Source organism: Argentina anserina, chromosome 3 (assembly GCF_933775445.1).
Source record: "Argentina anserina chromosome 3, drPotAnse1.1, whole genome shotgun sequence".
NCBI classification, from domain to species: domain Eukaryota; kingdom Viridiplantae; phylum Streptophyta; class Magnoliopsida; order Rosales; family Rosaceae; genus Argentina; species Argentina anserina.
Window position 1 is genome coordinate 31,896,483 of NC_065874.1, and position 70,917 is coordinate 31,967,399.

The window sequence follows — 70,917 nt, forward strand, 5'->3', positions numbered from 1 at the left end:
TGTAATACAGTAAAACTGTTCTTGTTTGACCCGTAGTTGGAGGCACCCTTGTTCTACACTTCTACCCTAATTAATCAACCTCTTGTTTTGACATTCTCTTATTTACTTCTGCACATGAGTACCGAATTATCAACACCTAATATACTTATTAATATATATAGTATACATACAGTATACAAATAATACAATGTACTTTTGAACACAGGATCAATGAATACATGTCATGTTGCAGTTTATCACAATTTAGAGTTAGCAACAAGCTATATATATTAAATTTCAGTTACCAAATTTAACTATACTAATTAGTTAGAGCCTCAGATCGATTGAAGAGGAAATACCTACTGACCGGCCTGTCTAATTCACCAATTAGCTAGGAGCCGGAAATCGATTAATTAGGCACCAGACATCGATTAGTTAGGCTCTTATATATATATGGCTCGTTCAATTACTTTGTTTCTTAATTAGTGTAGTGCATGATTAGCTAGCTAGTTATTCACCGTGAATTACAAGCTAATGTATACGTAGTCGCATAATCTCATTGATCAAGTGCACATATCTCGCCTAGCCTAATTGCTATATACATGAACTTGGCTCTTTCTTTTGCTAATGGGTTAAAATTAAGTAAATTTAACAAGGGGTTCTTTAACTTTCAGTTAGGCCAAGACGACGTACAAAACGTTACATTGATTGATTGATATCCGAATGTTAGAGCTGATCAATTAAGTATCACATATGCTATCAGGCATGCATCTATATATATCTTCTGTAAAGCCACTTTAAGTTGACCTCAGAGGCTCAGAGCTGAGTATGGGCATGACTGCATGCATGAGGGCCTGCATCACGCATTTACATTAATTAACACTCCAAAGTGAAAGAAAAAGAAGAAGAGAAATTAAGAGCTCAGCTGGCGCGCGTGTTGTCTAAGGAAAATAGATCGTGTACGTTACATTGGTTCTTTGTGAAGGTGCGCATAAAAATTTAGGCACCAGAATAGAATGCGAATTGAAGGTGTTAATTACGAACTATCATGTAGGGGAAAACTGATCGATATTCATTAGTTTGACATTATGAAAAACATTCGAAATATATATATCATTCTGGTCTTACATACTGCAAATTAACATGCATATCGATCAGCATATATGCTTACGTTTCTGCTATAACAAACCAAAAGCTTTTCTTCATCAATCGATCTTCTAAACGAGTTCGAAGTAGTCCAACAGTTACTGGTGAAATTCCCTAAGCAATACCTTGATCAAGTATGAATAACAACCTGAAGTAGCTGAAACCTTTGAGCCATAGCCATACTCATGTGGGCACAGCATCCCTGAATCCGTTTCCGGTCGTACCTTTGGGCTTGGCGACGTTCGACCTCGTGCACAGTGATTTCTCGCCGGTGTACCCACAGGAGAAGACGGCACCGAATAGTAATTAACTGAAGACGCTGACGATGTTGACGATGACCTTGAGTTTGATGGAGAAGAAGAAGAGGCCGGAGATGATGGGGTTGATGCTTTTCTTGATCGCAGCTTTGGGAAAATGTTGTGTAAATGAAGAGATTTCGGGTACTTGGTTTTCGTTCTAGGCCTGTCTATGGACTTTGTATTATAAAAGTAAGAAGGCGGGGGTGTGAGAGGAGGTAGAGTAAGGTTTTGGCGGAACTTGGATTTTGGAGTACCTGGTTGAGACTCCCAATCGAATGGAACTGAAACCGATGCAGAGACTCTTCCATGGTAGTCTTCAAGTGATGAAGATAGTTTAGCCATGGAAAATTCCTTTATCGATCGACCAGTTGTTCAGAGGGACGTTGTTGCTGTTGTACGATCAACTGGTCTTGCTTCTCTGGAGGCTAGGCGCTTTTAACTCTTAATTGGTTACAATACTCATGATTAACCAATATACTATAACACATGCATGTTTGCTAATTTGAAGGATCTGGTTATGAGATAATTCAACTTTCTCATGTGAGTCTGTAACATGGATCGGTTCTGCTTAAATATGTATTAGCTTCAATTCCTGTACAGAATCATGTCCATAACAAATAGAATAAGGGTTTCTCTTTTTGTAGTTTATGACAAGTGGGAAATAAAAAGAAAATCCTAGTGACATAATATTTTACCGCAGGATCATGACTTAACCAACTAATAATACCTTTCAATTTAGTATAACTTTAATTTGGCACAATGTTTTGCTTCTAAGAATGATTATGATGCTTGATGCTTCTATAAATCTATAGGCAACTTGAATCAATCAAACCGGCCCCAAACGTCATGTCATGAACTGGCCTCTAGAATCCAGTAAAGAGTAGTTTGGAATTGTAGGCAATGAACTATATAAAACACGTATTCCATGCAAGTGCATGTACGTTTATTTTACTGCTCTCATTACTTTATTAGAAAACTACAGGTGATAGTTTAGTCGGAAACAAAAAGGATTAACATAGATGCACCTTTCGACAATACGATTCTGCAATTAAATTTAGGGTTTGCAGCTGAATAACAAATGCGTTAGCTTACTTGATGTAAATAAGGAATTCCACCATAGAATTAACAAGAATTAATTTCAGTTTACCCCATAAATTTTTGTTTGGCTAAAAATCGTTTCGGCTGAGGACAGGCCGAGGCACTCAAAAAAATCGTCCTTTTTGTTTGCGGGCAGACCAACTCGGGGCCGGACGGCCAAGTGAGGTTTTGATTTATGTATTTGCGCTAGATCTGACTTCTTTCAAGTGACGGTCAGCCGAGGAATGAACGTTCTCAGCCTTTGGGTTCGAAAACCTTTGTTCGGACTCCGGCCAAATCAATAGCCAGGATCTTCGAAGACGTCTACCTGTTGATTGAACTCAAACGTGCGGGTGATAGGCGAGAGATCGATTGGGTGAAGGTACTCGTATATCACTGTGAATATGAAGTCAAACGTGCAGATTCGGTTGTCGGTGCGTTGTGAGGTGATGTGGGTGTGAATGGAAAATTGCATTGATCCAATTCGGATTGGCCGAATGAGATCAATGGATTGATGGTATGAATCTAAATTAGCAAAGTACTCCTAGGTGCAAGAAAGTAAAGAACAAGAATAGTAAAGACTAATAAAACTAAAACGAAAGTAAAATTACCTATGAAATATAAAGAGATATGTTGTTTGAAAGGTTGTATATTGATTGGTTTGGTTGGTGTTGGACCCTTTACACTGATTCACAAAATGCTATGAGAAAAAACCCAAAATGATACCTGAAGTATTGTGAAATATATTTTTTGGTACCTACGAATTTGTGTTACCCGAAATGGTACATGAACTATTGCACCGTTATCCAATATGGTACCTCTGTTAAATTGATGATGGGACATGTATTTAGAATTTGTTTTTACCAAATACAGTAAAACCTCGTTAAATAATACCCGATTAAATAATAACCTCGCTAAAATAAAAAAAAATTCCGGTCTCAACTCGAAGCCAACGTGTTAAATTAATAATTCACTAAATTATAAGATAATGGAAGTTCGAGAATTTATTTAGCTAGACCCCATCAAATATATAAATTATTAGTGTCGTAATTTATATAATAAATTTTAAATTTATGAGGATTTCATTAAAAAAATTAATTAATATAATCATCATCAAACAATAAAATATTTTGAACAATGTTATACATAAAAAATAGTATATTTAATAAGGTATACGTAATAAATTAAACAATGTAAGTAAAAAATAATTCTTCGCCAAAATGAAAAACAATAGAGGTTTTACTGTAAGTAATAAGAAAAAAAAATTTAAAAATAATTTTGTTATTATTGCTAAACAAATATATATACTAAAACTTGTGTTATGTTTTGTGATACAAAAGTTGATTTTTTCCTCTTAAAATTAAAAATTTCATAAAAAAGATTGTAAATAAATTTGCAAATAATATAGGTATGATTTATCAAGTCCAACAAATTTTCAGTCAGTTTGGTGAATTTATGAGAATTTTGAAGAAAAAGAGATAGGAAATAAAAAAATTGTGTATAGACCATTTTGTCCTTCTAAATACATGTCACATCATCAATTTAACGGAGAAACTAACGGAGGTACCATATTGGTTAACGGTGCAATAGTTCAGGTACCATTTTGGGTAACAAAAATTCGTATGTACCAAAAAATACCTTTTACGATATTTCAGGTATCATTTTGGGTATTTTCCCAAATGCTATATATACAAGTCAATCCTTAACTATCATATCCCGCAATGGCAACAAATGCCAACTTCCTTATAGGCCGTCTCGAACATGAATGTTAAGACTCGGCTGATTTCTGAAATGGTTGGACCCTTTACTAGAATTGAAGGCTTTCCTTGTGTGGTACTCCTTGACTTGGCTAACTTCCAAGATGGCTGGATTGTGTGAGCAAATTGAGAGCTTTCCTTATGTAAATTCCTTCCTAGACTCACTCAGCCATGTTTGTCTTTGGGCTCTGACCGTAAGATAACTAAATGTAAACTACATCTCGGCCCAATTCCATTTATCGGTCGCGTCCATTTGAACTATCCAAATAATCATGAGTCGTTATTAATTAGTGTGGCATCTTGGTGGGACTTAACTTGGGGCTCGGTCGTCCTGACCCTTTCCTCTTGTTATTCTCAACTCCAGCCAAATTAGCAAGTCTTTCTAAATTTGGCTGAGCTTCAATTCAATTTAGCAACTCATGGGGGTTGCTAAATTTAGATGCAAACAACTTTACACTCAAAATTAATTCACCCCTTAAACTTTTATTTAAATCAATTCACCCCCTATACTTTCAAATAACATCAAAAAATGACAAAAATTCAGATTTTCTTGGTTAAAATCCGATAAAATATTAAAAGAATGATTTGAATCATATATGCAAGACCGAAACAAAATTCTTAATAATTTTACAACAACACTGAAGCTTTAAAATTAGGTCTCGTAGCATAATTATCGATATAATCCATATAAAATCTGAATTTTATCATTCTTTGATGTCATTTGAAAATATAGATGGGTGAACTGATTAAAATAAAAATTTAAGGAGTTGACTGATTTTAAGTGTAAAGTTTATGGGGATAAACTGAAAGTAATTCAATTAATAATATTATATATATACATGATGTACGTAGTGATTACATACAAGTTTACCACTAATTTACCTTAGCTTGAGCTTTGAGGTCAGACTCATGCATGCAGCAGGCTCCATGTGAGTCACCGAATTGGTTTAATTCTGAATCAATTATACAATTGATTACGGGACGAAAAATAATATGGTTGCTAGGTGGGTGGCTTTTAACGAACCTATGAGACATTTCCCTACAATTATTGCCTTATGAACGGCGATTAAGGCGATCTGATAATTAATCAACCTTAGCCAACTCAAAAGTATCATTGAGAATTTGACCACATAGCTAAAATATATAGAAAAGCAGATTGGTCAATCTTTGAAAACTTTGAAAAATAGTATACAATCAATTGAGCTAATTTATCGAATTGACATGCGAATAAACACATACATGATAGATCAAGCGACATTTCATATACTACAATAAGGCAAAAATATGTCTTTATACAAAGATTTAGTGTGGGTCGTTATGCATGAACATCTTTGCCATTCCGAGGGCTTTTCATTATAGTTCACTCTACATGCGCAGTGAGCATTATCACATTCAAATAACCGGTCGAATTATTGACTTCTATAGGATGTTTTGGTTTACTCTCTCCTCTCCAGAGGATGCTAGATCTGATCTCTTTTTTATTTATCGTAATCCAAAGGCTTTCATATCAGTAGCGGATCCAGACCATTTTGTTAGCCTAGGCAAAACTTAAGCAAGCACCAAGTGTTATTGTAGACACATGAAATTTAATAAAGTAAATCATCTTCATTAAATAATTAAATCGATCAAGGACCTGACAAAATTACACACGTGGCCCAAAAGTCAACAAAGTTGGTGCAGATCCGAATAAAACTCGTGTCAGCACATAAATAGATGATCGTAATTGAAACTACGTGATTCCGACGTAAATTGGAAATTGAATGTCATTGACGATTCAAAATGGTAATCAGACATTTGATTAAATTAATAAATTCCCTAACGGTTATAATTAAGTCAATTATTTTCTATTTAATTTAGTTATGAGAATAACTAATTTTAAATTAATCGGAAAATACATATTGATTTAATTATACAATTAAAGAAATTTATTATTTTAGTGTCATTAAAATATTCTACAAAATAGAAACTTTGATACTATAAATATCCCTTTCAACATGAAGATAAGGGGGATTTTTGACATTGGAGAAGAAGAGAGCAATAACACTCTCGAGAAATCCCGAAGTCTCCCAAATCCACGAAGAATTATCAAGCTACCAAATCGCTCGTTCTTCATCAAATCCAAACTCAAGTCCACGAAGAATCATCAAGCTGTCAAATCGCTCGTTCTTCATCAAATCCAAATCCAAATCCAACTCAAACTCAAATTCTCAAGATCAAGTGCATGTCACTCTTGAGCCAAATCACATACTAAGATAAAATCAGAGGAGTTCACAAAGATTGTAACCCCGCGCTTGATTATCAATAAATTATATTTTATTTTTACACGTGTCTGCACTCTTGTTTGTTTTCAGATTCACGTTCTACAAATTGGCATGCCCAGTGGGACATTTTTGGCCTCTCATCTCCTTTTCCGAAAAAATCTTTCGTTTGTGCGATGGCTTCCAAGAACAACCAAGCCGTTCCACCGAAGAAATCCAAGTCCACAACCGCGAGGTCAAACGGAGAGGCCAAACCGGTGAAGAAATCCAAACAAGCATTCTCCAAATCAAAGAGTGAACTAATTGTCCTTGTCACCCGGAGCGTGGCTAGAACTCAACCCACAACATTTTTGGCACTTGCTAGTAAGCCTCGTCAACCAATCATCACCTTGGAGAGCTTGAGAGCAATTGAGCATGCCTCTCAGAGTGGGAAGAAGCAAGTGTCTAAAGAGAATGAGCCAAAAGAGCAATATCCTCTATCCGTTCGTGGTGATGGCCCTATCCTGAAGACGTTTTCTCTGATGACGAATCAAACACGGCGTCATACCACGGAAGTCCCAAAGAAGATGGCGATAACTTTCATTCTATGGCACATGAGTCCTCTTCTGACAATGCGCAGGTCTTGGTGACAGGGGCATCCACAATCGAGGAGCAACTCTCCAATCTGATGGAGATGGTTGAAAAGCTCACCCGAATGGTTGAAGAAAAGGATGTGCAAATCGCTGAGCTCTATAGCAAGTTGGAAGATCACAATGATGAGAACTCCACCAAAGGGTCGCCTGGCAGGAGGAAAGTAAATGAAAAGGATGAAACATCCAAGAACGATGGCGACTCGCTTGGTTCCTTATCACTCTAGCAATTGCAGGACATCATCACCAACTCAATTCGGGCTCAATATGGAGGTCCTTCTCATGACTCCATCACTTACTCCAAACCTTACACGAAGAGGATCGACAACTTAAGAATGCCGCTGGGGTATCAGCCACTAAATTTCCAATAATTCGAAGGTAAAGAGAACCCAAAGCAACACGTTGCCCACTTTGTGGAGACTTGCAGCAACGCCGGGACAGAAGGCGATCACCTTGTCAAGCAGTTTGTTCGCTCGTTGAAGGGAAATGCTTTCTAGTGGTATACAGACTTAGAGCCGGAGTATGTTGACAGTTGGGACCAAATGGAGTGCGAGTTCCTTAATCGATTCTATAGTACAAGGCGGACAGTGAGCATGATGGAGCTAACTAACACGAAGCAACTGAAGGATGAACCCGCAATCGGCTACATCAATAGATGGCGCTCACTTAGCCTTGATTGCAAAGATCGACTGTCAGAGGTGTCAGCCGTTGAAATGTGCATCCAAGGCATGCACTTTGATTTGCTATACATCTTGCAAGAAATCAAGCCTCGTTCTTTCGAAGAGTTTGCTACTCGAGCCCACGAAATGGAGCTAAACTTGGCAAGTCATAAGGGAAAGAATGAAACCCTGGTCAACTAACGAAAAGATAAAGCCTTCGGAAGCAGATTTGACAAGGTTGTGAAGAAGCCTTCCAAAGAATCAATGGTCATCAATACTGCACCGGTTAAGATCTCTACACCGGATAAGAAAGAGTTTAATAAGGTGGAACCTCCTCGAACCTACGATAGTAGTAAACGCACGTTAAAGGAGATGGAGCGAAAAACATACCCGTTCCCAGACTCTGATGTGGCGGGCATGTTAGAGGATCTGCTCGAAAACAAGATAATAGAGCTTCCGGAGTGCAAACGTCCAGAAGAAATGCATTGAGTCAACGATCCAAAGTATTGCAAATATCATCGCCTCATTAGTCACCCTATAGAGAAGTGCTTTATTCTCAAGGATTTGATAATCAACCTCGCCAAGCAAGGGAAGATTGAGCTGGACGTTGACGACATTGCTGAAGTCAATTGCACTACCGTAACATTCGGGTAGTTTGAGCCGGTTCCACTCCCTTTTCACCCGATGAAAGCACCGTTCTGTTTCACAAAGGAGGCGCGTGAACATGAGAAGACCAAAGAAAGATGTTCCATTTGTATGGGATGAAACTTGTCGCAATGCCTTTGAGAGCATAAAGAAATACCTGACGAATCCTCCGGTGTTGGGTGCACCTATCGCCGGGAAACCTCTTATCCTTTACATTATGGCTCAAGAGAGATCGTTTGGGGCCCTTCTTGCCCAAGAAAATGAAGCCAAAAAGGAGAAATCCTTGTACTACTAAGTCGGACCCTCACCGGACCTGAGCTGAATTATCCGCCGATAGAGAAGATGTGTCTTGCACTCGTCTTCGCCATTCAAAAGTTGAGGCATTACATGCAAGCTTACACAATGCATTTGGTGGCGCGAGCCGATCCAGTTAAGTTCATATTATCTAAACCAGTTCTAACCGGACGCTAGCTAAGTGGGCGTTACTATTAAACCAATACGACATTGTATATGTGCCCGATAAAGCAGTGAAAGAACAGGCATTAGCCGATTTCTTGGCAGACCACCATATTCCAGCGGATTGGGAAATCTCAGATGAATTCCTGGATGAGGAAGTCTTCCTTGCAAAGGTCCTCCCTACTTGGAAGATGTTTTTCGATGGCTCATCTAGGGCAGACGGAGCAGGGGCTGGTGTTATCTTTGTCTATCCACAAAAGCAGATATTGCCTTATTCTTCCACTCTTGGGGAATTGTGCTCCAACAATGTCGCAGAGTACCAAGCCTTGATTATGGGATTTCAAACAACGTTAGAAATTGAAATCCAAAGTCTCAAAATGTATGGAGACTCAAAGTTGGTGATTGATCAACTGCTCATTAATTACGAGGTCAAGAAGGAAGACTTGGTACCTTATTTCAAACTTACCACACAACTCTTGAAGGGATTTGATAATGTTACACTCATACATGTGCCACAGAAAGAAAATCAAATGGCAGACGCATTGGCAAACTTGGCGGCGACCTTGGCATTGCCTGGAGACGAAATTTTGGACATCCCAATTTGCCAAAGGTGGGTCGTGACAACAAATCCTTCACTCCAGTGTGCCAGTTCTCATGTAGTGTCAGTTCACACCATTGATGTTGAAGATTGGAGGCATCCTTTTATCGACTATCTTGAGCACAACAAGCTTCCTGAAGATTCAAAGCAAAGGTGGAGCATCAAGCGACGAGCACCATGCTTCCTCTACTACAAAGAAACTTTATATCGAAGGTCATTTGACGGAGTACTCCTTCGATGCTTGGGAAAAGATGAAGCGGTCAAAGCCATGGAAGAGGTTCATTCTGGAGTGTGTGGAGCACATCAGTCAGGACCGAAGTTACATTTTCAAGTAAGACGACTAGGGTATTATTGGCCCTCCATGGTCAAGGATTGTATGGAGTATGCAAAGAAATGTCAAGCTTGTCAGTTTCATGCCAACCTCATTCATCAGCCACCTGAGCCGTTGCATCCAACAGTTGCTTCGCACCCATTCGATGTTTGGGGAATGGATGCAATTGGACTAATCACTCCGAAATCATCGGCTGGTCATATGTACATTTTGGCAGCCGCAGATTTCTTCTCAAAGTGGGCAGAGGCGATACCGCTCAAAGAAATAAAGAAAGAAAATGTTGTGGACTTCATTACGGGAAGCATTATACAACGCTATGGTATACCGCGATGCATCATCACGGACAACGCCAAGTACTTCTCGAATACTACAACAGAAAAGTTGAGCAAGAAATTTCACATCAGGCTTCACTTTTCTTCAATGTACAACGCCCCCGGCAAATGGTTTGGCAGAAGCATTCAATAAAATGCTTTGTAACATTCTGAAGAAAACTGTCAGCAAGAAGTAGAGGGATTGACATGAGAAATTGGGCGAAGCTCTCTGGACTTATAGAACGACGTATCGGACAGCCACAAATGCTACACCTTATTCTCTTATCTATGGCGTCGAATTCGTGTTACCATTAGAAAAAGAAATCCCGTCATTGAGAATCGCTTTACAAGAAGGTCTCACAAATGAAGAAAATGTTAAGTTGCGCCTGCAAGAGTTAGAAGCTTTGGACGAGAAGAGGCTTGATGCACAACAACACCTGAAATGTTACCAAGCTCGGATGTTACACGCCTTCAACAAAAGTGTTCGACCACGGTCATTTCAAGTTGATGATTTAGTTCTTGTTGTTCGAAGCCCTTCATTATGACGCACAAGTCTGGCTCTAAATTCAAGTCAAAGTGGGATGGTCCTTACGTCTTCAGAGAAGTATACACCAATGGAGCTTATAAAATTGTGGCGGAAGACGATTTGAGGATCGGTCCTATTAACGGCAAGTTCCTGAAGAAGTACCATCCTTGAAAATGTCAAAGTCTGCTCCAAGTCTGCACGAGCCTAAACTGCATAAGACAAGAAAAAAAAACAATAAAAACAAAAATGCTCCACGCCTGCATGAGCTTAAACTGCACAAGGCACCAAAAAAACTCGTGAACTACGTGATGACTTGATTCATTCTTTAGAAAGATACGTAGGCAGCTTGAGAATAACAATCTTAAGTTCAGTCACATCAAAATAAAAAGGGTTTTGTCTGCCAATCATAAAGCAAATTCTTATTTCACTGATAGTATGTTGAATTGCAAAATCGATTGATTACAAGATGATTGAAAAAAAAGAGAGGAGCAAGTCCTGATTATTCAAGTCAGCTATCACATCCAGGTCAAACCCTTGAAGCTGCTACGATGTTCTTCAAAATTGGCTCGCAACTTCTTTGCCTTTTCAATCTCTGTTGCAGTCAGTTCTGGAATCTCTCGTATTTGGCACTTCTTCTGTTCTAGATCAGCAAATCTTGCATCGTGAAGAAAAAGGTCTGCATCTAGCGAGTCCAACGTCTGCTCTAGCTTCTGTTGCTCTTTCTTCAAATTCTCAAGGGACTCAAGTGTAGACCGACGCTGATTAAAACTATTTTGTCGAATTTCTTGGGCTGTCGTGATTTCAGACTCTGTCTCAACCAATTTTTGGGCGCTTGTGCCCATGGCGCATTTGTGAGCGCTTGCAAGCCTTGCCGAGTCATATAGGGTAGAGCTTGTCATCAACTGCTCCAATTTGTTTTTTATTGTTGATGGGTCGACTCCATATTTGCTAAGTTCATTCGTCAACATATCAAGCTCATTCCTCCCCGCAATAATCATCTTTAGAGAATACGTCGCTATCACACCTTCTATCTTTACACAAACTTATGCAGCTGCTCGCATGCGGATATCGCGGAGCCATTGACTTGTGTCCACTACCTCAATATCGCACGCATAAGTTTTAGGAAATATTGCTTTTTCTGAAGGCTTTGTACTTCCCGTCGCCATGGACAAACATGTGTATATGAGGGTAAAAATGAGCATAAATTATTGAAGAAATACGGAAAATAATATATAAACAAATTTGCGTGTATCTCTCTGGTCAACTGGATGTGGTTCACTCTCCTTTCGACGTACGTCTTTTTCTGTGAAAATGTTAGCTGCACACTCCTCAAAAGGAAATTGAACGCTATCACATGAGCAGACTTCATCAAAATAACCGATATCTTCAAGCTGAGAGGAACAAAATTGGATCAAGTTGGCAATAAGTGAACTATTGAATATGATACATAGGTAAAAGGGACGAGCACAAAAGCAAATACGACAAAAATGGTTTAAGTGAATACCTCAACATGCGCATGCACGAGTTTTGAAGGACCAGAAACATCCCCAAGAAAGTTTCCGCCAAGATCAAAGTCGGCATTAGGATTGAAGTAAATAGATCTGAGATCATCGTCATCCCTCTTTTGACGTTTGAAGTGCACGTCACTATGGGTACTACTGCTGCTTCTACTATGCCTTCTGGATGTAGCAACCTTCTCCTTCGACTTGGGACAGAAATATGCTGAATCTCCGATTCCTTCTAAAATTGGAGGAGGTGGAATCTGATAGTTGTCAACCGGGGGTAAAACTTCGGCGGAAACCAAAATTTGGAGAGGAGTTGTCGCACGGTCGTCTCCTTTAGCTCTTGGAAGCTCTTGTTGTGGCAAATTTACAATGGTTATCTTCATAGGCCTCTTTAACGCGGAGTGATGAACTTTGGACCACCATTCGATGTAGTCCTGAGTAACCATAAAATTGGTGATGTCACTTTTCATAGGCAAAATTACCTCACCTTTTGTGCCAAGCTTCGTCAAGCTATCCCAAAACAAGTATGTCCGAGTCAAAGGTATAGGTCGACTATCTCTTTGGGAACCTTCGGGAACACCCTGAACATATCCGAATTGTCGACTGAATCGCTGAGGGCTATAGGGTTCGACTACTCGCCAACTATCTTGCCGTAGGGACACAAATCAAGAGCGAAGGCTAATGAGATAGGCAGAATCTGAAGGAATGGCTCCGTGGGCGTCAACGATCAGTTTGCGCGCACTGGAAACTTTGACAAATCATTCCATTCGAACATTATCACAAGCGGTAAACAAGGCGCGGGCCCGTTCATCATCGAAATGTCTTGCTGACAATTCCCCTGAAATATGAACCATTAAAGGCCTGAAGTTTTTTGGATGTCGAGAAAAGAAATAGGTGCTGAAATACTCGGCCAACCACCCATACAAGTAATGAAAAGGAAGCGCAGTTGGACAACTTCCTGGATCACTTGAGACGGATATGGCATTTAAACCCTGATATATATTCGCCAATACGGGAACCGCCAGACAGTAGTGTTGACCTTGGGCTATTCTGTGAGCAATCTTAAAAACTCTAGGACGAATAAAACCTGGATCATTCTTCGGGAATACGAATAAACAAAGCCAGCATACATAAAAGGCAGAGAGGTAAACAGATTCCATGCTTGCTTCTTCTACGCCTAAGTCCTCGAATAGTAAAAGATCTTCCGGAGTTCGCCAGCGAATCCCCGGAATGGCGCCCGATGGATCGTGAGTATTAGTGGGCGCGGCCCTCTTATTTCGTGTACTCTTGGTAGGAGGCCTCTTGTATCTCATCTCGCCTTTGTACCAATACCGTATCCATGTAGCTATCTTCACATTGCCACGCTCCCTCTTGCACAGTCTATGGTAAGCAAGAAACAAATAACGATAGCTTTTGGGGATGAGAAGCTCCCCTTCTTTACTCTTTGCAAAAAACTCGGCAACGGGTGGGACAACTTCGTCATAAAACCTTCCAAGGATAGGCAAGCCTCCAATAAGCTCAAGGTCTAAAAGAGATATAGACATCTCCCCTTGCGATGTGTGCAGAGTGTTTGTAGCAGGGCACCAATACTCACAAAAAGCTCACACAACAGAAGGAAAACGATCATAGCTGAACAATGACGCAAACACTGCTCGATAGAGACCCATTTTCTTGATGCGGTCTTTGTTTCGGCTTAAAACATCCTCTACCCACTCCTAGTAGCACTCTGTGTAGGTAAAACCGCCGGTAGTTTGAAAGGTACCTCATCGCGCAGAGTTGTTGGATATAGAGTCGTTGAGAAGCTTGAATGACACCGTGAGAGCCTCTTCGTCACAATGTGCAGACTTCAGCATCAAAACGTCTGAACTTAGCTCCTCATTGCCTGTCGAAAGCTGGCTACTTGACAGTTCACCGCATGAGCCCACTGCAAGATGGGAGTGGAGCTGCCATAGAATGGAGTTTTAAATGCGAATGGCCCGGTAAGAGAAAGATGTACAGTTAAGGTGGTGCCATCATGTTGCTCATCTTCAACATCCTCGAGGATAGTAATAGTCTCGTCCTTGAAACTCTTGAAAGCCACTTTGGTGAATGTGATGCGTAAAGCCTAACACGCTTTTGTTGACTACTGTCAAGTCTATGAAATGCGAGCAGTTAAGCGATTAAGTCGTTTACATTCTTCAAATCCGTCAGAAATTAACGCGTTTCGAAAGGTGTCGAATGGTTATATTGACCGCAGCGCCCGAATTGTTGTCAAAATCCTACAAAAAAAAAGAGGAGGGTCAATGCCAAACCATGAAAAAAAAAATTCAGATTCAAAAAAAAAAGTCAGATTAATAAAATAGGGGTCGCACCGTAAGCCCGCGGGCATGCCCTCACCGGATCATACCAGACCTGTTTTTTTTTTTTTTATAAACTACCCGAGAAAGAACCCAGAAGCTGAAATTGGAGTTGAACAACAGCCGAGCCACACTCTTCCAATCCGATCTCCGCAACAGAAGCTCCTCCGGCTGACGCACCACCCTTGTTGTGACCCTCTCGCCGTCGTCGTCTCCCCTCCGGTTGTGGAGAGCCTTATCGTCGCCGGAAGCAAGGGAATCAAGAAAAAACAGCCGGCTGTTCCGTTGTCTCCGCCACCTCTCCGGCCACCGTTTGAGTTAACTCCAGTATTTTTCTTCTTCTCCTCTTCGTGCTAGGCAAGTCTGTGTCATTAGTTCTTGGATTTGACGAAGTTTTGAGGAATTCAGATCTTAGAAGCCGTGTTGTTCTTGGTCGTGTTTCGACCGCAACGTTTGCTTTCAATTTGATTCTAGTATCCTTGATATATATGGTGAAATTTTGTTGTTAGCTTCCATGGATCGAATTGATCAGAATTCCAAATTGTTGCCTATTGGTTTGTTGAAATGAACTTTGCTCCCTTACCTTGCCGAGAAGCTGCCTGAAGAAAAAAAAAAGAGCAACATCAGTTAGTAAGGGGCTGAAAATAAGAAGTTTCAAATCATGGGAGACTACCTTTTCTTTTGTGTATTGAATCAAGAAAATTACAGGTGATTAAATAGGAGATTACAAGAAAACTTTATGGGACAAAATGATGGAAAATGGCTCGCACTCACAATGTGTTGATGACCTTTGCCAGAAATGGAGGATGCACTCACAATGTGTTGATGGCCTTTGCCAGAATGGAGGATTTGTGTTGTTGTTTGGTGAGATGTTTGGCCAAAATATACATTTGTTTATGCTTGGCCAAAATGGAAAGATTAATAAATTTAAATTAAATTCATCTGATTAAAATATATGATGAAAAGATTACTACAAAATTTGCGGAGCCTCGGAAGTTAGCTCCATAAATTCTTCAAATCAAAGTGCATACTTCAAACTGCACCTTCGGCACGTGACGACGACATGTCTGCAGCACGACTTGAAGTGGGGGCATTTGTAGACACATGAAATTTAATGAAGTAAATCATCTTCATTAAATAATTAAATCGACTAAGGACCTGACAAAATTGCACACGTGGCACAAAAGTCAACAAAGTTGGTGCAGATCCGAATAAAACTCGTGTCAGCACATAAATGGATGATCGTAATTTAAGCTACGTGATTCCGACGTAAATCGGAAATTGAATGTCATTGACGATTCAAAATGGTAATCGGACATTTGATTAAATTATACAATTAAAGAAATTTATTATTTTAGTGTCATTAATATATTCTACAAAATAGAAACTTTGACATTATAAATACCCCTTTCAACATGAAGTTAAGGGGGATTTTTGACATTTGAGAAGAAGTGAGCAATATCACTCTCGAGAAATCCCGAAGTCTCCCAAATCCACAATCGCTCATTTTTCATCAAATCCAAATTCAAATCAAACTCAAATTCTCAAAAAATCAAGTGCATGTCACCCTTGAGCCAAATCACATACGGAGATAGAATCAGAGGAGTTCACAAAGATTGTAACCTCGCGCTTGATTATCAATAAATTACATTTTATTTGTACATGTGTCTGCACTTTTATTTGTTTTCAGATTCTCGTTCTACAGTTATAAAAGCACCTTAAACCAGTAGACTTTTAGTTAAATTAGTTCAGTCAAACTAACAAATCATCATTATTAAATAGGAAGAAAATATGCTGTCCCCATTTTCCTATCCCCTTATATGTCCCTCCATTAATATATTTATGTGTCATTTCTTGTCAACTCTTAACAACTATCTAATTCTGCTAACTGAAAATAAAATAAAATCATTTTAAATCAAAACTATAATTATACAAAAGGTTATTATATGAAGTTTTTCTTGTTTATCTGAGTTCTCTCTATAATTTAATTGTAAAGTTGACCGACTTCTCATTTTTTTCGATGTATCGATATGGTTTTATTTTTTATTTTTTAGATTTAATTTATGCCTTATGCTTAATTTTAATTTCGACATCGAAAGAAATTCAATCTTCATCCAAGTCTTCCTTGCAATTGTTCTCGAAGTGGATCACTCTCTTTTAATATTGTTTGGTTGCTTGATCTAATTTCCTAAATGATTCGTATAAAATATGTGTTTGTATTCATCTGGGTTCATGTTTGTTGCTTGATTAATTTCCTAAGGATTCGTATAAAATGTGTTTGTATTCATCTGGGTTCATGTTTTTTATGGTAAAAAATCTGAGTTCATGGTGTAATCAGTAATCGTAGGAGCAAAGGACATTATGATTCTATGTTTTTGGTCTTCAATTTTGTTGGTGTGACATCTATTTTGTGAGATTCCATAGTTAGTACTCAGTAGCAATTAAAAGTTTCATCAACCCAAAAGCTTGAAGAAGAATGATTCTCAGTTATCATAATCTGTCTGCAAATCTGGGCATCGATCATAGTTCATGGCATATTTGATTTTATTTTTAATATGTCAAATGGAAAATGATGCAGGAGAAAAACATTTTGTTCAAACGTAAAAAACATTACGGAGTTAAAGTGTTGTTAGTCATCTTAGGTGGCAGGCCAAATGTCAAACTTTGATTAGAGGACAGAGAAGGAGACATTAAAAATGAGAGCAGATTCTCTTCCCTTATTAAAAGTCTACTTGGAATTAATATAAGACTTACAAGTCATCCTCAATAGTTTATCTCGAAAGACTTCATTATAATATCATAAGTCCTGTACAAGGGTTTGAGTTGGTGACCTAGATTATTCTAAAAATTAAAAACAAAAGTTAGATTGATGACCTAGATTAAAAAGTTAGATTATTCTAAAAATTATATATGACACCTACTTATATATCTTTTACTAATTGATCAAGTATTAATCATTTCCTTTTAAGAGTACATTAATACATCTTAATGGTTTAAGCATTATTATACCAACAAATATTTAATCAATTATGAAATTCATACAAAAGAATACAGTATTAACTTTGTATAAATTTTTACATATATTTACGATAAAATCCTCATTTCTAAATGCCCCTCATATATAAGAATACTACAATTCAACGGAAAAGAGACAAGATTATGTGCATTACTTATTTAGTGTTTAAATTAAAATAAACTAAAAATTCTTACCATTAAGTTCTTCGGAAGTTTCCTTCTTGAAGCCCTACTAAGAACCAGACAAACGACTTCTATTGGATTTTTCTATTAGTCTTACTCTCTCATTTATCATTCTTAGTATAATTTTGCTTGATTATATATACAATCGGTAAATTAAGATTTGTTAATAGGTGAAGTTTTAGTCCTTTTATCTTTATAAACAGTTCACGAAAACAATAACATTGGAAAAACCGACCAACATTAGATACACCGAACGAAAATATTTGGAGAACGGACCGACATCGCATATATCGAACGAAAATATCTGAAAAACCGACCAACATCGCACGGAAGAAATGATAAACTGGGGAGAAACCACTCTCACATATATGCAAGTCACGGTACCACACTGCCCAAAAGTGCCTGCCTCTAGTAATCGAATGAGACTCATACCCACCATTCTTAAAGCTTGTATTCATACAAAACTCACAGAACTAGGGAGATGATGGAGTCTCCCACCAACCATTCTCAAAGAGCTTTTCTCCTCCTAGCCGTTTGGTGCAGTTCCTTGCTTCCTTTTCTAATTCAAAACCTAACCATGGACGCGCGCACACTTGAATCTGAACTCCCCGCACTGGGAGCTATTGGGCTCGAACGTCAAGGCCTGGCCCACGAGAGTTTTGGTCGCTGGATTCAAGCCGTCCAGGTAATAAATAAACGAGACAAACCCACTGCTTTATTTAGGTAACATTTCCACGCATATTTTACTCTCTTAATATTTTGAATTTGCAGAACCCCATTTCTTGGTTCGCCTCTGGTTTTTGGAATCCATAGCTATCGGAGTCCCTTCTCCTCCTTCATAAAGGTAACGTTTTTACTTTAATTTATGCCAACTTTTTAATTTGAACTCTTCAATTTTGTATATTTCAAATCGTTCAATCTCGAAACTGTGCCCTCTTAACGTTGATCAAGGTTGAGGAGAAGATTCAATTGCTAGTTTTTCATTAAGATTTGCGGCCTTAATATGATCTTTTGATTCATGTAATTTATAAGAAATAAAAATTGAATCTTGAAGGTGGGGTGAGTTGAGTTTTGTGTTTTTAGAGCTGGGATTGATGAGTTTGTGCAATTCTGGACAAGGGTTGCTTTCATTTCACGGAGAAAGTGAGAAAGGTTGTTGCTTTTTGGGTTTTGATGGTGATTTCCGTTTGTGATTTTTCAGGGTGGATAGGCTTTAGACCACAAGTTTTGTGCTGAATTGTCAGTTTTGTTGAGGTTTTGATTGTTGTGTGCATAGTTTTAGCATTCCACTGGAAGTACAAAAGCCAGGGAATGCTGAAAGATGTGCCTAACCTCTCCGAACTCCGCCTCACAACTCCATAAGGTTGTAGCTTCGACAGAGCTACCCTTCATTTTACTTGCTGGTGTAAATTGCAGTAGGTTTGATCTTGATACCGAGCAGCAGGGTGATCCCACAAGCAGGTATGCCATGCCGGTTGTGTTGATGCACGACCATTGTGAAGACGGCTGAGCTTGTTATATTGCCCTAGACTCCTGCTTTGTGAGATTATATAGTGTTTGCAGGAGCAAGTTGTGTGTTTATTGTTTATAAGGTGTTGAAGCTTGAAATGGATAATAATAGCTATATATTGATGCAAAGATATGAGTTAGGGAGACAACTTGGTAAAGGCACTTTTGCCAAGGTTTACTATGCAAGGAGCTTGATAACAAATCAGGCTGTGGCGATCAAGGTTATCGACAAAGAGAAGATTATGAAGGTAGGGCTGATGGATCAGATTAAGCGAGAGATATCTGTTATGAGACTGGTTAGACACCCCAATATTATACACCTTTATGAGGTCTTGGCGACCAAAACTAAGATATACTTTGTCATTGAGTATGCCAAAGGCGGTGAGCTATTTAACAAGGTGGCTAAAGGAAAGCTGAGGGAGGATGCTGCACGGAAGTATTTCCAGCAGCTGGTAAATGCACTTGATTTCTGTCATAGCAGGGGAGTATATCACCGGGATATTAAGCCAGAGAACTTATTGCTAGATGAGAACGATAATTTGAAGATCTCTGATTTTGGGTTAAGTGCCCTTGCTGAATGCAAGCGCCAGGACGGTCTACTTCATACAACTTGTGGTACTCCTGCCTATGTTGCTCCAGAAGTTATTAATCGGAAAGGCTATGATGGTGTGAAAGCTGATGTTTGGTCTTGTGGGGTGGTGTTGTATGTCTTATTGGCTGGTTATCTCCCATTTCACGATTCAAATCTGATGGAGATGTACAGGAAAATTGGTAAAGCAGAGTTCAGATGCCCTAATTGGTTCTCACCAGAAGCACGCAGGCTATTGTGCAAGATGTTGGATCCAAATCCCAATACTAGAATCACCTTGGCGAAAGTTAGGGAGAGTTCTTGGTTCAGAAGAGGACCAAAATCCAAAGAGAAAGAGGTGGCTCCTGCAGGAACAGAAGCTTCAAGTCCCAGTGAGAATAATTTGGCTGCTGAAGTAAACCAAGAGTCGGGGAGACCTTCAAACTTGAATGCTTTTGATATAATATCCCTTTCTGATGGTTTTGATCTGTCTGGCTTGTTCGAGAAAAACTCTTTAAATAGGGAAGCCAGATTCACTTCAAAAGAGCCTGCCACAGTCATCATCTCCAAGCTAGAAGAAATGGCCAAGCAGCTGAATTTAAAAGTGAATAAGAAGGATCATGGGTTGTTGAAAATGGTTCGACTGCAGGAAGGCAGAAAGGGTTATCTGTCCATTGATGCAGAGATATTTGAGATCACTCCGAATTTTCATTTAGTAGAGGTGAAGAAATCAAATGGAGATACTATGGAGTACCAGCAAATGTTGGAGGACATAAGGCCTGCTCTGCGAGATATTGTCTGGGTTTGGCAAGGTGAGCAAGAACAGACGTCGCAAGAGCAGCAGCAGCAGCAGCAAGAACAAGAACTGCCACAGAATCAGCCACAATTGTAACAGAAAATGCATGTTTTCTTTTCATGTCTCCTAATTGTTTGTAGATTTCAGTTCCCTAAGTAATAATTCACTTCGTGTGTTTCCTTTGCAAGTCTCACGACTGTTTTAATAAATTTGTTCATACATGTGGATGGCTACTGGAATTATATCAAAGTTTATCACATATGGAATCTCCTTTTGAAGTTGCTTAAACTTACTGTACTCGGTTCTCTTCTCTGATTTGTGACTGCTCTTTGATATTATTTTTGTTTGTCTGAGTCTACTTAGTCATTGATTTAAATTTTCTAACAAGATCACAGACCCTGTACAAATTTGATGGTTCACCTTTATCACGTACCCAGATTAAAGACATTTCAAGAATCAAACAAAGTACAAATGCTTCAATCTGTTAGACTAGTCAAAATATAAGCATCATTTACCAGTGTTTCAGTTACTCAAAATTTTCTAAATTTCTCATTTATTTCTAAGAATTATAAGTTGCAAGTCTTCTGTTCCTTGTTTAAACAATGTAAATAATTGAACAAATCTTGAAACAATCTGAACTTTGTACTGTTTCTTATTGCCAATGACAAAATGTAAGTGGGATACTTGCAAGGTGCGAGGTCCGAAAAATAGGCCATAGTATATTGACACTCAAATATATTTCGAGATATTGGCATGAAGTATTTTAGTACACTCATATATGTACTACCACCAACATATCTCGACGACAGAAAATATGTCTATCTTGAGAGAAAAAATGAGATGTCGGCAGATAATCTAATTTTTTTTTTGAAGAAAACAAGATTTTGATAGATATTTCAAACCTCGGATGAAAAACGAGATGTCGATAGATATATAAAAAGTTTTGATATTTTAATGTTATGACATGCGTCAGCTCTCTGCTGTGATTTTTAATGTTATGACATGAGTCACCTCTCTGCTGATACACAAGTGCAGATACAGACATCACTCATATCTTTCCTGAGGTTAGTCTGCGTGCACATGTTACACCTCCAGTGGTTCTGTATACATGATGATCATAGAAAGAATGAAACAGGCTCCTTATCCATATTTCAACTGCGTTACTTGTTGATCCTTGCCGACCTTACTGAAGATAGCCTGGCAACTAACAGTCTCAGTGCTCCTTAAACCTTTAGAACAAGGCCAATGAAGAAAATGAAGAACATATTCCCAGTCAAACTTCAAATGAGTATTGAAAGTCGGGTGGTTACTATAAGTTATTCAAGAACGAGTGTGTGAAGCAGAAGACTTTTGAAAACACCACTATGCCAACAATCAAAACAACACATCATCCTTTTTCCAAAATCATAACTCCTCTACAGAAGCAGATAGTGTATGATGATACATTAAAATTGAATAACAGAATATGAATCAGAACAAGCGGAAATGAAAAAGAAAAATAGTTTTATTGCATTGAAGAGTTCAAACTAAACTATTGGCACTATTGGGTGCTTACAACACGCCATGTCACCATCAGGCACTGATCACAATAACTCATCTGAATTTGTCGATCAAACAACAACATCGTCAAGCAAACTTGCTTGCTCCAACAATTATGCACAATACTTGTTCGACTCTATAACTGGATGAAATTAGGAGACTTAGTCAAGTCGATAATCTCAGGATAAGATGTAGGAGCTCTACTCTTCTTACCAAATAAACCATTTCTGCACAATGGCGATGGAGTTATTAGATCCACTACCTCAGAATTGCAAGGCCTGAGATAACAGTTGCTAGGAGACCGTTCATCATTCGCAGCTATTACAGTTGGTGATTGTTCCCTTGCAGGCTGATCCAACTTGGCAGTACTGTCATCAAACAAACCTATATTCTTACTTACTTCTGTATTAAACGAGGGAAAGACATTGGAGTATGGCATTCTCACTGGTGACGTGATAAATTCCCCAGTAGTCTCTTCTTGTGCTTCTTTATTGCATCCATAAAATTGACTGGGTGTATTGCCAATACCCATTTCCAGGTCATTTGCTGAATCTCTAACCATATAATCTGTTAATGTTTCTTCCCAGGATAGACCACTGTTCATAGCTTCATCAGATATATCATTATACCACTCATCATCTCCAACTTCTTTATTCTGTGCATATACTCCCTTACTTCTATTGCCGGTATCAATGTGCCGATCATCTGTTGAATTATGACGTACAGGATCTGATAATTCTTCTACCTCTAATGTATTGATATTCATAGCAGCATCATTACCCTTTTCTTTACACCACTCATCTTCATTGTCAGAAACATCTTCTGATATGCAGGAAGGAAGCTCATCCATGGGGCAAATTTTGACCTTCATCTGTTCTGGAAGGCGTGGACAACCAGCAGCATGCTTGGTATGTTCAGTTGAGAAAAAGTTCACAGTGAGGTTCAAGCTGATGACAAGCAGACAGACACAAAATCCATTCTTTTCAGTAACAGCCACAACGCGTGAAAAAAATATAAGATTATACCTCCCCAAAGTAACAGCAAAATATAATGCATTCATCAACACTAGTCACGAAAGGCGAGAAGAACTATAAAAATGATACCTCTCCCAAGGCGGTAAGGTAAGCATTGTGTATGCAAGTTTGATCTTATTGGCAAATCCTCCAAGGGATTTAAAGTTCGCCGCAGCCTTCCTCACTGCCTTTGATACATATGGGTTCTGCCAGGCCCATTCGAACTGCAAAGGAAACATAGCAGGATCACAAAATTCAATCAATATCAATGTTCAAAACTTTGCTGCCGATCAATATTTACAAGGGACCAAATTGATCCTACTATTGGTGCTAACTCAATCCTAGCCCCCATCAAGCCAAAGGGTTCCTAGTAAACTAGATTTCAGATAACCTACTAAAGACACAATCTTTAAAAGAATCAAAAAACACAAACCCCAATTTGGATTCCAAAGAACACAACGGAACTACCCAAGTTCAATCAAGTCAATGATAATATATATAGCATCAATAAAGTTAATTACTTTGAGAACCATCTAGCTGATTGATCCCAATTTCTCATTGTAAATCCAAAACAGAAAGAACAAATGAACACACCTGAAGAGCTGAAGTGTTAGTTGGGAAGCCATAAATGCACAAAGCCATCTCCCACGGCCTCTTCTTCTTGGTTCTCCAAGCTCCTCTCCCAATCTCCCCATTGTGCTGCCTTATCCGCCGCCGTGGATTCACCGTGAATCTGCAAACGGGTCCCAGTCATCAGCCCCATTTCTAACCAAAAGTCCCAAACTTTAAACAACCCACAACGAAATCAAAACCCAAGATCGATCAAAATCACTCTGGGAATTCAAGAATTGAATAAAGAACCAAAAAGAATTGGGGAGGAAATCGGATCGAACCCAATATAGGTGTGGCCCTTGAAACGGGGGCAGCGTGACGTCAGCAGGTAGCAGGCGAAGAATCGGCCCCCTTCTGATGATTGTTCTTCTTCTTCTTCCGGCGCCGGTAGGGTTTCTGATGCGTTCTTTCTTCTCTGCCTCATCCTTTCGATTTGGTTTGACAAGTGACAGTAAATCAGAGACGTTTAGGATTAAAAGGGTGGAGAAATATAAAATACAATTCGACCGTTGGGGTCTACGGTCTATTTTACTATTTGAAATTCGGTTTGGTATTTCTACGATAGGTGGAATGAAGCTAAAAGGCTGTAGGATGATACGTTGAGTAAATGTATATTTCCGAATGTCATCACTTCAATATCTTGGTTGATGCATAGGGTAAGGAAGGGAAGGTTGTGGAAGCCAATCGTGTGGTTCAAATGATGATTCAGATACATATTGAGCCTGATACGATCACATTCAATTCCCTCATGGATGGTTAATGTTTGCATGGGGAAATGAAAGAGGCTAGACGAGTTTTTGATCTAATGCTTGACAAGGGCTCCATGGTTGCTGTCCGGAGTTGTAATACGTTGAGCAACGGATACTGCAAGGACAAAATGGTTGATAAGGTTTACAAGATTTTCAAGGAAATGCCTCGTATGGAAGTAGTTCCCAATATCGTTACTTATAACACTATTATTGATGGTCTTTGCAAAGTGGGGAGACTACAAGAAGCCGAAGAGTTGGTCTCGGAGATGCTAAGTTGTGGCAAGCTTCCAAATCTTCGTACTTATGCTGTGATACTTGACGGCATGTGTAACATTCAGCAACTTCCTGTGGCATTAGAATTGCTCAAAGACATGGAAGCCAGCAAATTGGAACTTGATATTGTAGTGTACAGTATTATTGTTGAAGGTTTGTGCAAAGCTGGAAATATTGAATCCGCTAGAGATCTCTTCTGTGGTTTGTCATCCAAAGGACTTCAACCTAATGTGAGATCCTTCAATATAATGATTCAGGGACTTTGTCAGCAGGGCTTATTAGTTGAAGCAGAAAAGTTGCTGAGAGAAATGGAAGGGAAGGGATGTTATCCCAATGATTGCACCTATACACATCATTATCAGAGGCTTGTTAAATAACAGCAAGACATCATGGGATGTAGAACTTATTAAAGAAATGAGGAAGTGTGATTTCTCTGCAGATGCATCAACTACGGAATTGATACTTGGTTTACTGTCTAAGGATGTAGTGGATCCGGCTTTGTTACAGCTCTTCAAAGATTCACGATAAAGTTGAATTGAGGCTTTGAGCTTTATCAAGCTCAGGTATGCCAATTTCTTCACCACTTCAAAGTTTTAAAATTCAATTGTTGTTTTATCTTTACTTAATTAGAATCAAAATTATATATTTGCTCTATGTGATGCAGGATTAGGATTTACTCCTTACAGTTGGTTAGTTTGCTATTGATCTTTAGTATTTGAAATTCCAGTTTTTAATTATGACCTTTGAATTCAGTTAGCGGTCTTAATTCTAGGCTGTCACAGTGGAGTTAAGTTATGGTTCTCTGAAGAGAAACCTTATACCTTGCACTTATATGTTGCTTTATTTGAAGATTTATATTCGAGTCTTTTGATGTGTGATGGAAGATAGTCACAATTTTTTCTTGCTTGTTACTGGTTTTGAAAAAAATTATAGCAGCTTCTCGGTTTACGGCAGTCTTAGTATATACAGGTATTTTTCTGTTGATAACTGCTTACATGTTTCAGGGTATTTATGGTTTGTTCTTGTGTAGATTCAAATTTTGAACAAGTTGGCTGAAGCCAATATTTAGAAGTCAACTTTGCATATCTTTCTTCTCTGCATGATACAATGCTTTGTCTAGACTTTGATCCCTTGAGGTCTCCAATGCCTGTGCTCTGATGCGATATGTTTGAATCTGCAGAACAGGTAGCAGAACTCAGAAGCATTCAGAAGAAGGATGTCATCGGCTGGCACAAAATAAATTTGCAACAACCACTTCCAAATGTTGGCGACTTGCAATTTGTGCTTCCGGTTGCAGCACAAACTTGAAAGAGGCTGATGCACAGCATGAGTCGGAGTCTGCAAGTCATTGAACACCTTCCAGCCTTTAAGATGTCTGAGTTCTATCCTAGCAGTTGTTGAAAAATATCTGTTATTTTTGAATGTTTGATGGGAATATTGAACCGTTAGAAATCAATTTTATTCGCTGTTGTTGATAACTTTTATTAATTTGTTTTTTATCTGACATGAATGTAAATTATGCTGCTGGCTTTCTTTTATGTTTCCGTTTTTGTGGAAGTTAATTTGCTTCGATGTGATATGTTATAGATGTACTTCTAATATTGGTTTAAGTTAAAATCATCTGGAAACGGCCTCAGCTAAAACCTGACCCTCACGCAACCTTTGAGGATCAAAATTGTCCCGAAAAGCAATAATTCTCCTATGAAATTGACGTGGTAGGGTTCGGATTTGGTGATTGTGATGCTTCTCCATATAACCTGATGTAGGGCTACATTTAATCTCTGTATTACTGCCTTGTTCTTATTTTCCCCTCGAGTTCTAGGTTGTATTTGATCATACAGTGTGATCTCGATAAAAACTTTAAAAAGAATAAAAGATCAAGTGTAAACTGTAAACTGTGGTACAAAGTAGGTTTCATGGTGTGTGCTGTGTAACTTCATAACGTTCTGTCTTTTAGTTACTCGACAATTCTCTAGCACAGTGAGTAAACTGGGTGCCAGGTGGTAAAAGCTGCTATAAAATTTCTCACCTGGTACAAGCTTCGCATTTCAAAAGGCATCCACCATCCAGCAAAATGTTATGGCTCCTTGATTCTCATACTCTAGGCTTGGAATGAAAAGTGCAAAGATCACTATCAGGTAGATCAAGAATTAACTGCAAATGACCAATCCCACTTCCAACTTTAAGTGTAAGGAAAGTCTTAAGCAGTTCCACTCACAAGGATTTCTGTAATTCTAAAGCATGCATCAAACTGAAAGTTGAAACATGAACCAGACTACTGATGATCCTACCAATTAGCCGGTATGAGTAAATCATGTAGAGAATATCTTGCAACTAAGTATCCAGCTCTTATGATATCTAAACTTGCAATATCATGAATGCAATGACAACAGTCAAACAGACGGCATAAGACCAGCAAGCCGCATACGCTGTATGTGGTGTGCAATAGCCTGCACGCATGATTGATAAGGATTGGGGATTCTATTCTTCTAAGTTCTGATGCCTAAACCAATAAATGAGAAATGCACCACCAAGCAACCAAAAACTTTGATTATCCCTAACCAAGAAAAAGATAGAACCTCAACAGAAACAATTCCATTCTAAAAGTGTCGCACTTGATAACACTACTGCAGTTAGAGCCAACGGAGGTGAACTTGTCATAAACAACACATTGCTTCTATAAACAACATCCACAAGTAGCTGAAGTATATGGTATAAAAGCAGCCAAACCTTGTGATTTATAGCTTTTAAAGCATAGTAAGAGAACCACACCACACTTCAATGTTAGATACAGAAACCATATAATGGCAGTTGCAACAATTACATCTTACAAGGACACTAAGGATGGACATTGATGAATGGTATAATTACAGCTGCATAAACCATTCCCAAAACCAGCACATACCAATGGAACAACTCAATTGGGTCTCTACAAATTACACATCTTAGCAAATGAGACTTCAATATCATACACCACCATCACCACCATAGCAGTTAATCCCAAACCTGAACATAAATGTGTTATTAGGAACAAGACCCAGTTCCTCCAAACAGGTCAATCCGTTGACTTTGCGGAAGACGTGACCAAATGCCTCCATAGGTACCTTCCACTGGCCATGTCCACAAATGTCCAGAACCCAGATTCCATGGCTGAGCAAACCTGCAAAGAGACGCATAAAGATTGAAGCTTTAGCCAAAATGAGACAAACCCAGAACCAAAGACTGAAGCTTTAGCCAAAATACAGGAACCAAGAACCAAAGGTTGAAACTTTAGCCAAAATGAGAGGAGCCCAGAAGAGAAATGGGTTACCTTGGAAAACCGATTGGGGGAGTTTGTGGGGTTTTCAAGGTGGGTGTCATCGTCGGTGGGAGTGGTCAATTGGGGCTGATCGGATTTGAGGTTTCTGAGGAGGAAGAAGCCGGCGAGAGTGGCGGAGAGGAAGACGAGGATGAATCTGAGAGGACACATTTCGGGTTTTCCTCAATCTCTCAGACGGAGACGGACTCAATAGGAGAGAGTCTGAGAGAGAGAAATGTGTGCAATGGTTTGTGATAGTAATGGAAAGGTAAAAGAGGGGAAAAAGAAGAGGGAGGAGCAGGAAGAGGAAGGGGTGCAGTTGAAGAATGGTCAATTTTGGTTAGGGGGATGAGGTCATTGACCAACCAGAGAAGAAATGAATTGAGAAGTGGGGTGGGTTTGATTTATAATTTTGGAGACATGCGATGGATGCATTCGACCCACCTCATCCACAGATGTCTCAAATAATTCCATGTCATTTTAACTCATCTGAATCTCGATCATTTAATCTTTAAAATTATGTCGCGTCTTTGAGTTTGCGAGTACATTATGATAGTTGAGGTTCTTTGAGTTTACTGAGTACACGAAGATAGTATAGGTTTTGGGACATGATAACATGAGTTGGGATGGCTCAAGTGATCCAAAATTTGATTTGGGGTATAGTTGAGTTTAATTTCAGCTATAGCTATGTCTATTTCGCTTCATTTTTCCCATTTACTACATTTTGGTTCTAAAACTGATGAAAGACAATTTCATTTAGTAGAAACCATGATCCATGGCAGCAATATGAAGTTATGAACATTCTTAAGATTCCAGATCAAGAGAAAAGTGAATGCAACGTGCCAATATCATGAAAAAATTGGGAAGAATATGAACATGCTTAAAAATTCAAAATCGGCTCAACGGATTGGAAAGGAACATGCATGCATAATATAGATGTGTACAAAGTCTATTTCTTCAAACCTAACCGCGTTACCTACCATTGATTCTTAGACTATGTCAGACAAAATTATATGCCAACTGTTGGTTTTTTCTCTGCATTTATCCTAAATGGAGGAAGTAAAGCTATAAAATAAAAGGTCCACCATGTTGCAAATTGGCATTGGATTCCACTATTTCTCACAACCAATGCAAGTTTTCAACCACTCACCAAGAACTAGTCTTTTATAATCCAGAAACCAAGAACTATTCTTCTCTTTGCAATTTTATTTAGTTCAAGGGTTATCATAGACCTCTTTTAAAGTAATTGATGAACCAATAAATTTCCATCAACATGACCACTGAGAATCATGCAAAGCACATATAAGGCTAATTACAGGTCAGTTTCATAACAGATCACTCATCACTGTCAAATGCACAACATGAAATTCGAGTCAGCCATCCTTTTCTTGCCTGCAAGTCGAAAAATGGCATTATAGCACTCTGTTCGCGCAGGCAAGCAATTCTGCGGCATTGTTCCTTTTGACTTCCAAATTTAAGGGTTTCAGCTTACCTGAAAGCACAAGCCAAAACATTTGCATAAGCAGTGTACCCTGTAGTCTGCAAGTTACATAAGTAAAACTTCATCAACTAGTTAAGAAGAAGACCAAAATGTTGGGAAGTTGAAACAGAATACTAATGTCTGCAATTATTCATAATAAAGAGTTTAAGCATACCCTGCAGATTCCAAGATGAGAGCACTATCCTGATTACACATCAGATTTTGGCAACTCGAGCAATTTTTGCCAGCACTGTTCGTAAACTTCGTATACCAGCTCCACTTCTCGAGCTCATCATCATCTGAAATAAAAATTAAAATTCATATCGTTAAGTTATTGGTAAAATACGAATTTCTGTTTTTGTTTGAGACTATCAGCAGATCAAATAATAGAGGCATACCACAGGTTGGACCACGGACTTGTTTGCCTTGAGGCTCTGCAATATCAATATTTGAATAAAAAAATGTTAGTCTGGTCCTAAGGAAATATCGCTTCAATTTTTATCGAATAGAACCATTTCTTACAAGCATTACTTACCTCTTCAATTTGCATCGCACGGCGTGCTACATCAATTGGGAAAACCGCATCGGACTTTGTTAATAAGATCTGATACTTAGTTTGAGATCTGTTATTCAAGTAATGAAAGTTAGAAAAGTTGACTGCGAGCCATATAATTTCAGTTTATACAGATGAGAATGTATAAACATGTGTTTATTAGTGCGTGCAGACACATGGAGAAAATTGGGGGCTTTGATCATCTTCTACCACTTCCAATAAGATATTTCCACACTCGTCAAAAACTAAACACTTTTACAAGATTGTCTACAGGTAATTGTACCTTTCCATCAGGTCAATGAGTTCACGATCCCTTGGCTTCATTCCCCATTTGGTATCAATAAGTAAGCACACTCGTTTTAGCCCAACTCTTGTGGAAACATACTCCTTCACCTACAAATGTAGAAGCATCAAAACACATAGCTTACCACATATTACAATAATATCATTGAATCCACTCATCTTCATAGACAAACAGAAATATAAGCTAATTGTAAAAAATTCGACTAATTGAAGAATGTCACACAGAAAAGAAAACACAAGTATAGATTTGTGTACTCACAAGCTCCTCCCAAGCATCCTTAACCTCTTCTTTAGCATAAGCAAAGCCATACCCAGGCAAATCGACTAAACATAGCCTTGATCCCAGATTAAAGAAATTAATACTCTGCAGAATAAGGGCAGAAGTCATGAACAAAATGAAAGCTATGGGGGGAAAAACACAGTTAAGAGCTGCTGAAATCACAGAAATGAAGTGTATTTATTACCTGAGTAAGACCAGGTTTATCTGATGTCCGTGCAACACCCCAATTTCTGGTAAGGGCATTGAGTAGTGATGATTTCCCAACATTCGACCTTCCTAAAAAGGCAACAGAAGGCAAGTGTATCACTTATTATCTCATTTAAGAAAATTATATCCACAAAACTAAACAATGACTTTCTAGCCAATAGTCTGAAGCAACCTGAATATTGCAAACTAATGAGGAACATCAAATTATTCTAATGAACACGAGTTCACAAATTGAAGCAAACTGATCAATTCTCCCTGAGACGGATAGAGACATTTATTTACACTTTCTTATACCACCAACTAATCAAACTTTAAAAGACTGCAGTACTAACATATTAAAAAGGAAAAGAATTATGATGAGACCACTGACTTGAATTTGTCATTAAAAAAAGTATTGCAACTTCTTCAGTTAGTGAAAATTTTGATATACCAGGGGGCATAGGAAAGATTATAGATTCATGACTACATCAAAAATAAATAACTACGATTAACGAAGAAAAGGTAGTAAGGTTTCATTGAAAATAACCAAACGAACCTGCAAAGGCAATCTCTGGAAGATCAGGTGGAGGAAATGATGATGAAACTTTTGCAGCGGCAAAAAATGTCAATTTACTTCTAAATATCTGGAAACAGATAATTATGAATTTGAATGATTTCATTGCTAGAGTAATGAAGCTGGCCCTCCAAATAAATGAATCTAAGCTTGATTTACAAATGTACGAAAATGTACTATATATATAATACAAACACGAGGATGTTTATCTAGAAATGCAATACATACATTTTCCTCAATCCGCTCTCTTTCAGAGCTGGTAGAGAAAGGAGTATTATCCAATGGTGCAGAAAGCTCAGTGTTGTAGCCTGCCCTACTCAGCTCAATCAAGCGTCTACGGCCCAACAACTACAAATTTTTTAATAAATGAATCATCAAAAATGAACAAAGAGAATTTATAGCACAAAGATTGGAAACCCTGCATATTTAAAATCATATAATCAACAATATATATATCTAAGAAGACCTTCCATACAAATTACATTATCTTCGACATAGGAGAGGATTGAAGGACTTGGTTGGATTGCACGAAATTGTGCATTCTTTGATATCTCAGCTTTTTCCTCGACAACTTTTTCCTTCTCCTTTGGGTTTTCTGCATGACAAGAAAACTACAAGTGTAAGCAAAATGAAAACAACTTTATTTACACTACAAGGTGTACCGCTTTACCAATATCTGCAATAATCCATATACATAGAATCTATTGAGAAAAATAAAGTGAATATCAAGAACAGACAGTACATGTATGTCAGAAAAGAACTCACCTTTTGTAGAAACACTATCATCAAGCCGTTTATTTGAAATGTCATGTGGATCTAATCGCATTCGCTTCTTCTTTGAATGACCTTCAGGAACCTCTGATCCTTCATCCGAGATATTCTTGTCACGTGCTTTTTTCTTCACAGTATTTGGAAGTGATACATTTGGGGATTTTCTCGAGTCTGGTTTTATCTGGTTATGTTTCACCAGTGAAGCACTCCGACCACCATCTGTTGTAGCAGAATCCAACTCAGCAGCATCCTTAACTTTGGTTTTATTGGAACGCTTTTCACTTCTAAACTTAGGAGAAAACTCTTTAGTTTCAGAAGCAGTGATATCAGTACCCCATGTAGAGCGAGGACGCGAAGGAGATCTCTTTCCATTACCAAAACCATCAACCCCCTTAAATTTTGTATCATTGTAAGGTTTTGCAGTTCTAAGCTTGGGAGAAAAACAGTTAGTTTCAGAAGAATTCTCTAATCCATCAGTGCCCCACTTAGAACGGGGACGAGAAGGAAACCTACTATTATTTTTTTCATCACCAAAGTTATTATACACTTTTGTGCTTCTATCCTTGGGAGAAAACCGTTTAGTAGCAGAACCACTCTCATTTGCACCCCACTTGTAGCGAGGACGTGAGGGAGATCTACTGTAGTTCTTCTCATTAATATAGCCATACTTCAATTGATTCTGTCCTTTTTTAGATAAAACCTTCCTATAAGGTGCCTCCTCATTACTGTTGGCCTCCCAAGCTGCATCTCGATCAACATATGTTCTCTTCCTTCTATCAAAAACTCCCCGACTCCCCTCATCATGAAATTTCATATCTCTTACACTAGATTTATAGTTCTCTCTCCTACCATTGTCACTGTCATTGACATTATCATCAGCCCTCTTTCTTCCACTATTAGAAAATTTGGAATTTCCAGCTGCTATTTTGAGCTTTTTATTGTACTTAAACCTTAATCTTTCCGCATCAGACATTCTCTAATAACTAAAGACTACTATAGCCTGAACTGTAGAAAATAGCAATTCACCCACCCAATGAATAGCTAAAAGATACTGAAGAGAATAGTCACAGCGGAAATATTTGTCCACCAAACACTTTAGATCCCCAACTGAAGATATTGAAATTCAAGCTTTTGCCTTGATCCCACCTATAAAATATTAGGGGATAAGATAGAATACATATTAGCATTTGCACTAGCAATAGCATTTTCATTTTAAAACAACTAACACATAAGCACATTTTTTTTCCAAGTGAAACAACAACAGAAGAAAAGAAACCAACAAATCAAATGATCTGCACATTTCACATTATACTGAAAACCAACCATTTTACTGAGCTCATTACAACAACTAGGAGCAGAGGAAATTATGAAACTTAACCCTCACCACATATTTAATAAAGCACAGATTCTAAAAACTTAGATATAAGAATCTCTAAATCGCAATCATTTAATCAAACTACCGGTCCTTTGCAATCAAGCAAAGTCTCGAAATCGCAGTTTCCATGAAGTTAAAGCCATTTTCTTTCAAAACCAAATGCACCCAATATCTATCATAGAGCTAATACGCTAAAGGAACTATTGAACAGACTGTGTGTTGGCACTTACCGGAATCCTCGTCTGAACCTCAACGGCGACCACCGCAAGCATGAAGCCTCTCAAAGATACTGCTACCAGAACAACAAAGCCCTCGTGCTCCTAATTGTAAACCCCTAAATGTAAACCTCGAATTCGACAATTATTTTGAGGAACCAGTACCCCTAGTTTCAGTTGGCGCAGAGTTGCAGACACAACAAGGTCCTTAAACCCTGATTATGATAATGAAAATGGACCAGAGTTTCTGTGGTGGATCCTCAGGCCGCTAGGCCCATCTACCTAAATTTGGCCCTAGCCCGTAGAGGCCCAGTTTGAGAGTACGACCAAGCAGCCAAGCAGTAATTCTTCAGAAACCAGGTTCGAGTGCGATATGTATAATCTTTACTTGAATTGAATAATGCAGTTTAGAGAAATTTGACCATTTATAAGGACTATGGGAGTTTCTTTACCATACAATTGTTTTTTCTATCTTGCTCGTTGCATATATTCGATGGTAATACACTTTAACGAGCTGCAGTATCTCATGGGAGATATATAACATACTTGACCTACAAAAGATTGCATTCATTCATGTTGACACTTGCAGGTCACGATCTTCCTACCCAATTGATGTGTTTCCTAGTAGTGTTTTCGAAGTTTATGGCCTGTTCTTGGGGCACACTTGGACAAATATAGCCCGCTTCACTTTTGTATAGAAACAACTTGTGGTGATTGATCAAACCATCATTTAGAAGAGGATACAATTGTAAGTTGTTTTAAAATAATGACCAAATTGACTACAATAATTTTAACACTAGTCAATTCATATCTTAAGTTTGCGAGTTAAGTAATTTTCAAGCTCGCGAGTTCAAACATCAATTATTGGACGGATCAATGAAACAAGTTAATTATTAGTAGCAGGATGCCGTCGACTAATTTTAGAAACCTAACGTAATAAGATGGCTAAAAGGAAATCTGGATTCCACATTAAACTGTTAATCAAGCCTCTTTGTATCCAAAAATATATAATTACCAAAAATGTCTCTCTCTCTCTCTCTCTCTCTCTCTCTCTCTCTCTCTCTCTCTCTCTCTCTCTCTCTCTCTCTCTCTCTCTCTCTCTCTCTCTAGAGCAACCCTAAGAGCGCCACTAGCAAAATTTTGATGGAAGCGTTTCTCAAAATCTATTGTCTTTTGGCAACAAAACTTGGTCTTGGCAAGGTGATGTGCTCCTCTCACGTCTCCCCTCCTTAGATGTGCCGGCTATGGAAGTCCACAAAGCTTTCCAAAATTTTGGGTGGATCTGGATTGCCCTTTGAGGACTCCGATTCAAAATGGTTTGGATGCAATCTCGACTTGCCATCCCCAACCTCGTTCTATTTCGCTCGACCTCGTGGTGGGGCAGACGAAGCTTCATGCGGTTTCAATAGTGCAACGAGGCTTCGATCTCTTGGGTCAGGGTGCTCTTAGTCGGATCGTTTCTTAGAGAGATGAAGGGCTTTCAGATTGTGGTGCACCCGATGGTGAGGGTGGATCGTGGAAAATGGTTGTGAGGGCAACTAAATTTTGGGTTGGGAGTGTCGATGTCAGGATTGATGGTAATGTTGCATCAAAATTTGGGGGTTGGTTGGTTTTGTTCTGTTAAGCCTCCTCTTGGGGCTACTGACGGGGGGGGGGGGGGGGGGGGAGAGGTTTGTGTTGCTGTTACAATGCGGCTGAACTGTGTGCTCCTCTATAGAGCCTTTTGGGCTTTGATTTGTTTGAGTGGTAGGCTAGGGTTTCTCAATGTGGATGACGGAAATGGGCTCCTATTTGGGCCTCAAGCTGAAGCCAAGGTCTCGACAAGGTTGTTAGTGGCTAAGGAGAAGAAAATCAAGGTGGTGTCTCTTTCACCATCTAATGAGAAGAAGTCTGCATCTATGGCCGTGGTTCAGATGGAGGTTCATATGGTGACAAAGAATGGGGAACAAGTGGCGGTTCCTCTAATTAGTGCTAAAGTAGAGTAGAGTTTACTCCCTCTGCTGATCAAGCATAAATTGAATTGTGTCGCAGTCTTATAATGGTGTGGTTGTTAAATATTTATCATGTCTTCTCCATCAATTGTATTATGTTAGTTTTGTGTTTCATGACCGTAAAAAAGTGGGTGAATCTTGGCTTTGTTAGCTAGTTTACCTGAGAATAGCTAGTTATTGACTAGTTTTACTTAGGGATAGCTAGTTTGTTTAGTTAGAAAAGATAGTTCTTATTGGCAACTTTCGGTCGTATTATCTTGGTTCTGCTTGCTGAAATACAATTTAGTTGAAACTTCGATTAAAAAAAAAAGCCTCTTTGTATCCTTCGTTGCATAGCTGCACCTGAGCTCAATATATACTCCCGGTTCTTGAACGAATCTTTCTTGATTGATGCCTAAAATATTGGTTTGGTGCTTCTTTGTATCATTGCTTGTAGTTGCAGGTTGAAATGTTGAATGAATCAATAATACTCTGGTTTAGATGAATAATGAAGTTATGATTCATCATATGAAAATGTCACGGAAATATAAAAAAGATCTCATTTTCTCAAGCCAACATTCCTACCAGCCTGGACCTATACAATTGTTTTAATCCCAAATCGATCATTGACAATCCTCAGACCTACTATAACATCGTGGCTTGATTTTGAGTACAAGTGCATATGTATTTTAATCATTTTGCTTCTAAACTAAAGGTAGATTTAACAATCAATCCCATTCATGTAGAATTATTATATCTCGAACATGCTAGAGGCAGCTTAGGGCCTTAGACCATTAAATCAAAATTATGTAGACAGCTCACAACTGGACTGGTCCATGATTAATATCATTTATTCTCTGTCAACAACCAAGTGAACGGCAACAAACCTTTATAACTTAAATTTCACATTTGACAAGTCTCAGTATCATTGTCCCTGAAAGTTGTAGTCCTAAGACTCACAATCTAAGCTAACCTCATTTCAAAAAAATAAGCTAACCTCATGTTGATCTTGCAAACATCAAGATCCTTCTAGTGATAGGGAAACTGTATGTGCAACCAAGCTCGAAAGTTAAAAATGAGCCAAATGTTACGGACCTAGTCATTCGGCTGCAATACTAGGTTCATGCGGCGTTATGGAGCCAACCTTATCTAACGGGGCAATGTATTGGTTTCGCCCTGCCTTGGGCTCATCAGGGGATTAGCTCCAGACCCCGACCAGTGTGTACGGAGTCCTACTCTCTTCTTCGACGTTAAGTCTCTGACTAGCGATAAACTCCCCCAAACTTAACCAGGTCGGCATGTTTAACCATTAGGAATGGGCAACAATATATATCTCACAGTTCTGATCATTAAGCAATCTCACATATGCATGAAACTCATATAACCAATGACACCCACGATACACTCCCGAAAACGAGACGTGATACAAAGCTCCTACTTGCCAATGCAGGATCTCTGTATGTCATATTGAAACATCACTTTTTGATTGAAAAAAGCTCATTCAACGTTTTTTTTAAACGTGAAAGAGTAACACGGTCATTAAGACGTACAACAATTGAGAAGAGAAAGGTAAGCGATTCTTTCACCAACATGTTTCAACAATTATCTCCACAAAAATTCAATCGCATGATAAAGTACTCAATGCACTAAATTAAGGATTTTTGAATTACAAAGATTGCATAATAACCCTCCGCATATGTTCAGAAGAAATTTGAAAGGTAAAAAAAGATGAACAAACTCAACAATCAAGTGATACACAACTAGTAATTGAAGATCAAGAACAAATGAACAACAAATAGAACAGTTATACAATTGAAAGAACCCAGAGTCAGAGTTGAGAGCTCTACTCCCACTCTTCATTCTCCGTACAAAACCTCTGTACATTAGTCTCTACGACCCTCTCACCATCTTATGGTACTTCCATACATTCCCAGATTACAAAATTGACTAGTAGTAATCTTGACCTTAATTTATTCGAAGCACAACCAAATACAAATCACCAAGTATCACATTCTTCTTATTATCATTACGCTTATAGCATTACCAAAAACCAGAACCTTTTTCGCCATCATCATTAATCAACAATCGATCAACTGTACAGACGAAGAACAAGAAGAGGAGGAAGAAGAAGCAACTGCTTCTCGAGGGTCCGAGACCAGACGGGGCCTGAGCTTGTTCCACGTGTTGTGGAACGGCACAGATTCCCCGCCTGTTCTCTTGACCTCCACAACCACGAGGTCCTCCGTCAACCGGGATACCTCGACTCCGACCACCAAATTACCATTCTGCCCTTCCATCTCCAACCCCCAATCCTTCTTCTTCCTTACTCTTAATTTCTCCTGCCTGGCGAACTCCTCCACTCTTCCCACAATGGTCTCCACTGACTCCGACGACACGATCCGCTCCGAGTCCTGGATTGGGTTTGTCGATTCGAACAATCCAGAAAGATCCAGACCCGCCGAGTAAGAGATGATGTCGAAGGCATTTAAACTCATCACGGACTTCTGCTCGTCGTTGGCTTTATCGTAATCTTCATCGTGAAAACTAATCTCCCTGTAGTCGCCGCCTCTAGTAAACCACGGATCATTCAGCACCTCGTTGACAGTGATCCGGGTCATCGGGTTTGTATCCAGAACTCGACCCAAGAACCGCTTCAGATCCGGCGAAAACCATTTGGGGCACCGGAACTCCCCCTTGTAAATCTTCTTATACATCGTCATCAGATTCGGGTCATTAAACGGCAAAAACCCGGCGTTCAATACATACAGAATAACACCACACGACCACATATCCACCTTGGCTCCGTCGTACCCTTTCTTGGTTAATATCTCCGGCGCCACGTAAGCAGGAGTCCCACAAAGCGTGTGGAGGAGCCCGTCGGGTTGGATCTGACCGGTAACGGCGCTGAGCCCAAAGTCGGAAACTTTCAAATTCCCATTCTCGTCCACCAGCAAATTCTCCGGCTTCAGATCGCGGTGGTAGACTCCCCTGGAGTGGCAGTACCCTACGGCGGCGATCAGCTGCTGGAAATACTTCCGGCTTAACGCCTCCGTGAACCGCCCCTTGGAAACCCTAGTAAAAAGCTCGCCGCCCTTGACGAACTCCAAGATGAAATAGATCTTGGTCTTGGACGCCATGACCTCGTAGAGCTTGACGATGTTGGGGTGGCGGAGCCGCCGCATGATCGAAATCTCGCGCTTCACGTTGGAGACGAGGGTGGTTCCGTTCAGCTTCTTCTTATTGATCACCTTCACGGCCACGCTCTGGCCGGTGAAGACATTCCGCGCGTGGTAGACCTTTGCGAAGGCTCCGCATCCCAGAAGCTTGCCCAGCTCGTATTTTCCGAACAGGGCATTGTCGGGGATGCGGAGTACTATCTGCTGCTGCTGTTGTTCGATCTCTGGCATATCCCCAGAGACCGAAACGGAGGCCGGGAATCCGACCAGGATGGATAAAATTAAAGATTGTGTAACAGTATTTGCTCGAGAAAAAGAAAAATGAAACAGATAAAGATTTTAGGAGGGTTGAAAGGAGATGAAAGTTTAGAAGTATAGAAAGATATGAGGATTGGAGAGAATTGCGGGTAAAGGGAAGCTTCGTTGGTGAGAAGGGTTGAGTTGTCTGTTTGTTGGTTTTAAACGTACCAAAGAGGAAGAAGAAGACGACGACTCTTTTAGGGCTATGACAATTTTGGCGTGTTTCTAACTTTCTATACGCGGGATAAAGAATATGCTATAAATAATTATCCGCCACCCCGGATTAATAATTGAAACTTGAAAAGAAAATTGGAAGAGACGGTTTATGATTGGGTCGGGAAAATTAATAATGAATTTGGGTTTTTAATTAATAAGGATTTTCTGTAACGTGGAGTGGGTATGAGGGCGATGGCTTCCAGCCTTCCGCATGTTTTTAACGAGGATGGAGACGGGGGTTGAAAATTTGGCTGACACAGGCAAGAGGGTGACAAGTGGTGGGCGGAGGACTGGGGCGGCGGTGCCGTACAGGCTTTACTCTGTGGTCTACGGCGGTGGCTGATAAGAGTTTGATGCAGTCTGAGAAATACTGTCGGTCACGGTTTTATTTTTGTGGATGTGACATTGCTATGTCCGGTGGAGTTTCCTTGTACGTTAACTTACCTAATTAAGAGTTACCAACGGTACAATTCTTCTGTGAAAAACAGTGGTAGTACAATGTTTATTTTAATTTTGGAAATGTTCTATTATTGGTTTACCAAATTTACATAAGACTGATATGAATCTGGTCATGTCAAATTAGTGCTACTATTATAGTGTCATAGTGAACATGAATTTATGAAATTAGAGCAATATAGTAAATGGTGCAATTGTTTCCATCATACCATTTTTTTTGTTCATCCTACGATCTCCACACTCTACTTATATATTTTTTGTTTTAAATTTTTTTGTTACCTAATTACAATTAGGGCTGTTAATCGGTTCCGGTTCCTGAAGGAACCGTTGGAACCGAACCGTTTAACAGCAGTTCGGTTCGGTTCCTTGAAAAAAAATGAAGTTAAACAGTAGAACCGAACCGTTTTTAAAACAATTCGGTTCGGTTCGGTTCCTAGAAAAAAATGTATAGGAACATTTGGAACCGTTTTGGGACCGAAATCGTTTGCAAAAGAGAGAAATTGCTTTAAACTAAAGTACTAGTCATATTCCATTTGGTGGAGGACATAGACTATCCCCTGATTTGGAATTATCTTGTCTCGAATTATCAATCTTCCATCATTTCTTGTCACCAAATATAAGTATGATATGCTCAAACTAACATCATTCTTGAATTTAAGACAATTTTTTTTAGAACCGTTTGGAACCGTTTTGGAACCGGAACCGCCATGGAACCGTTAGGAACCGAACCGTTCGGTTCCTATTCTGAAAAATACAAGAACCGAACCGTTTAAATAACACGGTTCGGTTTACGGTTCCACCTATTTTTGGCTATTTTGGAACCGTTTACAGCCCTAATTACAATACTTAAAGTAGTCTTTTTTCAATAACACTTTTTTCATCCTATATTATCTTCTTACTACATAAATTTTTAACTTATTTTATTCACCTTTTTACCACTTTATAATTTCTACTAAGCAAATATCATACAATTCCTATAACAATACAATAAATAGTTTTCACCGGTTCAATCTTCTTTAATTGAAAGTTTGACATTGTTTATCTAAAATAAAAATAAATTTTTTATCAAAAAATACAATTTATACGTATATAGTTATAGTTTTGATAAAATAAAAAAAGGTATCTCATCTTCATGCTCCAATTAGTTGTCTTCAAACTCCGATAATATTTGCAAAACTTGAGAATGATTGAAGATTTTATTTATTTAGTTATTATAATTATTATATTTAGAAAAAGGAGACGGTAGTCTTGAATAAATGAATGAATATCTAATCTAATTTAAGTACATATGTAAAATAGTGTGAAGAAAGAAATCATAATCATTACCAATTCATCGTCATTTAGTGTAATTTTATATCATAATATTTTAATATTTAATAATTCAATAGTTTATAAAATGAGCAAATAAAATAATATGGTGACAATAACTGCAAACATATAGTAAATCTGACGGCTGTATAAGCAATGATACATAATTACATATCACTTATCATTGAGGACCATGTTACTCTCATATTGCAGTCTTTGAGATAGACATCATCAGCTCTGGTCTATTTTGGTAGGTGTATGGTGGTTTTTAAGGTGTTGGCCACTTCTGTGAAATACTTAAATGGTTACCACAATAATGAATAATTTGAAAATTATTTGAACAAGAGGATTATTTGGCCATTTCATTTTATTTCAAATATCATACTTTTTTGTATATATATGAGGATTATGTGATTTGAAACATATGAATAGATGTTTTTGTTTTTCGGTTTGGTATGTGGTGTTGGCCAATTTGGGTAGAATGGTCACCAAGTAATGATTAAAGACTATTGGTTCTTATGTGGTATGATTGTATGAGTATGATAGTAAGAACTAAACAGAACGTTATCCAATTAGCCGTGTGTTTAGACGAAGATGTGTTGATGTGAGTGTTGCGTGTTTTGTGCCCACGCCTTAATGTTCTGCAGATATATGTACACATATTTCCATGATGCGAGTCGCGTTGGGTGATCAGTGGATTCAATGCTAAACATGAGATGCAAATGTAGAGAAAATGTAGGAAGTATCATAAACCTGAAAACATAGAAAGGATGCGAAAACAATTGAGAGTTGGATTAGATCGAACTCAACTGATCGGTTACGGTTTATACCTTATACATGTAGTGACCTAAGAGGTCAATAAGGATTGGTAAGAATGACAATTCCCTTGTTTTGGGTTGAATTCCCACCAAAATTCAAGTCGACATTCACAAGTCTCTTAATAGTAAGTTAATAAATAATAAAGTCTATATAGCAGGAACTCATCATATGATGTTAGTAAAAGTGTCAACTATTAAAAAGTATGTATCATCATGAGGCCTGACTGTCGGATACCGTAGTAGGATGGACTCGGTTCCATCGGTTTGGTTTTTTAGTACTAATCGAAAATCGAAAACCGAGGTCTAATTTTTATCACCTTTTGTTTTTCAAAATTGAAATCGGAAAAAAATATATAAAAATCGCGATTTTGGTTAATTGAAATTCGGTTTCAGTTTCGGTTTACATAATCTATAATAATTTTTTACACTAGATCAATTAAAAAATAAATATAAAAGTACATACGCTCATGAAACACGTAACAAGTTTACCAAGTAAACTATAATGCGGTAAAGCTGAAACAACAAATAAAATCAATTAAATTAAGATTACGTACTTGCACATAGATAAAAATTAATTGTATTTTTTGAAACACAACTAATATGAAACAAAACAAAATATAAGGGACCTAGAAAAATAAGTTTAAACACTTAGAGACCATAATCATGTATATGCAAGTCTATCATATGCTACCCATAACATGTTATACACCTAATATTATATTAAAGATTAATAATTTGATACATATATATATATATATATATATATATATATATATATATATTCATTCAGTTCAGTTCAGTTTAGTCGGTTTTTAAGATGAATGAAACCATAAACCGAAACCGAAAAAATCGGTTGTTAATGCAAACTGGTATTTATCATCATCTTGCCGACATCCCACTTCTCGCCCAATATCGTGTCAATGAGGAAAGGGTCGTCATTGGGCAGTGTTATGCCAATCTCCTCTTCCTCCGTGAAGGTTACCTGCCCCCAACCTTCCTTTCGTCTCTTGGCGTTGTCCTCCGCAAAGGCACTTTCGTGCGCGGTTTGACATGCTAGAGATTGTACCCGACCCCTTCAAGGTAGAGATTGTACCCGACCCCTTTAGGGTAGACATGAACGGCCGCAGAGACAGCTGCCAGCGGGTCAAGCTAGAGTGTTTGCAGTGGGTCAGCGAGACACATGGGTGGAAGGTACATTATCACTTTTTGACTATCTTGCTAGAGTACTGTTTGATACGGGAGCATCAAATTCATTTATTGCTAGTTCGGTAGTAGAGATGCTAGGATTGATTCCTACACCTCTTGGGAACGCATTATGTGTCACTTCACCCCTTGGAGTGTCCCTTGAGTTAGAGAAAATCTGCAAGGCTTGTCCGATTGTGATAGGAAGTAGAGAGTTCTCTGCTTCGTTGATTGTGATTCCGAACCACACCTATGATGTGATCTTGGGGATTGATTGGTTGAGACCGCAGCACGCGGTGATTGATTGTTTTGACATGGTGGTGTCCTTTCATAGACCCGGGGAGCCAGTGTTTCGTTATCGTTGCCTCAAGTCAGATAATGCCATGAGATCAAGAGTTTTGGCACATGTGGAATCGTTGGATCAGAAAATAACTACTGCAGACATTATGGTAGTATCTAAGTTTAGTGAGGTGTTCCAAGAGATACCAGGGCTACCTCCTCGAAGAGTAGTTGATTTCTGCATTGATGTAGTATCTGGTACGACACCTGTGTCAAAGGTGCCCTATAGAATGGGGCAAAATGAACTTAAGGAGTTGAAAGTGCAGATCGATGAGCTATTGGATCAAGGGTTCATTAGACTTAGTGTTTCACCTTGGGGAGCACCAGTTTTGTTCGTGAAAAAGAAAGATGGTTCTCTGCGGTTGTGTGTGGACTACAGAGAACTGAACAAGGTGACCATCAAGAATAGGTACCCCTTACCTAGGATTGATGACTTGTTCGATCAGCTTAAAGGTGCTACGGTGTTCTCTAAGATTGATTTGAGATCTGGTTATCATCAGCTCAGGGTGAAGGAAGAAGATATATCGAAGACAACATTCAGGACCCGGTATGGACATTTTGAGTTTGTTGTCATGCCATTTGGTCTAACAAATGCACCAGCTGTCTTTATGAGTTTGATGAACCAAGTCTTTAGCCCATACTTGGATGAGTTTGTTGTGGTGTTTGTGGATGACATTATGATATACTCCAAGACACAAGAAGAACATGTGGTGCATCTGAGAACAGTGTTGCAAACCTTGAAGGAGGCGAGATTGTATGCCAAGCTAGAGAAGTGTGAGTTCTGGAAAGAAGAGGTCAAATTCCTTGATCATGTTGTCTCAAAAGATGGAGTACTAGTGGACCCATCAAAGGTAGAGGCAGTAAAGAATTGAAGTCGTCCAAAGAACCCTACAGAGATTCGTAGTTTCCTCGGTTTGGCAGGTTACTACAGGAGATTCATCAAAGGGTTTTCTAGTATTGCATCATCATTGACCAAGTTAACCAAGAAAGATGCTCCGTTTGTGTGGACAAATGCATGTGAGGAAGCATTCAACAAACTAATGACCAGCCTGACCACAGCTCCAGTGATGACGATTCGTTCAAGTGGTGGTGGTTATGTCATTTACAATGATGCTTTACTCCAAGGTTTGGGTTGTGTGTTGATGCAACATGGAGGAGTTGTTGCTTATGGCTCTAAACAGTTGAAGATTCATGAGAAGAACTACCCCACACATGACCTAGAGCTTGCGGCAGTTGTGTTTGCCCTGAATATTTGGAGACATTACTTGTATGGTGAGAAGTTTCAACTCTTTTCATATCATAAGAGTTTGAAGTACTTGTTCTCACAGAAGGAGCTGAATATAAGGCAGAGGAGATGGATGGAACTCCTCAAAGATTATGACTTCACATTGGAGTATCACCCGGGAAAGGCAAATGTGGTGGCCGATGCTTTGAGCAGGAAACCGAGAGGTATGGTGGCTTCACTTATGGTTCAAGAATGGTTCATGCTCGGAACTGCATCAGAGTTTGATTTGGTACCATCGGGAGGAGAACCAAGGGTCTTTCTAGGTAGCGTCATGGTGCAACCCACATTGATCACGAGGATCATATAGGGTCAGGCGCAAGACAAATTCTCACAAGCTAAGTTGGCAGATCTCGTAGTGGATACGCTTGATGAGTGCTCTTCCGAGTGGAGAGTTGGACCCGATGGAGGGTTGAGGTTTGGGGCAAGATTATGCGTCCCGGATTGTGATGATCTCAAGGAAGAGGTCCTTCGTACGGCACATCGATCACGTTATACCGTTTATCCAGGGAACACCAAGATGTACAAGGACCTATGCAGGCAATTCTGGTGGAACGGTATGAAGAAAGATGTAGCGGAGTTTGTATCGAAGTGCCTTACGTGTCAGCAAGTAAAAGCAGAACATCAACGACCAGCTGGCATCTTGAAACTATTGACTATTCCTCTTTGGAAATTGGAGCAGATATCTATGGATTTTGTGACTAGATTGCCTAGATCGAAGAAGGGTCACGATGCTATATGGGTGATTGTCGATCGGTTGATGAAGTCGGCTCATTTTCTTCCGGTGTCGATGAAGTACTCAGTGGACGTGCTAGGGAAACTATATGTGGATGAGGTTGTGAGACTTCATGGGGCTCCAGTTTCTATTGTTACTGATCGAGATGCACGTTTCACTTCGAAGTTCTGGGGTGGTTTGCAGAAGGCGATGGGCACTACCTTGGATATGAGTACAACTTTTCACCCTCAGACGGATGGGCAGACGAAAAGGGTGAATCAGGTAATGGAAGATATGTTGAGAGCTTATGTGCTGGATTTTAAAGGTAGCTGGGAGGATCATTTGAGATTGATTGAGTTTGCCTACAACAACTGTTATCATTCTAGCATTGGCATGGCACTTATGAGGCTCTTTATGGTAGACCATGTCGATCACCGATCTGTTGGGCCGAAGTTGGTGATGAGGCACTGATGGGTCCAGAGGTGGTTCAGGAAACCACGGAGAAGATCTCGATCATTCGAGATAGAATCCGAACCGCCCAGAGTAGACAGAAGAGCTATGCGGACTTAAAGAGGAGACATGTGGAATTTGAGATCGGTGATCATATATTCTTAAAAGTTTCACCTATGAGGGGTGTAGTGAGATTTGACAAGAAATGGAAGTTGGCTCCGAGGTATGTTGGGCCCTTTGAGATCCTTGAGAAGTTGGGAGAACTAGCATATCGATTAGCCTTGCCTACTAGCATGTCGGGCGTTCACAACGTCTTCCACATTTCCATGTTAAGGAATTATGTACCAGATGGGTCACATGTGATCGATCATAGCACCATTGAAGTGAAGGAAAACGCCACATTTGTTGTTGAGCCGGTTCCTATTCTGGATAGATCCACAAAGAAGCTTCGGAGGAAAGAAGTATAGCTAGTCAAGGTATTGTGGAGTCACCATGATGAGGGTGATGCATCTTGGGAGCTAGAGTCGGACATGATGACCAGATATCCACAGTTGTTTGTTGAGTGAAACTGAATGGGACGAAATTCCTTTAAGGGGGGTAGATTGTAATAACCCTATTTTTTTTGGAACAATATATGGTGTTGATTTGAATTCTATAAGTTGTGAAATTCACTTAAAATGAATTTGCTTGTTGCGACTTTACGAAACAAAAACGGAAACGTTCTCGGAACGTTTAATTGGAAAACGTTACGTTTTCGAACGAATATATCGACTTATATTCCGTCGCTCGGTCGCGAAAACTTCATTCACGAAAATTGTAGAGATCGTCGATACGAGTTCGTGGACGCTTCACGCGTTCAAATCGGAGGTTGTACGTGAAAGTTATTAACGTCGGAAGTTAGTTTCCGATTTTGGAAACGAGTATAAAAAGGGTATTTTTTTATTAGGGTTTCTATTTCTGGAAACCACACTCTCTCACCTCTCACCCGCCTCCCTCAGCTCTCTCTCTCCCCGATTTTCCTTCTCTCTCCCTCCGAAAATTCTCTTCGTCGATCCGCCGCCCTCCGGGCCGCCGTGACGTGCACCGCCCGGCTCAACGTCGTCGCAAGGACTCCCGCAGCCACCCTTCAGCTCGCCAGCCCGTGCCCTGCCGTCGTGAAGTCGCTAGGACATCGCCAAGCTTCTGAAGATTTCCTCCACCGCTACCTAGCCACTCCGGTGCTCCCACGGCTCAAACAAGGTAAGGGTTGATTGAATCGAGTTGTTGTGATGTTGTTGTGTTTTTGGATGGATTTATGGAAGATTGGAGGAGATCGGAGGAGGAGGGGTTACTGCCGCCTTAGGCGGCGCGTGTGGGTGCGTGGAGGGAGTAGGAGGCGACGTGAGGCCGTGGAGGAGAAGAGGGAGGAGAAAGAAAGGGAAATGGGGCGGCGGTTGCGTGACACGCGTCGTTGGTGGCGTCGGCGCGTGGGCCCCACCCGCGGCCTGCCGGAGATTACGCGTGTACCCCACGCGCCGCCACGTGCTGCGGCGCGTGAACAGTGTTTCCGAAGGGTAAAATTGTAATTTACTTTTACGTGCGGTAAAATGTAAATGTAAATTTATTTTTACATACGGTAAATATAAATATAAATTACTTTTCACTAAATGTAAAATGTAATTTCAGAAGGGTAAATCAGTAATTAATATTTACTGAGACAGTATTTACATTTGAATAGTATTCGTACGTACAGAAATACGCAAACAGTATGTACACGTACATGGATACGTAATTGATGTGTATTTGTAAAGAAATACGTAAACAGCACCCCGTGAACAATAAATTCGTAAAACCTGAAATTGCTGAACAGTAACTTATTATTACTGTTTCGGCATTTAAGATTTACGAAACGATTCTAAATTCTTTTCTTATCTTTTCAAGGTGATATATAAATCAAGAAAATGAATTACCTTCGGAAATTGTGGAATTACGCTCGAGTTGATAAGGTGAGTAAAATCTCATATATTTACGAATCTACCCTTGCGGAGATTCAAGATTTTGCAAGAGTTTTAAATATTGAAATACGACATGTATATGATATAGTGGAATATATATATTTTTATAAATGGTAAATAAGTACATATATATAGTTTGCTATATTATATACTGTTATGAATTCATTGTGAATATGTCATTTGATGACGAGAATTATATATTGAGCATGTCGAGTTAATTTGTACAATAAGAGGTGATGATTATTGTATGTGGTTTTAACATGGTGTTTGTTAAAACGTTTTGTCTTCGGACGTGTTTATGAAATATGACATGTATATGATATAGTGGATTATATATATATTGTATAAATGGTAAATATGTACATATATATATATAGTTTGCTATATAATATACTGTTATGATTTTATCGTGATGATGTCATTTTGATGACGAGAGTTATATATCGAGCATGTGATTGGATTTGTACAACATGAGGTGATAATTATTGTATGTGGTTTTAACATGGAGTTTGTTAAAACGTGATTATGTCTTCGGACCAGTCTTCGGACGTGTTTGACAAGTCGGAAATCTAGCCTTTGGCCGGGCGAAAGTTACGATACAATTAGAGCTCTAGTTTGTCTGCCGGAGTACTGCATGTGAGGTAACATATGAGTTATTGGCTCATGAGTACTCATATTTTTGGATGTTGGGTAGCAGGAGGTTGCCCAATATCGGCGGTGTACTACGTAAGGGGTAACATATGTGTACCAGTGTTCATTAGTACCCGTATTATAAATGTATTTGGGTAACCAGAAGGGTTGCCCAATTTCTCATGAGCACTTTCATTTCATATATTTTTGGGACAACCAGATGGGCCGTCCATGGACTCATGAGTGCATTTATATTTGTTGATTGTGGATTTTCGTATATATTGATATGCGAGTTATATTTTCGTTTTACTCATACGAGCTATAAAGCTTACCGGGTTTGTGTTTACAATCCCGGTGCACCAATTCAATGGTGTAGGGGATAATTATGCAGGTGTTGATTAGTGGAAATCAAGGGACAACTCTGAAGACTCGAAGTTGTTCATTATCCTGCTTGTGGTGAGGTTTTTATTGTGGATTTGTGTGTGAGAACTTGTGAGGATTTATTTGTGGGTTTTGTGAGAGATTTGTGAGGATTATTACATTTTCATTTTTATGTAATGTTGGATTATAAATTTGGTTTGTATTAATTGGTTTGTCTGAGTTGTATTGTGACTCAGTAATGATCCGTTGTGGCATTTAAAATGATTTCGATTCATTGAGATTATTTTGGTATTTCACGACTTTGAAATTTTGAGTTTTTATGCTCGAAATTTTGGGGTCGTTACACGCATTGCGTGGAGAAACAGACAATCATTTGTGTTGTGGCCCCCATCCTCGTGGAATTTGCACCATTTTCCAGTGTCCCTGGTCGCTTTGGGGTATTGCGGCTTTGTCGGTTTTCTGAGCGTCTCTTTGTGTTTGTTGTAGAATTCCGCTAGGGTCTCCTCTCTTTGTTGATCCTTGTCATCACGACGGCCCGCGACATTGACCTGGCGGAAATCTCTGTGATCACGGCACTCCCCGTCATGCCCCTTTTGTTTCTCTCAGCCTCCCTGCCGGTCGTGACTGCTCCCTTCCGAGCGACATGACTGCTGCCAATCTTTTTTTCGACCCCTGTTGCGGTCATCATTAGTTGGGAAGAGTTCCTGCTACGTCGGTACTACACTTTGTGGCATGGGTGACTGTGTCACACTGCTTTTGTTTGACGAGACATGTGTTCTTTTTTCACCGTAGGTGACGTACTCCGCTTGTGTGTATCTCACTGCTTTTGTCATGACCTCGTCATATGTGGCACCCTTCATCCTTGGTTCCATGTTGATGTGGAAGAGAAAGCTTTCGGACCTCAATCCCTCCTTGAATGCAGTGAGAGCGAGCGTTTTATCGAGATTGCAGCATTTAGATGCAACTGTCTGCCATCTCATGACAAAAGCTCACAAGGTCTCATTGTCCTCTTGTTTCACGTGGAACAATCCATCCGTGGTGTGGGCAGCCCCTGCCATGAGGATGAATATGTTTAACAATGCAGTCGTCAACTCCGCAAAGGAGTCCATAGAGTTCGGAGGTTGCTCAAAAAACCAGTTCATTGCGTCACCAAGAGAATATTGAAACACACTGAGATATTACAAGAGTTAGCGCTAGCTAGCTACATCATCTAACAGAGTTACTATCAACTCGGAGGTGGATCCGATCGATTGCCCAAAATAGACAGAGTAATGAATGATCAACAGACTCCACCTATAGTTCACCTAGTTAGTTAAAGACGTACCGGTAGCACACCAATCCGACTACATCTCAGAATCACCGGTACAACCGCCTTTAATTAGTCAAGAGCTAGACAAATGGGGTTTCGAAACTTTGTTTCAATATTATGATGATTTACTCGTTTGAACTTTTAATGGCATATCACACAAAATGTAGAATACAAGTTCCATGTCTTTTTACAATCTGAAACCTTAAACAACTCGATTCAAGGCATTGTCTCTGAGTAAAGCTTCTACTGCTCTTCTTCCTGAAACCAAAGCACCATCAAATGTTGCAGTTGTCACATGATCACCGCATACGTAAACACCGGATTTGACTCGAGAATCTTTAGCTGAATCAAGAGGTGGAGCTTGATTTGGTTGTGCAAATTTGATTCGATACGTTCTCAGATGCCTCCAAGATCCTACCATTGATCCCCCAAACCAATCGGAGAGCTCATGAACAACTTGAACCGTCAAATCCTCGTCTTTCACATTCTCAAAGTCTCCTACCAAGGATATCGACACCAAAGCCTTATCCGTTGGTCCATACGACGGAGCTACATTTGTTGCAAAGAACATGTTATTCACAATGCCGTTACCTGAACCGTTGAGAAACAAAACCGGGTCTTGGACCGGGATATTGGCCCGGTCTGATGAGAAATATAAACACACAGTACTCCGGGCCGGTTTCCTTTGGACCGGTTCATACGCCTTTCCCGCCAAAAGCTTATCCGCTTCTGGTTGCTCAACTGCCACTATCACACCTAGCTCGCTACTCAATTCCTCTCCACTCTCCAACCTCACAGTCGACGCCTCTCCTTCGAAATCGATCGAAAGGACCTTGGAATTGAAAAGAATCGAATCAGCTGGCAATTTTGCCGCCAATTGTTTAGGAATGGCGCCAATGCCCTTGGAAGGAAGAGTGTTGTCTCCAAGAGCAAGACACTTGAAGATGAAATCAAACAATCTGGAAGTAGTTTCGAGATTCTTATCGAAGAAAACTCCCCCGAAAAACGGCTGAAAGAATCGGCCTATAATCGAATCTGAGAACCCAGTTTTTTTCAATAGCTCCATCGTCGAGACCTCACTGGAAGCAAATATTTCTTCATCGGATTTGGTCAATACCCGGAGTCTCGTCAACCCTATAAGTAGCTTATCAGAAACTGATCCAATAGGGTTTGCTAAGGACTTGACGGAGTCCCAGAAATTGCGTAAAGGATCAGCTACGGTGTGGAACTGGCCATTGTAGTAGATTCGAGCGCCGGAGTAAAATGTTTGGAGATCAAGGGCTTGGTAATCAAGAAGCTTCCGAGCTTCGGGGTAAGCTGTAATGAAGATTTGGAAACCCCGGTCGAGAAGAAATCTGTCGACGACATCGGTTCGGACACGGCCGCCGACGTCATCGGAAGCTTCGAGAAGGAGGAAGGGGATGTTTTGGGAGTTGAGGTGGGTGGCTGCGGCTAGGCCGGCGAGGCCGGCGCCGATGACGACGACACGTGGTTTAGGGTTCGGTTGGGATTGGGGTTTAGGGGGAGTGAGATTTGGGTATTGTAGAGATGATTTCGTGTTGATTCTGAAGCGGAGGAGGTTGGGGTTTGGAGAACAGGGATGAGGGAGCGGGAGAGTGAGGAGTTTCATTTGGGGAAGAAGGACGAGGTTTGTTTGGTTCGTCGGAAAATTTCATTTGCAAGGATGTGGGACATAGGTTATCTCTTGTGCATCATGGACCGGATAGGATTACAGACACCTGCAGCCATTCCTTTTTCCTCTTTTATCTTAGAAAGATTGCACTCCAATTTTCGTTGGACTTGGACATAGAGGCCATATTGCCATGCCATTTAGTTCACTTGGTAACACTGAAATCAAACAACTTGTGTTGTGTACACAATGTATCGATCACTTTGCTTATGCCGGCTTTCCTTTCCACTTTCACCCAAATTATGCTTTCTGAAATTAGCGGTTGACACCAATGTTTTAAGAGTGGCGAGTTCAAGAAAGTGAGATGTCGGTTAGTTTAGGAGAGATATTCCGTTCGTTCAGCAAAAGAGGACAGACCAAAATACCATGAAGCCCTTTGATCAACATGTAACCAGATAGAGACGGAGTTACTTTCAACGACAACCTAACAAAAATCATGGCACTGTTCGACTAACTGGTGAAGGAGAGCTATATGCCTCGGCTTGGTGACTCAATCTTTTGTGGTTTCCGGCCTACTCCGGTTTTCAATTGCTCTCATTGAAATCATAAAAACCACTATCACAAACACGTAGCGAAAGTACTCACGTCTAAGTAGCACGGATACAGACACGATTCGATACGCAGACACGTCATATAGAAATGTTTTTAGACATGGACACGTGGTGTACACGTTAATTAAATATTATTTTTAATATATATATATATATTTATTAAAACAATATTTTATAAATTTGAAAGTATTTATAATTTCCGATGTATATATATGTCAAAGTGTGCATTAAAATGATGAAAACATAACTTGTTAGAATGACTAAGGACTTGATAACTACCTTGGATAACCAAGGTTCGAATCCCACCACAAATATTCTTATTTTATTACGAATTTCTCTCCTTATATATATTAAAGTGTGCATAAATATAACAAAAACTGAATCTGTTGGAATAGTTGAGGAGTTGTTGAGTGCCTTGGATGACCAAGGTTCGATTCTCACCATAAGCACTTTCACTTTTATTATGAGTTGGTGCGTGTCCGCGTGTCCGGGCCGTGTCCAAATTCAGTTCGCGTGTTCGGCGTGTATTGGGGCGTGTCCGTCGTGTCCGACACGGACATGCGATACGCCACTGCAATGGCGTGTCCGTGCAACCTAGACTCACTTACTACACTAAAACTACTATCACAAACACTAAACGATACTAAGCAAGATTAAAAAGCTAATGTCACTAATACTAAAATGTAATAGTACACAAGGACCAAAAAGTTACTTTTATCCACTCACAGAAACAATAATTACTTTGAACCATCAAAGTAACTGCAGATTCACAGGGTCAAATGAGACATCAATAGCATGTAGAAAATGTAAATGTTCGTTACAAGAGCTAGCATATCCTTTCTCACATTAAAACATGAAATTCATAGCAACCGGTGTTGATAGTAGATACAATCGACTTGGAGTTCCTTTTATTGCAGGTTTTTTTTTTCTGATGTTATCGAGCTACTTAAAATCAAACACGCACATAAAGTAATACATGCAGAGGGGCGGACCCAAGTGTAACATAGGGTGGACTCCCAGATTTGTGGGAGGCAAAAAAGAAACCAACTACTTCACTTAAAAAAAAAATATATAACCCTTTGTCGATGTTTTTCAGAATTCAGAAAGACGGCCTTAAAAATACTGCTCGATTTCAACAGTTGGGATTTTAGACAAATCTTTCCTCGACCAGTTAAACTGATAAGCACATTTGCAATACCAACATGTGATCGATGGTCCAGAACGTACTGCTTTTTTCGAAAAGAGCAACCAGCCATGCATGTTTTTAGATGCTTCTAGTCCGGCCCGGGAAAGGAGGTTTCTCACTTCTGGTCGTATCACTTTAATAGAATGCATGCACTGCGATTGAGGAACTTTACGGTAACAAAAGAGCGATTATAATCAATTAGGCATGGGTGACGCAAACTCGAACGTCGCCGGCGTTGTTCATCTGCAACAGCCTCCCAACTCTTACATACAGCACCAAAGCGAATAAAAACTAAATAAGGGAGACGGTCGCTAACTTGGCTTAATATATCGAAAGGAACTTTCAACCATAACTTTCGATCTTCTCTTCCTCCTCCTCATCCTTCTTTTCCTTCGATCCTGTCATCGTGAATACGCGATCGGTCTCTTCTCTAAGGTCCTATAATATTTAGCAAAGCTAGGGTTTGCTTTGAAGAATTACCGGATTAGATGTCATTACGGTGATGCTCTCCGGGCCATTAAATAATATCTTTTCACAAGCCCAAAAAATTTCCAGTCCATCAAAATTCATTCTATCGCGGTCCAATAGTTTTCATTTATGACCACACACTATAACCCAATAATCACTGTTAGCTCTTAATCAGTTCATCAGTTGCTTCTACAAAAGATATTAACTTCCAAAAGATAATTCAAGAGGTCTAATGAGATGGTTTGACTGCAATTTTCTTGTTATGACTAGCGAGTAGCTACATGTCTTTCAGTTCCCGTTGAGTCGATTCTTAATGCTATTAATTTTGCGTCGTCTAGTCTTTTTCGATGTTAACAATAAGCGAGCAAATTGTGTTACTAGTTACATGGCTGAATATGAGAAATGTGGGTGAACTTCTTCTTCTTAATATCTGCACCTCTCAAGTAAATTAATTGAAATCCAACACATCATTACACAGAGCAAGTTAGGCAAAGCGAAATAATTAATTAATCAACACTAATTCTAAATCGATCACCAAGTTGGCAAACCATCTTGTCATATATATATATATATATATATATATATCTTTCACATAGATTTAAATCCCTATATATAACTCTTTTTTCTGATTAACATGCTAGCAAGCATTGATCGAACAATCACCTGGAAACTAAGTACCTTAATTTGTAGCTGAAACAAATAAGCAATGCATATATATGAATAGCATGACCGTACTCATATAATTAATTCATGGCATGTACAACCTGTTGCCACATTTGCACCTCCACGCTTCCGGGTAGTACTCCGCTGTCACCGGAGTTCCGGGCGGCACGGGCACATGAACCGGCTTACACGGCGAGCACCTGCCGCACTTGGACGTGCAGCGAGGCGGGGACGACCCCGGTCCGCTTAAGTACCTCCTCACCAAGCTGAAAGGAAACAACATCACATTCTCCATCCTCTGCTCCCCCTGCAGTACATGCAAATCACAGTTCATAATTTCGCAATTATTATCAATTATTTTTCTAATAATTAACAGTGACAGAGACGCAATGGCCCCTCCGTACAGGTAGCTGCATGATGAGGCTAAAGAACATTGCTCATGGGACGAGAGAAAGAGAGAGAGAGAGAGAGAGAGAGAGAGAGAGAGAGAGAGAGAGAGAGAGAGAGAGAGAGAGAAAGAGAGACTATGGAAATGGTGTTTAGCGGGTTAAGCGCTGAGCACAGCAGGCACAAGTTACTGAGTCTGAGAATGCATTAGATTTTCCAGAAACGACAGTGAAAGAAAAGGGTTTGTGCGAAAACGACGATGCAGTAGAGAAAAAACAACATGCAATCTAATTAACCTAAGCTGTGTGCTAAACCCACCATTACTATTGGACCACTAATAAGAGGACCACTCCTTTCGTGAAGATTGCTGAGGATGAACAATCATGCATTCAAATGTATATGCTTCTGATTTTGCCACTGTTTTTGTCTTTGGAGCTTAATTATAAAAGGTTTGTAATTGGCATGGTCAAAGTTGGAGACTTGATCGATGCAAGGTTTATAGATATTATCCATATTAATATGTCTGCTGTGATGTAAAGAAATCAAGGTGGAAGTGGAACACACCCACCTGAATAATTAGACTAAAAATAATAACACCAGACAAATTTGGCAACAAAAACAAGAAGACGCAGAAGAAGAAGAACCCACCTGAAAATTGGTAGCATCAGCTTTAGCACTACTTGAGGGAAAACTACAATCTGCATACAAAAACATTACCTCACACTCAAAACATAGTGCATTTAGACAGTAGCAGAACTCGATCTAAATTTCAAAAGAAAAGAAAAAAGGAAACAGATGTAATAATTCTTGAAGATGATGGAAAACTAGAATAAAAGGATGTTTACCTGAAGTACAAGTAGAAGTAGAGGTGAACAGAAGTGCAGAGATTGAGAGCAAGAAGAAAAGAGAGGTGAGCTTCTTGATCATAGACCAGCTGCTTAATACTCTCTGTCTCTTCCACTCCATGAACAAGAAGACTGGAAAGTCAATACAAGTAATAAGTACCCAAAATGGTTGTGGAAGTCTGATCCTTTGTGAGATTCAGCTGGGTTCCGATAGAACAAATGTCATGCCAAATCAATACCTTACACCTCAGCTCTCAACCCCTCTTTATCTACTGGTTTCTGTGAAGGGGATGGTGGAGGTGAAAGAAAAAGAGGTTTGAGAGAAATTACAGAGAGAGAGAGAGAGAGAGATGAGGTATTGAGGTTGAAAAAGAGAATTAAGAAGTGGCATATATCCTATGCTTTACCATGTTTAGGTGTAGGATTCTCTTGCAGGCTTTTGCCTACTGTCTTTCAACAATTTCCAAACCCAGGAATACAAAAATAACCACTCCCTCTGCTATTTTCTGCACCACTACTCCTTATTTTTCCACTCGCTCACTCTTTTCCCCTCTTTTTTCAAACCCTTCTTTTAACTCTGTCCTCCTTGTCTTTGATTCCCTCCCCAGCCACAAATTCTTATGTCTATTTTCCTACCAAAGTTTCTTACTGCACCTCTTATCTTTTCTTATTGGTGCTTTGCTGTTCAAAAAAATGAGGCGTGATCGATCACAGTTGAAGTTCATGTGTACGGGAAGAAGTTAGAGATTAATGTTTAATTTGATTCCTACATACATTAAGGCATTTAATTATTGTGTTTAATTAGCGCATGACTTATGAGCAAAAACTAATAAATGTGATCGATATGCTAAGCTAATTAATAACTAAGAGCATATTCAATGGTTGAGTTATTTTTGTAATGTAAGCTAAACAACTCTAATTTGACACACTGAGAACCCTCCAACTTAATATTCAAATCCACGTGTATTTGACATATCCTCTAATAATGTCAATTTGACATATCTCAAAGGCAATGTCAATTATTTTTTATTGTTCTTTCTTTTTCTATCTCTTCTCTTCTCTCTATTTCTCCTCTAATTGTATTTAGTTTTAATGTTTATTTAATGCTTGTTTAAGTTTTAAATTTGACATTTTCCATTAGAGATAAAATTAGTCAAATTTGTAGAAGTTAAATTTACCATGTCACATGTCAAATTTTGAATTTGATAAACAAATTTGACATATTCATATCCATTGGAGATGCTCTAAGTGAGTTAAAAACATTTTCCATGACTTTAAGGTAGCTAACTAAGAATGATTGATTGATGATCTGAGGACTCATATGACCCTTTTGATTCAAACCATTATTACACACCAACTTACCAGCTGCTTAAATTTCAGAATTCCGATAAAATCTTGGAATATAGTTTGATTAGGTTATAATTCACAGTTGCATATGGATTTTTGGGAAATTACAAAAAGTACATATGCTGCTTGGGATGAAAAGATGAATAAGATTTTGTCCATGCAGCACAGTATATCTATGCCTGTTACCAATCTCATGCCAATCTATCTGCTGTTGAACAATGCCAAGCCGTTAATCTGTGACCCTTCTCTGCCACCACTGATGAATCTGATCCAATGACTGTGCAGACCATGACCCCCTTGGAATCTATGGAAACACACTACAGGTTTCAAGTGCAATCAGTTATGGACAAATTATCCAAACACAGAAGCTATAGTAATTACTGAGTTTCTGGTTTTGGTGTTTGGTAACTTTTGCAATGCCCTATCAAGGACATTATTCGATCACTTTTTCCCTTGTTCTTGCACATGGGTTCTAGCCAAGTTTCAAGATTAGATTTGGAAACTGGCCGGAATGCATGCATTAATTAGCTTAATCATAAAAGAAAGGAGCACAAATTTACAGTTAGATGAATTCTTGAGCATGTTCTGTAGAATACTTTATAATAACCCGATTTTTCGGAATGATTTTTGGATAACTTTTGTATTTATAAAGTATGTGAAATTCATTAAACGTGTTTGTGCCGCCTTGCGAAGTCGGAAATTGAAAACGGAAACGTTAACGGAACGTTTATTTAGAAAAACATTACGTTTCCGAGACGTGAACATCGAATTTTACTCCGTCGATAGTTTGTGAAAACTTTCTTCACGAAAGTCGTAGAGCTCGTCGATACGAGTGCGTGGACGTATCACGCGTTCGAATCGGACATCGGACGTAAAAGTTATTAACGTCAGAAGTTCGTTTCCGATTTTGGAAATAGTATAAAAGGAATGAGAGGAGATTAGAAATCAGAAAATCAGTTTTTTTCCAAAAAAAATCAGCTCGGTTACTGTTCACCCGAGCTCGGGTACTGTTCACCCGACCCAAAAATCTTCTCCGGCTGATTTCTCCACCATCCGACGTCGCCTCGTGTCGTGCCACCTATCAAACTGACGGGCTCGACGATCTCCATCTTTTGGACTACGCCTTGCACTCCGGCGACAACCACATACGGTGCAGCAAGTGCCGGAAGTTGCTGTTGTGTCGGCGACGCCTCCTCCGGCCACCATAGCTCGAGATTCTTGGGGGTTTTGCTTGTCTCAGTCCCAGCAACATTCCCACAAAAGGAATCGAGCCAAATCGAAGTGTAAGTACCAGAATCAAGATTTTCAATTTCTAGGGTTTGTGAATAGTGCCGAATTTATGTTCTTCGTTGTTTGGACTGTTTAGGATCAGATTTAGACCTTGGTGTCAACTAGAAAGTTGTTGGAAATATTGTTTAGGTTGTGGTGGTGAAATTTAATGATGATTGGTGGCGGTCGGTGAACAGTGACGCCGCATGAATAGAATTGTGAATAGTGTTCTGCAACAGTAAATGTAAACAGTGTTTTGGTAAAACAGTAACAGTGAACAGTGTTTTGGTAAAACTGTGATTAGTAGTAAATCATGAACAGTGTTCTGTGAAGAATGTTTTATGAATAACATTTAGTTGTACTAGAATCGTCACCTGGTATTTTAAGTATCATTTTCTAAGCATTTATCATGCTATTAGGTGACTGACGAAACAAGTGAAGAAATTACTTTCAGTGTCGTGAAAGTTGCACGCAGGAAGGAAGGTGAGTAAAATCTCACATATTTACGAATCTACCCTTGCGGTGAATTCAAGATGTTTGCAAGAGTTTTAAATATTGAAGTACGACATGTATATGATATAGTGGAATATATATATTTGTATAAATGGTAAATAAGTACTTATATATATAGTTTGCTATATTATATACTGTTATGAATTCATTGTGAATAGGTCATTTCGATGACGAGAATTATATTGACCATGTGATTTAAATTGTACAATATGAGGTGTCATTATTGTACGTGGTTTTAACATGGTGTTTGTTAAAATGTTGATTTGTCTTCAGACTTGATTTTTGTACAATATGATGTGAGATTATTGTACGTGATTTTAACATGGAGATTGTTAAAATGTTGATTTTTCTTCGGACTTGATTTTTGTACAATATGATGCGAGATTATTGTACGTGATTTTAACATGGAGTTTGTTAAAACGTTCTGTCTTCGGACGAGTTTTGTCTTCGAATGAGTTTTTGTCTTCGGACGTGTTTATGAAATAAGACATGTATATGATATAGTGGATTATATATATATATATATATTGTATAAATGGTAAATAGGTACATATATATATATATAGTTTGCTATATAATATACTGTTATGATTTTATCGTGATTATGTCATTTTAATGACGAGATTTATATATCGAACATGTGATTTTGATTTGTACAATATGAGGTGTGATTATTGTACGTGATTTTGTTTTGTACAATATGAGGTGTGATTATTATGAGGTGTGATTATTGTACGTGATTTTGTTTTGTACAATATAAGGTGTGATTATTGTACGTGATTTTGATTTGTACAATATGAGGTGTGATTATTGTACGTGATTTTGATTTGTACAATATGAGGTGTGATTATTGTACGTGAATTTAACATGGAGATTGTTAAAATGTTGATTTGTCTTCGGACTTGATTTTTGGTACAATATAAGGTGTGATTATTGTACGTGATTGGCATGTCGGAACCTAGCCTTTGGCCGGGCGAAAGTTACGATACAGTTAGATATATAGTCTGTCTGCCGAAGTCCTGCATGTGAGGTAACAGGTGGTTATCTGCTCATGAGTACTCATATTTTTGGATATTGGGTAGCGGGTGGTTGCCCAATATCGGCGGTGTACTACGAGAGGGGTAATAGATGTGTACCAGCGTTCTTTAGTACCCGTATTATAAATGTATTTGGGTAACCATAAGGGTTACTTAATTTCTCATGAGCGCTTCTTTTCATATTTCTTTGGGACAACCAGATGGGCCGTCCATTGACTCATGAGTGCATTTATATTTGTTTGATTTGTGGATTTTCGTATATATTGATATGCGAGTTATATTTTCATTTTACTCATATGAGCAGTAAAGCTTACCGGATTTGTGTTTACAATCCCGGTGCACCAATTCGATGGTGTAGTGGATAACTCCGCAGGTGTGGATTAGCGGGAATTGACGGACCGCTCAGAGGACTTGAAGTTATTTATCTCTAGCTTGTGTGAGGATTTTGTGTGACTACCTTGTGAGATTGTTGTGAGGATTATACAATTCCATTTGTTATATGTTGAATTATAATTTGGTTTGTAATAATCGGTTTGACTGAGTTGTATTTTGAACTCAGAAATGATCCGCTGTGGCATTTTAAATGATTTCGATTTCATTGAGATTGTTTAGTGTTTAACGACTTTGAAATTTTGAGTTTTTATACTCGAAATTTTAGGGTCGTTACATACTTCTTCTCGATGAAGAGTGTAGAACACAAATTATGAGAATGCACTTCGGAAAAGAAACTTAGCTTTCGCTCCTTTCATGAGATAATTCACAGTTTGGTTCATTGTACCATGAGAAAGTAATGTTTGCCGAGATTGATCATCTACCGTATTAGGAAAAAAGTTACATTTTCCATTTGCAAGCTAAATTTCTAGCCTCTACCATGGAATTATATGATGGGATCAACCTTAGTCTTGGAGAGATAGTGATGTGACCAAGTATGTGTTTTTCTTTTCCCTAACATACATTCAAAATGGATAGTGGACTAAAGTGCATGCACTCATTCTACGTACGATCAAGATTTTGATCCACACGTATGTGATAGGAACACGCCAAATAATGCTATAACATAATAAATAGGACTAGTTACTTGTATTGATTAATTTGGACTTACTGTTGAAAGTTGATCTAAAATCTTGAGACAGGAAAATTTATGCATACCCTGGCCTATGGTGGTAACAAGGCGATGAGCTAAACTTCAATTAGTGCAATGAAAAGATTGAATTGGGGTTTTGAAAAGTGGTATGATTCTTATGCTGTAAAGAATACTCAGAAAACACATAAGCACAAGGCATGCTGGACTTTTCTTGCTCTTTATTTGTCCATGGCACTGAGTTATAATTCTATAGCAAGCGTGGGGAGATCGAAAAGGAAACTAATAACTCTCTGCAAAATGCAAACTGTGTTCTTGTTTCTATTCTCTTGTTCTGGCTCTTTAATCCTCCGATTCCTTTAATTTGCTTACTTGTCTCAACATCTTCCTGGTAGCAACCAAGCGTCATTTTCCGTCCACAGTCGCACTTAGCCATTTGTGTTTCAAAGTTGGGAAGTAAAATTGACCGTTGTCCCACCATAGCTTTAGGGTTGGATTCAGATCCGGCAAATGTACGTATAAGTTAAATTTGACAAAGCTGATAGCCTTTGTATTATTTGATTTTGACATATGGGAGTTGCTCAGTCGCTTTGAGATAATCATAGTCAGTCCTCTTATGTGTTTATTATGTATCATATCATATACGATAACATTTCACCAGATCCTCATTAAAACAATGGCACAGAGTAACAAACATTTCAAACATATACTTGGTAGCCATGCATATGACAACTTATAGCAGCAGACTAAGTAGGAAAATAATCACAGACGTTAGTAGCATTCTCACACTGTATAAACTAAGATGGAGCTGAACATTCCCTTGGTTAAAATCTTGAATCTCATGAGTATGACAAAATACCAGTTCGTATCAGACATGCCCACCAGCTTGTTTTTTGGCTACTGGACAATCCCCACCAAGTTATATTAGGGAAATGAGATTCGACCACGAAAATTCTTCCCTCCACACGGTGGAGGTTCACCTGCATACGTGGCATAACTTCAGCCACTTATTCAGTCAGTTTTTGTCCTGGTGTTAGTCTATTTAGGTTCAGTTTAGTTCTTAAGAATTAAAGATATTATCAAAAATTCATTTACAAAAAGTTGGATCTTGGTGAAATTGAAGGTAAGCTTTGATCTTTTCATTTTCATCCTTCTTCCTCAGAAGGGGTGGCGTCAAGGGTGTTAACGATGACAAAGTCAGAGCCGCCGGAGAACTGGAGTTTGGATGATGCATGCAGTTGAGAATTGCATCTGAGGGTGAACCTTCACTTGGGTTCGAAGAACCTCCGATTCGACCACGCTTATAAGCAAAGATATTGTGTACTTGAAAATCTACCGAGCCCTAGCTTCAGGTGAATATCACCACTCTTTTCACTTTTCATTAGCTAAAACCAAAAAATGAAAACAAAGATTCAATTTATCCTATAGAATTATTATTATTTGGATAAATTAGAGAAATAAAACAAAGTTTTGATTATATTATTTTTTGATAACTAAATGAAATATGATTCCAAGAGGAGACAGGTATGTTTCGTCCATTCATTTGCCTGAATGGTCCTAGTCCTTTCTAATTTTTATTCACAAGCTTTGGCTTCATTCATGTCTCAAAAACATTGAAGATTTTCAAGAGCTAGCTCTGTTTTTTGCTTCTTGTTTTACTCTCTCTTTCTGAATTTGTACTTACTTCCTGTCCCTTTTAAGCATACATTCATCTATTAACTCAGAACTTTCACGTGATTATGTGAATTTTCAATCTCTGTATCAACCAAATGCTAGCTTCCCTTCTAGTTATACAGTCCAACACTCCGATTTACAGGATTCTAAAACATAGCCATCATTCCGATAAGTTTTCCTTTGGACAATCTATCAATTAGGTTTATGTCTCTAAGGTTTGGCGCCTTAGGTCATTTTTAACTCAAAAGGCTAAAATAGTCTCAGAGTTAAAATTTTAGCTCTAAAAAGTGAAATTATTTATCGATGTGATATCAACAGTCTCCAACATGTTAGAGTTAAATTTTTAACCCTAATTATATTTTAAGATTTGAGGTTGTTATTATATATTTAAGTATTATAATTTTATTTTTAGATTCTTATTTCAAGTAAATAAGTAATTTTTATAATTAAGAAATTAGTTCCGACATTTTATTATATATTTTAATTGAAATTATTATTACCTCTTACTTTTCTCATTCAACCATATTTGACGTGATAATATATATTTAACAAAATAAAAAGAAATAAAGCGATGATCACGAATTCATCTATCTCTTATGTCGAATAACTATATATATATATATATATATAGTGAGGTTGTATAGGCAATTTTCTTCAATATATATATAACTATCTCTTATTTTTTAATATATTCCTAATTTTTATCCTCAAAATTATATTTTATTGTATTAACCAATTAAAATTAAAATTAATTGTATTAATTATAAAAATTTAAAAATAATTATACTAATCAATTAAAATTAAAATTAATTGTACTAATCAACAAAAAATAAAATTAATTGTATTAATCATCCAATTTTAAATTAATTGTATTGATACAAAATTATAATTAAAATTAGATGTACTTGATAATGAGAACAAGATGTGAGTGCCCTATTGAATAACAAATGAAATCAAAACGCACTCAAATGACTAAAAGATATTGTTAAGGGAATTGGAGATGCAGAATACTAAATAAGAGCATTTTAGCCTTTAACTTAGTTAGGTTGGAGATGGCCTTAGGATATCAGATGTCATATCCGACAATCTAATATTTACCCTAAAGTTTCACGTCGGCGGAGTTGTTTCATTAAGACAATTTATTAACACTATCATAATCCTATAAGAAACACACTTTTTCGCCAAGTATAAACCTTTAATAATTTTCTTTATATATATATATATATCATCATCAAAAACTTTAATGTTTTCTTCAACTCCAAGTTCCTCAAACCTCAAATGTACGATACACCAAATTCATTACCAAAATCCAAAATCCAGCACATTACATACAAAACTGTCCATATCATTGAATTTGAACAATATCTAAAATATCTTCGAAACTGACATTTACAAATGAGGACTTATGTATGATTGCACGGGGTAATGATCTATGTACCTGTCGTTGTACAAGTATCATCAACTATTCAAAGTTATATAAAAATGATCCATTAGTGATACTCTCTTACTGTAATGTATTACGGCGTGTTGCATTACACTCTATTTCTCCCTATGTGATTTTTGTCGTATTACTTGATGTTGTTCCTATTAAAATAACACAACACGTTAGAGTCAACACCATGTCGGCGTAGTCTTCAACTCTACGATGCTTAAGTTAGTTGGATGGTAATTTATGCAGAGTAACGATAAGTTGTTAAGATTACTTACTTGAAGTGGAAAGGGCTATGACGTTAATAGTTGAGTAGAGGTAAGCTAAACGCCCATTTCCCCATGTGGGACTTGCTTCACTTGAAGGTGTTTTCTAGAGCTATCTTCGGGACATGCATGTGGGCGCGTCCGCAGTGGGCTTGGGTTGTGTCGCAGTCCATTCTGTAGCTGGCGTGGCTGGCTTAAAGCCTGCCCTGCGGGTTTGGGCTTTGCTTGGGCTTTATTGCGTTGTTCACAGTGCTTATTGTGGCTGGGCATAAGCATATGCCAACAAGCCCCCCAAGATCTCAATCTAAGAAAGTGATTTCTTGACTGGAAAGTTAAAATGAGCGCTTTGCCACAATCAACGCTACCGGAATCACTACCCCCCCCCCCCCCGGAGTCCCGCCACTCCCCAATTAAGGAATGACTCTTGTCAAATGCGGAGTGCTGAGGGTCAAGTTGTTGTTGCATGCTATGTCTGGCGAGAGCGAGTGTTCATCGGGAGTGGTGTTGTGAATCTTAAGCGTGATGCACATAGGACGGGTTTAGGCCACTGACACAGGGGGAGAATGCAGCATTTGAGCGCAATGCGCGTAGGACGTCTTTGGGCCACTAACACAGAGGGCGAATGTGGCCTTTGCGAGCGATGCGCGTTGGACGACTTTGGGCCACTGACCCAGAGGGCTAATTTGGCCTTTGAGCGCGATGCGCGTAGGACGGCTTTGAGCCACTGACACAGAGGGCGAATGCATACTTTGAGTGCGAGGCGCGTAGGACGGCTTTGGCCACTGACACAGAGGGTGAATGCGGCCTTTGAGCGCGAGGCGCGTAGGACGGCTTTGGGCCACTGACACAGAGGGCGAATGCAGCCTTTGAGCGCCATGCGTGTAGGACAACTTTGGGCTACTGACACAAAGGGCGAATGCGGCCTTTGAGCGCGAGACGCGTAGGAAGGCTTTGGCCACTGACACAAAGGGAGAATGCGGCCTTTGAGCGCGAGGCGGGTAGGATGGATTTGGGCCACGGACACAGAGGGCAAATGCGGCCTTTAAGCACAATGTGATTAGGCGTAGGTGGCCTCTGGGCGACACCATTGTGACAATTGATGTGGTTGATGGGAGAGTAACGTCCCTTGCTTTTGTGGTCGACATGTATCGCCCATGCAGTGGTCGAGCGTGCAAGGAAAGTGACACGTGCTGACGTCGCGTGGAGTCGTCAGTGGTCGTGTTTATGGCTTGTGTCTTTGAGGCGTCACCTCGGTAACTGGTGTGCCACATGTCGTGATCTTCTGAGGCGTTCTTTCAGTCGACGGCTGAGATGTGTCAGTGTATTATTCTAGATCAATGGCTAAGAGTTGTTCCGAAAAATATATGCGGTTGGGATCTTGTCTAGGTTTGGCATAAAAGGAGAGAAGAATGGAGAGAGTGTCGCTTTCATTAAAATCTTCACTCGTTCAAACTCTTTCAAATTCTCTCTTCCTTTTTTTTCCCTCAATTGCCTCTCCACTTTCAAAGCTTGCATCTTTGCTACGATTTTGTGCGTGGATCATCACCAAAGTTAGTTTAAGGTATGTGACTTATGATTCTCTTGCTTTCAATGTGATTTTGGTGTGATTTGGGTTTGGTGGGAGTCGGTTTGGTTGGGTTTTTCGGTTTTAGGTGAAGAACAATTTATTTTCTGGGCGAACACTTTGGTTTTGGGTCTATTTGATCCTTGAAAATGGCTTTTCCGGAGAGTTTAGATGTTTGTTTAGGTGGTTGGGGGTGTCTGGGTTTGTATTTTATTTTTCCAGAATTGGGTTGTTGTTCGTCAGGTGCTTCATGTTCTTCCTTCTAATTGTTGCGGGCTTGTTCGTTATGGAGTGACTTGTGAGGCTAGATCTGACTAACCTTGTAACGTTTAGGTCTATGTTGTGCATGTTGCGCTGTGATGACCTATTGTGGCGTGATGCCCAGCTAATTGTACTAACTGACAGTATTTTCGCATATGCAGAAGGAGCTTGGTCTTCCTCATCGTCATATGGTTACTAGACGAGTGACCTTGAAGCGCGCAATCGAGATTTTGTGTGCGCAGTAGGGGAACCATAGTCCGTAATGTATCGAAAACTGTGCCGCATTGTTTGAAGAAGTTCATGCTAATTCTGACAGTAGCAGCGAATCATTAAGTATGATGGAGTCTCGCCATGAAGTTGTGAGTGAGAGCGAGACGAGTGAGGTGCGCTTCGGGGAGTCAACGTCAAGTCAGCCTAAGTCCGGTGTTTGAACAACACATGCTTTATTGGAACGTGGACAAGTCCCAGGTGATGAGGTCGAGAAGGTGACGTTGACTGTAATAGAGGAAACAATTGCGAAATTCAAGATTCCTGCCTCGCTGAAGATTAGGCATCTGCCGGATGACGAGTACGGCTCAATGTTGCCGGATGAGTGTGCTCTCGTCAGTCCTTCCATATTGCGGTTGGGCGTGGAGTTGCCCCTTAATCCGCAGTTGCAGTACATCGTCGCGAAGCTTGGCCTGGCATTTGGTCAGGTCGGCTATAACATGCGGAGGGTAATTCTGGTCCTCTACTTGTTGTTTCATCTCTTGGGGTGCTGGTTCCCCACCGTTGGGGAAATACTCCACTTTTATAAGGTGGAGTATAATCAGCGAAAAATAATGGAGGGGCTGTGCGATTTACAAGGCGTGATTTACCTGGTGGGTTTCAAGTTTTAACTAACTGACCCAATACAGAGAAGGAGTGGCGCAAGAACAGTTTTCTTGCAGAGAACGGGTGGGAATCCGGCTGCGTTAAAGGGAGAGAATATCAACCGGAGAAGCACATTCCAGGCTGTTTTAAGGCCATTAACTGTAGGTTGTGTGATTGTTGTAAATCGTATTGTGTTGACTGCAGTTCTTGAATGCTAATCCGTTTTTGCTTTGTTTCCGCAGTGATTGGGTCATTGGCGTTGTCGGATCGGGTGGTGCAGCGCATAAACCGAGTGACGCACCTGTGGCGGTATGCAAGTCTTGAGGCAGTCACTGATCTCAAATTGTCGACCAACCTTTATCTCCTGTTCGAACAAGGGTTATTACGCCTTCATCGTAAGTAGTTCGTCGAGGTGATTGTGCTCTAGCTTGTTTTCCTGTAGCTTCAACCAATTGTTTATATTTGTGCATGTCTGTGCAGCTACTACGTTGAGAGTGAATGCTACTTTCGTGGCGTCAGAGCATGGTAGTTACGCCAAGTTTCTTAGTCTCAAGGAGGGTGATCCGAAGGCTACTGCGGAGAACACAATGTTCAAGTTAATGGCTGTCCAAAACGAGGAGGCGACGAAGTGGGTCAATCTGACAATGCAGTCACTGGATGATGTCATATGTGATGCCACCGAGCACCGTTGCTGTTCTTAACAAAAAGGGTAGACTCCATTGTGACGCATCCGAGCGGGTGGATCAGCTTGATCTGTAGGAGCCTGCTTTGGTAGCGGATGGCCCAAAGGGTAAGAGAGGGAGGAAGGGCCTGGAAAAATTTCCAAAGCGCCAGGAGAAGGTTGTAGGGTTCGGTTCTCGGGGAGCTGTCAATGCAGGAGAGTTGCCGCTGCTCATGAGGCAGAAAAATGTTCACGCAACACCCCGTACTTTCACAGACTCTATTGTGTACGAGGACCTCTCTACACTCGACCGCAGTCCTCTTACTAGGTTGTCCAAGGAGGATCTGGATGCGCTAGTCTGGATAGGTCAACATGGCCATATTGGGGATTTGCAGCGACCTGAGGAAGCAGATGTGGATGCAGAGCATCCACTGAGGAAGGCGTCAACGAGGGCGGCGCGACTAGCCGTTGACTAGCGCGACGTGAATGTGAGGTGTGTGTAGGAGGAGAAGCAGCTTGTCGAGGCAATTGTGGATAGGACAAGTTCGCCGCAAAGAACTTGGTCCTAGAGAACGATGTTTTGGATGCCAAGGGGAAGCTGGAGAATCATGTGACGTTGATGGAGGATCTGCAGCAGGTGACCAAGAGGAGGGAAGCATCGGAGGCATCGTTGCAGTAGCTGGCTGCGGATATGAGCGCAGTGAGGAAAGCTTTGGCGGCGGTGGAGAAGGAGAATGATCGTATCCATAATAGGGTTGAGGATGCATAGTGCGAAAAAGAGGGCGTAGCAGAAACGGTTGTAGTGAAGGCGGTAGAGGCGTTTAAGGCCTCCCCGGAGATGATAGTGTATCTTGACACCTACTACCCGACGGTCATTACATAGATGTTTGGGGAGCTCGCGACGCTGGGGTTGGCTACTGTGGAAGAGTATCTAACGTGGACTGCGGATCAAGGGTGCACTAACGGGCTCATGCCGCATGAAAAGGTGCCACCCTTCTCACAGCCTCATGTTGTTGCGGAGGGGGGGGGATTGCAAGAAGAAACAAGTAAGGAATATTCTGATTCTTCTTCTATTGGTTTATCTTGTGATAATGGCAGGTCTGACTCTAATCCTGAGACACCGTCTCCTACTTCGCATCCCGTGAGAATGCATCAACGTCGCAAATGGCACCGGGCGACATGCCGGATCCAAACGCAATGCATGTTGATGATCAAGCTTGGTTAATGCGGCGAGAGGTCAGATTGGACTACAGAGGAGGAGAAGGTGGGCGTATCGGATGGGAGCGCATCGAGCTATGGTTGTAACGACCCTAAAATTTCGAGCATAAAAACTCAAAATTTCAAAATCGTTAAACACCAAAACAATCTCAACGAATCGAAATCATTTTAAATGCACAGCAGATCATCACTGAGTTCTCAATACAACTCAGAAAACCAATTATTACAAACCAAATTTATAATTCAGCATTACATAAAATGGAAATGTAATAATCCTCACAATCTCTCAAAAAATTCACCAATAAGTCCTCACAAATTCTCACACACAATTCTGAAATGAAAACCACACCACAAGCAGGATAATGAATAACTTTGAGACTCTGGAAGCGTCTCTCAATCTCCACTAGTCAACACCTGCGGAATTATCCCCTACACCATCCAACTGGTGCACCGGGATTGTAAACACAAACCCGGTAAGCTTATAGCTCGTATGAGTAAAATGAAAATATAATTCGCATATCAATATATATGAAAAATCACAAATCAACAAATATAAGTGTCCTCATGAGTCAATGGATGGCCCATCTGGTTGTCCCAAAAATATATGAAATGAAAGTGTTCATGAGAAACGGGCAACCCTTCTGGTTACCCAAATACATTTATAATACGGGTACTAATGAACACTGGTACACATCTGTTACCCCTCACGTAGTACACCGCCGATATTGAGTAACCATCCGCTACCCAACATCCAAAACAATCTGAGTACTCATGAGCCGATAACCACCCGTTACCTCACATGCAGTACTTCGGCAGACAGACTAGAGCTCTAACTGTATCGTAACTTTCGCCCGGCCAAAGCCTAGGTTCCGACTTGCCAAACACGTACAATAATCACACCTCATATTGTACAAATTAAAATCACATGCTCGATATATAAATCTTGTCATCAAAATGACATTATCACGATAAAATCACAACAGTATATTATATAGAAAACTATACATATATGTACATATTTACTATTTATACAATATATATATATAATCCGTTATATTATATACATGTCATATTTCATAAATACGTCCGAAGACAAAACATTTAACAAACACCATGTTAAAACCACGTACAATAATCACACCTCATATTGTACAAATTAAATCACTTGCTCAATATATAGTTCTCGTCATCGAAATGACCAATTTATATGAATTCATAACAGTATATAATATAACAAACTATATATATAAGTACTTATTTACCATTTATACAAATATATATATATTTCACTATATCATATACATGTCGTATTTCAATATTTAAAACTCTTCCAAAAATCTTGAATTCACCGCAAAGATAGATTCATAAGGTATAAAATGCCATTTGCACCCCAAACTTAGCTGAAATTGTCAATTTGCACCCCGAACCTGCATTTGAGTCAATTTACCTCCTAAACTTGGTAAAAATTGCCGATTTACACCCCAAATTTGTATTTGAGTCAACTTACCTCCTAAACTTGGTAAAAATTGTCGATTTGCACCCCATCCGTTAAATTTAACTATTTCTATCTAATTTTGCGTCACATGTCATGCATTTAAGGGGTAGTATTGTCATTATATATTTAT

At 39.4% G+C, this 70,917-nt stretch overlaps 8 protein-coding genes and 1 pseudogene across 9 annotated transcripts; 3 read left to right on the plus strand and 6 right to left on the minus strand.

The window, feature by feature from the left end:
- Positions 1-9,864: 9,864 nt before the first annotated feature.
- Positions 9,865-10,299, plus strand: LOC126787508 (uncharacterized). Its single transcript, XM_050513380.1, has one exon. The coding sequence runs from the start codon at positions 9,865-9,867 to the stop codon at positions 10,297-10,299; it is 435 nt and encodes a 144-aa protein (XP_050369337.1).
- An 8,125-nt stretch (positions 10,300-18,424) lies between these two features.
- Positions 18,425-20,835, plus strand: LOC126786794 (CBL-interacting serine/threonine-protein kinase 10). Its single transcript, XM_050512720.1, has 2 exons — positions 18,425-18,554; positions 18,912-20,835. The coding sequence occupies exon 2, from the start codon at positions 19,318-19,320 to the stop codon at positions 20,677-20,679; it is 1,362 nt and encodes a 453-aa protein (XP_050368677.1). The 5' UTR covers positions 18,425-18,554; positions 18,912-19,317; the 3' UTR covers positions 20,680-20,835.
- A 1,122-nt stretch (positions 20,836-21,957) lies between these two features.
- On the minus strand, positions 21,958-24,474 carry LOC126786797 (structure-specific endonuclease subunit slx1). Of its 2 annotated transcripts, XM_050512723.1 has the most exons (5): positions 24,029-24,474; positions 23,730-23,868; positions 23,226-23,359; positions 22,903-23,069; positions 21,958-22,827 (listed from the first exon to the last, which is right to left on the minus strand). In XM_050512723.1, the coding sequence occupies exons 1-5, from the start codon at positions 24,169-24,171 to the stop codon at positions 22,259-22,261; spliced, it is 1,152 nt and encodes a 383-aa protein (XP_050368680.1). In that variant the 5' UTR covers positions 24,172-24,474; the 3' UTR covers positions 21,958-22,258. The 2 variants fall into 2 exon arrangements, with proteins under 2 accessions (XP_050368680.1, XP_050368679.1); XM_050512722.1 differs by having other exon boundaries at positions 21,959-23,069; positions 24,029-24,473.
- On the plus strand, positions 24,302-25,297 carry LOC126787509 (putative pentatricopeptide repeat-containing protein At1g12700, mitochondrial; annotated as a pseudogene).
- Positions 25,298-27,491: 2,194 nt separating this feature from the next.
- LOC126786804 (uncharacterized) lies at positions 27,492-28,438 on the minus strand. Its single transcript, XM_050512733.1, has 2 exons — positions 28,080-28,438; positions 27,492-27,929 (listed from the first exon to the last, which is right to left on the minus strand). The coding sequence occupies exons 1-2, from the start codon at positions 28,236-28,238 to the stop codon at positions 27,825-27,827; spliced, it is 264 nt and encodes an 87-aa protein (XP_050368690.1). The 5' UTR covers positions 28,239-28,438; the 3' UTR covers positions 27,492-27,824.
- Positions 28,439-29,122: 684 nt separating this feature from the next.
- Positions 29,123-33,967, minus strand: LOC126786792 (uncharacterized). The gene is made up of 12 exons (XM_050512718.1): positions 33,820-33,967; positions 32,209-33,360; positions 31,926-32,038; positions 31,672-31,791; positions 31,426-31,513; positions 30,868-30,959; positions 30,663-30,767; positions 30,384-30,493; positions 30,083-30,170; positions 29,946-29,981; positions 29,723-29,846; positions 29,123-29,559 (listed from the first exon to the last, which is right to left on the minus strand). The coding sequence occupies exons 2-11, from the start codon at positions 33,185-33,187 to the stop codon at positions 29,763-29,765; spliced, it is 1,815 nt and encodes a 604-aa protein (XP_050368675.1). The 5' UTR covers positions 33,188-33,360; positions 33,820-33,967; the 3' UTR covers positions 29,123-29,559; positions 29,723-29,762.
- A 3,536-nt stretch (positions 33,968-37,503) lies between these two features.
- On the minus strand, positions 37,504-39,426 carry LOC126786795 (CBL-interacting serine/threonine-protein kinase 11). The gene has a single exon (XM_050512721.1). The coding sequence runs from the start codon at positions 39,179-39,181 to the stop codon at positions 37,853-37,855; it is 1,329 nt and encodes a 442-aa protein (XP_050368678.1). The 5' UTR covers positions 39,182-39,426; the 3' UTR covers positions 37,504-37,852.
- An 11,056-nt stretch (positions 39,427-50,482) lies between these two features.
- LOC126788671 (15-cis-phytoene desaturase, chloroplastic/chromoplastic) lies at positions 50,483-52,031 on the minus strand. The gene has a single exon (XM_050514679.1). The coding sequence runs from the start codon at positions 51,958-51,960 to the stop codon at positions 50,533-50,535; it is 1,428 nt and encodes a 475-aa protein (XP_050370636.1). The 5' UTR covers positions 51,961-52,031; the 3' UTR covers positions 50,483-50,532.
- Positions 52,032-54,804: 2,773 nt separating this feature from the next.
- Positions 54,805-56,661, minus strand: LOC126788485 (EPIDERMAL PATTERNING FACTOR-like protein 6). Its single transcript, XM_050514479.1, has 3 exons — positions 56,121-56,661; positions 55,924-55,973; positions 54,805-55,195 (listed from the first exon to the last, which is right to left on the minus strand). The coding sequence occupies exons 1-3, from the start codon at positions 56,239-56,241 to the stop codon at positions 54,974-54,976; spliced, it is 393 nt and encodes a 130-aa protein (XP_050370436.1). The 5' UTR covers positions 56,242-56,661; the 3' UTR covers positions 54,805-54,973.
- Between the last annotated feature and the right edge of the window lie 14,256 nt (positions 56,662-70,917).

Excerpts from the sequence above, each read along its gene's own strand:
- LOC126788671 (XM_050514679.1), bottom strand. The coding sequence starts at position 51,960 with ATGAAACTCCTCACTCTCCCGCTCCCTCATCCCTGTTCTCCAAACCCC.
- LOC126786795 (XM_050512721.1), bottom strand. The coding sequence starts at position 39,181 with ATGCCAGAGATCGAACAACAGCAGCAGCAGATAGTACTCCGCATCCCC.
- LOC126786792 (XM_050512718.1), bottom strand. The coding sequence starts at position 33,187 with ATGTCTGATGCGGAAAGATTAAGGTTTAAGTACAATAAAAAGCTCAAA. Across the intron at positions 32,039-32,208 it reads TGATAGTGTTTCTACAAAAG|AAAACCCAAAGGAGAAGGAA; the intron begins GTGAGTTCTTTT and ends CTTGTCATGCAG. Across the intron at positions 30,494-30,662 it reads AGGATGCTTGGGAGGAGCTT|GTGAAGGAGTATGTTTCCAC; the intron begins GTGAGTACACAA and ends CTACATTTGTAG.
- LOC126786804 (XM_050512733.1), bottom strand. The coding sequence starts at position 28,238 with ATGTGTCCTCTCAGATTCATCCTCGTCTTCCTCTCCGCCACTCTCGCC. Across the intron at positions 27,930-28,079 it reads CCCCCAATCGGTTTTCCAAG|GTTTGCTCAGCCATGGAATC; the intron begins GTAACCCATTTC and ends GTCTCTTTGCAG.
- LOC126786797 (XM_050512722.1), bottom strand. The coding sequence starts at position 24,171 with ATGAGGCAGAGAAGAAAGAACGCATCAGAAACCCTACCGGCGCCGGAA. Across the intron at positions 23,869-24,028 it reads AAGGGCCACACCTATATTGG|ATTCACGGTGAATCCACGGC; the intron begins GTTCGATCCGAT and ends ACCCGTTTGCAG. Across the intron at positions 23,360-23,729 it reads CTAACACTTCAGCTCTTCAG|TTCGAATGGGCCTGGCAGAA; the intron begins GTGTGTTCATTT and ends TTTCCTTTGCAG.
- LOC126786794 (XM_050512720.1), top strand. The coding sequence starts at position 19,318 with ATGGATAATAATAGCTATATATTGATGCAAAGATATGAGTTAGGGAGA.
- LOC126787508 (XM_050513380.1), top strand. The coding sequence starts at position 9,865 with ATGGTCAAGGATTGTATGGAGTATGCAAAGAAATGTCAAGCTTGTCAG.
- LOC126788485 (XM_050514479.1), bottom strand. The coding sequence starts at position 56,241 with ATGGAGTGGAAGAGACAGAGAGTATTAAGCAGCTGGTCTATGATCAAG. Across the intron at positions 55,974-56,120 it reads TACTTCTACTTGTACTTCAG|ATTGTAGTTTTCCCTCAAGT; the intron begins GTAAACATCCTT and ends TTTTGTATGCAG. Across the intron at positions 55,196-55,923 it reads CTGATGCTACCAATTTTCAG|GGGGAGCAGAGGATGGAGAA; the intron begins GTGGGTTCTTCT and ends CATGTACTGCAG.